This window comes from Hyaena hyaena, unplaced genomic scaffold (assembly GCF_003009895.1).
Source record: "Hyaena hyaena isolate Hyena2069 unplaced genomic scaffold, ASM300989v1 scaffold_197, whole genome shotgun sequence".
Taxonomy (NCBI): domain Eukaryota; kingdom Metazoa; phylum Chordata; class Mammalia; order Carnivora; family Hyaenidae; genus Hyaena; species Hyaena hyaena.
Window position 1 is genome coordinate 1619179 of NW_024080830.1, and position 72089 is coordinate 1691267.

The window sequence follows — 72089 nt, forward strand, 5'->3', positions numbered from 1 at the left end:
TGAAGCACTGTGACTATTGTAATCAAATCTGCATGGGGTTTTCTCTGTAAAAATAATTGCAAGCCTTCACTGGATTGAAGGAAGTGCTTTCTAATAAAACCAGTGTTAAATATGGGAAAATTTCACTAGATTCTAAAATATTTTTATTGATAACAATCTTAACACGTAGAAAAATTTTGCAAGAATTTTAATCTTGTAAGATGTTGTACAATTTGTCATGATTTCTTATTCTAATAGATAGAAGAATGCCTATAAAATTAGTCCTGGTAGGGGAAGACACTTCAGTAATACGTAGTTTATATGTATATCATTTTTCTGAGTATCTTTCCAATAAATACAACTTTTAGTAAAGGGGCCATGACCATAAATATGCAGTTTGTTTGACCTCATTTTCCTTTCCTTGAACAACTGGTGACACATTCTATAATCATAAATTTCTATATGTAAAATTGAATGTTGGCTTTAAGAAGATGAAGTGTAAAGTAAACCATTTAATTTTTTAAGTTAAAGTATAATAAACACTCCTTTAGAATAAAGATAAGCGAATAAAAAAATAAAATCAGTGTTCAATTAAAGAGGATAAAGATTGATTTATCTGGTCAGTGTTTATAGATTAATTAAATATATATTTCTTATTTTTTAATTATAAAGTTACTTTTTTTTTTAAGTACAAGCTAAACCCAGAAGGTCGAAAGTCTCTGTGTGGTCACTGTTCACCTCACCAAGAGTTAACCCCAGCTCTCAATTTAGTGTACAATTGTCCAGAATATTTTTCTTCTTTTCAGTAAAATATATTATAAAAATATTTTCAATATATGTGTTCTTTTATATGACTTTAGCTTTTTTCCACATATGGTATTGTACATGGACATCTTTTCATGTGTTCATCCAAAATGCGCTGCCAGTAGATACTCTTAACCTACTTTCAGGGGCACCTGGGGGACTCCATCTGTTAGGCATCCAACTCTTGATTTGGCTCAGGTCATGATCTCATGGTTTGTGAGTTTGAGCCCTGCATCAGGCTCTGCGCTGACAGTGCAGAGCCTGCTTGGAATTCTCTCTCTCCCTCTCTCTCTTTCTCTCCCCTACTTGCTCTCTCTCTTTCTCTCTTTCTCTCTCTCAAAATAAATAAATAAACTTTAAAAATGATTTTTCAAAATGATCACTTTTCTTAAAGAGTTTGCGAGATTAATCTAAACAATATTACTATACTGTTCAAAATACAATGAAAGACTATTTAAATGTGATTATGTTCTTGGGGATCATAAGAAAACAGACTATGGGTAATGTACTGAGGAAATGCCAGCAAGAGATACTGCAAGTAATATTGAGATGAAGGGTGTATTTTGAATTGCTGAAGTTAGTCTTTGTTTCTGGTATGGAATTTTGAGGAATGTTAGTCTATGTGTATTTTTCTTTTTTTTAAAAACAAGGTATCTTTTTCTGTTAGTAAAATACAGCCTATTAATTACCATGTGACCTATGCATTTACAAAAATTTTAAAGTGTAGTTGCCTTCTCCCACCGCCTCTGATTTCAGAAAGCTCAACCGACAGGATGAATACTCAGGAGGCCCTGTCAGCCTTTTGTGAATAAGAAAAAGATTCTGAAAGTTCTAACACACTATAATAACAGCTTTTCCTGATTTGTCATCCCCACAGGTATGATAGTGTGATCACTTGTTTTATTTGAATCGATAAATGTTTTTCTATTTAATAAAAACGGTCAGAAACTATTGTCTATTCACTGTTATTTCCCAGGGCACTTTGCATGTGATGGCGTATTATCTGTTGAACTTATTTAATAATGTAAAGGAAGACAGTAAAGGTCTTGATGGTCAGAGTAGTGTTGCCACAGCAGAAACTACATATCAGTGGAGCTACAGAGGCCGGGAAAGATGTGGAGTGCGTAGGCGGGGCCAGGGGCGCTGTGAGAGGAGCACACGGGTGGTGTAGTCAAGAAGAGAAAGAAGACAGGTGCCATTGAAATGACCCGCAGCCCGTGCCGGAAGTCTGAGGACACTGAGCCACATTGTCCACACTGTGGAGAAAGAAAAACCCACCTCCTGTGTCCATTCATTCGTTTGACAAATAACTGTCCAACGCCCCGTACTGCAGGGCACGCTCTGCTCTAGCTTTTGGAATACACCTTGGGAGACAGGTTCCAGGCCAACTGATCTTTTGTGTTGGTGGGGAAAGTCAGGGAACAATAAATGTAAGTAAATTACGCAGAATGTCAGAGGATGGAAGGTGCTGTAGAGAGTAAGATGGTATACAGCAGAGCTAAGGGGATGATGATGGCTTATAGTTTAGGGAGGTAGGTCAGCCTTATTAAAATTTAGTTGCTTAAACAGGATTTGAGTAAGGTGAGTGGGTTAGCCAAGGGAACAAGGAAGGGAAGAATTCTAGTTAGAAGAAACCACTAGAGGATGCAGCCCAATGGGAGAATGTGCTTGGGGGGGCTGCCTGGAATCCAGTGTTGCTGGAGTGGGGGAAGCAGAAAATAAGGTCAGTAAATGAGGAGCCAGAACGTGTAAGGTGTTCAGAGCCATTTTCATGAGCTTTGCTTTTACTGGGAAGGCATTGCCAGAATATTTCCTCCACGATTGGATATTGGTGTGAAAGTGCAGTCAGGCTTGAGCAGAAGGGTTTTATCTCTATCAGTTGTGAAGATGGAGCTGCACCAATGCAAAGGTAGAAGCGCATTACCCTGCGGTGGGGGGGGGGTAATACTTTATGAGGGGGCAGAGCAGGTGTTCAGTTTTGAACATCTTGCATTTGACACGCCTGTTAGACAATCAAATGGAAATGCTGAACATGCAATTGGATGTTTGTCTCTGAACTTCCAAAGATTATCTCTTTGTCTATAGCAGATATCTTTCTGTCTTATCGTCCCCATCACCTCCATGTCCACCCTCTCCATCATCTCCATCTCCATCAGCTCCATCATCTTCATTTTCCTCATCTCCATCACCTGTCTCTATATCCATCATCTCCATGCCCATCATCACCACCATTTCCATGTCCATCATCTCCATCTCCATCACCTCCATCAGCTCCATCATCTTCATCTCCATCACCTCTATCTCTATATCCACCATCACCATCATTTCCATCTCCATCATCAGCTCCATCTCCATCACCTCCATCATCTTCATTTTCCTCATCTCCATCACCTGTCTCTATATCCATCATCTCCATGCCCATCATCACCACCATTTCAATGTCCATCATCTCCATCTCCATCACCTCTATCTCTATATCCATCATCACCATCATTTCCATCTCCATCAGCTCCATCTCCATCAGCTCCATCTGTAGCTCTAGCCCTAACTGTCAATCTGGATCCACATTTAGATCTAGCCTGTCTGTATATTAAGAATATAGATTACATCTAAAGCTATGAGACTGGATGAGATCTTCAACAAAGTGAGTAGACAGTAAAGAGAGGAGGGCCAGATTTGGAGTAGGGACAGCCCAGCATTACGAAGTCAGTGATAGAAGAACCAGAAAAGAGGACAAAGAGAGAATGAATGAGTCGTGGGCAGGAGCACACACCAGTCAGGGTGTGCTCAGAAAAGCAGACGCACTGGTGGAATCGGCTGTAAGGGAGCCCAGAGCCGGCTCAGCAGGTGACCGCCCCCGGTGCCGGCCGGCGTGGGAGTGTGAGAAGTGGATGGAGACGGCCCGCAGGTGGCACAGCGAGGTGACAGCAGAACAGCCTCCACATCGACCTCCTGACACCCGCTGCTTTACTGCTTTCCTCCCCACCTGGCCCCGCATGTCTCCAGTGGCCCAGTCTGTTGTGCTCTGGAAGGAAGGGGGGTCAGGTAAGCAGTCAGCTTGGCTAAACTGACTCCATCCAAGCCAACTGCCAAGACAGGCTAAGATGCTGCGGTGACCTGAAAGCAAGTGAATAAAGTGATTCATGGAGGAGAAAGTGAGCACAAGTGACATTTTCCTGATAGGCACCGTGAGGATCAAGCTGGGTAAATTCTGCTGTAGGTCTGGTGGCTCTGGGGGAGGGGCAGCCAAATACCTGGGTGGATTTGAACTGAAGTGAAACCAAATCAGAAATGCAGTGGATTTGAAAGGCAATGGAAGGAGAGCCCTGGGGCTGAGGCGGAGACATTGTCCACAAAGAAAGAGGCTGTGAAAGTGGGGAAATAATCAGTCAGGGAAATGGAATCAGATTCTTTTAAATGAAGGGACAAAGGTAACATTTTAAAAATGGGTGGAGATAAGCCAGAAAAAATTTTTTAAATGAAAACTAGAAGTTGATGTGTGTGAAAATGGCTGGATAACGCCCCCTTGCAGGCAGGACAGGATGGGGTCTGGGGACCGAGACCTTCTCCCCAGTGAGGGGGAGGGTGGAGCGCACAGACACGGAGCTGGTGTGTCCTCCTTGGTCTGGGCCAGGCTCCCTCTGATGCTCCAAGTGCAAGCAGGGAGCAAGGGCACCAGCTCAGGAGGGGGTGCGGGGGGGGCCTTGGAGGTCGGGGAGGGGAGGCAGACAAGTGATTCTTCAGTTGGGAGACTGACCGCACCCAGGGTTGTAGCACAATTGCCCAGCAACTGGAGGGGCTCACGGAAGCTTCCTGGGTGTCGTCTACAAGACAAATAGTGTCCACTTGAGCCGCGTGTTTAATTACTGAGAACCCAAGTGTTCCTTTGCAGCAAATCTGCCTCCCTTCAAAACCTCTCAGACCGGATGACACCAGCAGCAAAGCACCATGCTAGGTAAGCAGAGGCCGGGCCCCTGGCCGACGTGGGCGTCAGGCTCCAGGCCGCAGTGGCTCCGGTTTAATAACGTGCCTGTAATAAAACTCGTAACCTAAATTTGAGAGGCCTCTCAGAATCACTTAGTAAGGTGGAATGTAAGTGCAAGTCTAATTATAAACTATGCAGAGAGATTAACGTTCCTCATCAAAAAATTTGTTTAGAGTAAGTACAAACCAGACCCGTGGTCCACCGGCCTTCCTGCCGTGGCCTCTTTCTCGGTGCCATGCGAGACTTGTGTCACTGGAGGTTTGCACGATCATGAAGCAGCCTTCAAAGGACGATATTCGCGCCTGTCGTGCTGAGTCAGTTACTGGCTCCGACGTATGCACCTCGTCTTCACTTCTGTGTGTGTCTCTGCAGCACCCCCACCGATGCCGCAGCCACATGCCTACTCGTCATTCAGGAGAACCGGAAGTGAAATTCAGTGTGGGGTCGGCCTTCTGCGCTGACATAGTTTTGATCTGTGAGCGTGTGGCCAAACTCCTAAGCCTTGACTCAAAGTCGTAAAAATTGGGACAATCCAGAAAGTCTGGATCTGAATCCTGATTAGTTCCATTCTCTACAACCCGCCCCCCACCATTGATTTTTCCTGAATATGAACTTCTTGCCCCATTTACTTTGCACTGTGAATACGCATCATGACAGGCACTTACTCTTAGGTACATTGACTTCCCCAGAGGAGGGACTGGGGAGCAGAGAGGGACACGCGTGTCCCTCAGAAACGTCAGTGCCTGTGCTCACGACCACCTGAGAAAGGCCGTCGCAGCAGTGGGCGAACCCCAAGGCACAACAGCCTTCTCCTCTGAAGGCCAGACCCTTTGGAGAGTGAACATGAAATAAAGAAACGGACAGCAGACATAACTAAGAAAGATACCTGTTTGTAAGAAGGACTGGGAGATCAAAACACACTAGCGGTACTTCCGGAATGGTCCCTTCTGAGAGGAAAGCAAAGTGGCTGGTGCTGGAAGACTTTGCGGAAGGACCCGATCCAGCTCTTATCCCGCTCCTCGGCCAGCCTGTCATAACTTCGGGGGAGTAGGGGTCCATACCTTACTGCTGGTGCATAGATAGCGTTTGGTCGGCAGTACACGTTTTCTTTATGCTATAATGATGAAGCCAGGGAAGGGACAGGGTGTAGGGTCTCATTCAGGGTGTGTCCTTATCTGACAGAGGTCAGGTGGCTGTGTCCCCAGCAAAAAGACACGACATGGTGATGAACGCTGGATACGATTAGAATGACGTTATAGTCCTCAGATTTAGGAGGTCCGATCAGACCCAGGTCCTGACTTCTATCTGTGTGTGCCTTCTGAATTTTCTGGGCTGCAAAGGGCACAGGAAACCAGAGGCCATGCAGCAGTGTGCTCCGGGATCTTGAGCTATCCTGTGTCGGCTTGGGTTTACCTTGTAACGATGTTTGTGGCACATGCAGGAACACGTCAGATTGTTTCATCAGAACTGATGAGCAAGGAACATAGGCGTGGATTGTCAGAGTGTCATGCGGTGGGGATGGTGGCTACACTTACGTGTTATGTACACAGTTGTCAAATCACTACGTTGTGCACCTGAAGCTAATGTAGTTTCATATGTCACCTATACTTCCCATTAATAAAACCAAAACCATTCCCCACATTATCTCTGAGGCCCCCAACCCAGATCCTTACAGGGTGACCTGGGTCTTCAGGGCTCTCGCCAGCTCTGAATCAGAAAGGGGTCAGGAAAAGAATGTGCTAGTCAAGCTCTCAGACTCCTAAGAATTGAGCAGATTCCAAATTAAGAAGAACTTAGTCTCCAAACACGTGCATTTATCATGCAGCCAAAGGATCACAGGTAATTAACTTATCTTGTGACTAATGACTATGGCTTTTGCACCAATTCAAGCTGATCTTAAATGTAAAAGAGCATCTTACTGAGCTTTATTTACCTGCTTTGCAAACCAGTGAGTCCCAGTGAGATGCTAACAGTCTTCTGCCTGTGCTCAGTGGTGTCTGGATGCAGGTAGATTGTGTCCTTAGGTCATCGGGAAAAGCAAACGATGGCATTGCTGCCTTGGGAAGAGCATACATCTGGTATCATTACATGTTCCTGAATTTTGTGAGTAGGGAAATGAGTATTCTATGCAGAAAGGGGGAAAGAAATGCTCAAAACACGCACGTGCCTTAACCCCAGAACTGTTCTGGAACTTACGCCCACTCTCGGTGGGGCTCATTTTGTTCTCGTTTCCGGCTGACACCAAAGATTAGCTAGAGAATGTCTGGGATGTAAACAGGGCTTCCAATCAGTCAGTGATTACAAATTGGTTGTTGGATGTCTTCATTTGTATCCATGCCCCAGATACCACGCTCTCTGAGTTTCTTCCTACTTGATGAGACGCTAGTCATCCGCGTGAATTTTGCTCAGGACTGGTCCCCACAAAGTCCCCTGGCGGATGCGTGGCTCTCTGCTGGCTGCACCCACCACTCACAGCGAAAGCCTGATGTCCGCCAGCTCAGAGTCCACACTGGGTCCTGAGATTGGCCACCAGTGAAAGTTCCTGCCGTGTTGTATCACCTTCACTTTAAGACTTTCCTCTCTCTCTTCACGGTGGCAACGTGCAAGTCGCTGTTTAAGTGTTGAAGAGAATGATTCTATCCTGTACTTACACTGACCCGAACAGAAACCCAGAGCTGCCTCCTAAACTCTAATGAGTCAAAAAAATTTAAAAAATGCAACGAGTTCCCGTGTGTCCATTTCAGCCCACACTCACTGACAGAGCAGCGGTGGGCCTGACTCTGGTCTCTGTTCTGTCTCTTCCATTGGGTCACCTGCTCCCCTAGGCTGTGGAGGGCACTGGATGGCACCAAAGCCAGCCCAGGCTTCCACTTGCTTATGGCAGCTGCTGTGTGCTGCCCTTCATTCTAAGCCACGCTTGGAGGGAGCCCATCCATGACCACGAGACGTGCATTTATAGTTCTGATCACCAGTGATGGTCACAACCCTGATTCTACTTTCCTTTTCTGGTAAGAATTCTCTGATCCATGTTCAAGGCAATATCTGTAGTCAGCTATGTGGGATGGGGCTTGGATGAGGCCGTGGTCCTCACCCAAAGCCCAAGTCAGACGCCGGAGAGAGTGAACAACATCAGATGAGAATCTGTGAGCCTTCTGATATTATGTGCTATGTACTAATTATATATTACCTACCATGTTGAGTTTTTCCCTTCTTGCTATCATAAGTGTACCAAATATATCTTTTGCACTCCTATTTAAAGGTAGTGCATTGCCTATAACAAGTGTGTAGGACTTTGATTCAGTATAATACAGAAGCACCTTAGTACAGAGGGGTGGTTACTTAATTGTCAGGGGAAGGTGGAAAAAAAACAGAGTGGAAATTAATGTGGAAAAGACTGTGCTCCTGGAGAAGCCAAAGCGAGCCATGGCTTACTTTGAATAAAGGTTTCAGAGTAGTGCAAATACATCAAAGGAGTGTGAGAATGTGGTCTTTGAGCTCAGGGTTCGCGTGTGGGTTTCCAAGAGCAAACTGTGTTCCTGAGAGCCACGTTCTTGCTGCAGGTGGGTGTGTTTGGGGTGGGCTTTGCTCTCATCTGACCCGGCGGCAATGGGTCATCAGCATTAAGCCTGGCAGCAGGTGTTTGAGAAACATTCCACTGTCAATATGTTTAGCGATTATGTCAGGTAGCAATATCAAACAGTGGGTTACTTCGTGCTGCACAAATTACATCCAGTAATTAGAGAACATGAAATGAAATGAAATGAAATGAAATGAAATAATGTAGGTCAGCTGTGGTGGTGGGGAATAGGGAGCTGGTCATCCATTGGCTCAAGAGACTCTCACATACTCTGAAGTTCTGTTTCACATCTGCAGCTTGCTGACCCAAATGAAAACTTCTAGCATCTGCAAGGTCAGCTTGCTTACATGGCATCTCCAGGAAGAAATGAGAAGTGTTTTTATTATGTCCCACTTAACATATTATATATATGTATATATAAAATACATAAAACAAAGTAATCAAAACACCTCCCCAGGAGGACGGCAGGCTGTCCCTCCCAGCCATGGGTGGAAGACAGTAGTCATAGGCCAGGACTCTCTATCTTCCAGGGAATTCGCACAACAGTAGGAATGTATGTTCAGCTCTTTTCTGCCATGAGATCTTCAGCACAGAATCATCTATCAATATATTATTTCCTTAAAGCGGTCCCGAAGAAGATCTATTTGATTCCATATCCTTCCTGAAACTGTGCAAAATAGCCCTTTGGTTTTTGTTTTGCTTGGGTTTGTTTTGAATAGCTTCCAGATTTAGGTGACATGCATCTCAAGAGTACGAGAACAGTACTTACTAAAATTTCAAGTATTTGTTTTTCTAAATTGGTTTTGTTTTGCCAAATCATTCTAGGTGTTCACCATCTGTAGTCTTTTTGTTTCTGTATGTTTGCACACGTATGTATCACGCGGTACCTGTAACTCATGTTTACAAGACTGCATACTTCTTTTTTCTCTCTGCATTCCTGGATTATTACCCCTACTTTGTGTTTAGGAGTTAATTCACTTTTTTGTTAGAAACAAGTGAGTCCTGAAGATATTACTTTTCATGCTTACAGCAATTCCACGTCTACTCGTAACTCTATTTGTCGAGTTTAATTAATTCTTTAATCCTGGTGCTGCTTTTGTTTTACTAGCTAATATCTTGTACCGTTTTTAAATGGGTATAAATGTACTCTGCTTGTTGACATGCTTAAGTGCCTCTTCTAAGCTGCTCTTACAAGCTACTGACAAATTTAAGATATTATTAGACTAGAAAATAATACTTTTTCCCGAGAAATCCAAATGCATTTTAATATAGCTATAAAACGTTCACACATTTTGTGTGAAGTGAGTATAGGGAAGTGATATTCATAATTTATGGGGGGAAGTATTTATGCTACCAGGTGGTAAGACTCTTTTCAAAATTCACCAAAAGGCAGGTTTGATTTTTACCTCAGTTCCTCCAGATTTTTCATTTATGTCGGGTAAACCTCATACCACGTTTCCACTAAACCTGGTGGTAACCACAGTACCCTCTTCAGTGGCTGGGTCCTGTGCTATTCTAGTCCATTCTTGGCGAGGCAGTAATTCCTGTTGTGATGGTAGATTTGGTCAAGAACCCAGTCGTAGTGGCCGTGACTATCGTGTCCCTGGGAGGATTGACGGCCACCATCCTAAACACGGGATCCACGTCAGCCTCGGCGTTTTCCAGTCCTACAGCCTGTGTTTTTGTGTTTCCACCAAGTGGCCACTCAGACCCACAAGCCCCTCACATACTGTTTAGCCCTCTTCCTTCATTCTTGTACCCACTGAGCAGTGATCCTATCTCTTCACCACCGTCACCCGCCCTGGGTCCTCACCCACCCGGCGCCTCCTTCCCTGTCCCTCTTCCATCCAGGGAAGCACACAGCAAAACCTTCTGTGGTGAGAACTTATTCCCTGTCCTTCTCTCTCCCCCCTTCCCTGGATCATTAACACATTGGCCACACATTTACCACTTTGAAAAGTTGTACAACTGTATACATTTTTCCCTGCTAACTGGTTGGGAAATTCATTCATTCACTTATTCATTCATTTATTCATCTGTCAGTAGGAACATGTTGGTGGCTCTTTCTGTGCCAGCTGCCATATGGGGTAGGCAGGGTCTCAGCACCCACCCCTATAATGGGGGAGGGCAGAGTGTGCCCACAGACCATGACTGGCTTTCTGGGTGTGGTGCTGGGATTGTAAACTGTTCTCAGATCTGCTTGTGTAGGGATTATCAAGTGACACATGGTCCCTCTGGACTTACTGGCTCTAAATTTTGGATGTACATTTATGGGGCACATCTCTTTTTTGGTTAATCAAGAGAAACCTGAGAGCCAGGGAAGGTGGATGAATCTGAAAGTGTTAATGTCAAGTCCAAAAGGACCAAGAGCCTACTTTGCTCTAAGCACTAATAAGCTCAATTGGGAAATTTTATATACTTATATATATAAATTGGTCCAAAGTAATGAATTGCAAGTATGTGCAGAATAGACAGAGTGACAGAGGCACTCAAATTGAACAAAAAAGTACAGAGGGTTCCACGTAACATACCGCCTTTCCCCACACAGTTCCCACTGTTAACACCTTGCATCAGTGTGGCGCATTTGCTCTAAATAATGAGCTGATACTGTTATGTTGTTACTAACAAAAGTCTATACTCCACATTAGGGCTCCTTCTTTGTGCTGTGAACTCCATGGATTTTTCCCAAATGCATTTGTCATGTGTCCAACATTACGGTATCACGTGGGATTAGTTTCTACCACTCTACGCATCCCCTGGGGTCCGCCCCTGCCACCAACCCTTGCCAACCAGCAATCTTTCCATTGTCTCTGGCTTGGCCTTTTCTAGAACTCCATGTAGTTGGGATCATGCTGTGTAGACCCTTTTCAGGTTGACCTCTTTCACTTAGTAATGTGCATTTAAAGTTCCTCCAAGTCTTTTTATGGCTTGAGAGCTCATTTCTTTTCGGCGCTGGATAACATTCCATTGCCTGGATGGGCAGTGTATCTATCCATCACCTCCCGAAGGACACCTTGGTTGTTTTGAGTTTTGCCAATTCTGAGTAAAGCTGCTGTAAACACGCATGTGTAAGTTTTTGTTTGGGTCTACGACACTCCTTTGGGTAAATACCAAGGACCACGATTGCTGGATCCTATGTTAAGAGTAAGTTTAGTTTTGTAAGAATCCATCAAACCATCTTCCAAGATGGCCACACCCTTGGGAGTTCCCACCAGCAGCGAGGGAGCTTTCCTGCTGCTCTGCGTACTTATCAGCATCTGGCGGTGTTAGTGCTTTGGATCTTGGCCCTTCTAAGAGGTGGGCCACGCGATCTTGTTTTCATGTGCGTTTCCCAGGGACACGTGATGTGAGTATTTTCATATGCTCGTTTGTCATCTGTGTGTCTTCACTCGTGAGGGGCCTGTGAGGGGCTTTGACCCACATTGGCTTGTTTTCAAATGAAGGCTCTGACATTAAACCTCATTTAAGATCAACAAAGGGCTTACGAGTGGATGTTACTCGGGGAGGCCCGGGAGCATCCAGTCCCGTACGTGGGCCTCGGGTTTGTGGTTATAATGCCTGGTGCCTATACCTACACGGCTCCACACGGGCCCCAGGGCTTACTCACCCCACAAGAAGGGGAGTTACCACCCCGTGGCCAAGGGGGTTAGTGCGCGGCTGTCGAAGCCCCTGGCACCTTCCCTAAGGGGATGCCCCGAGCCAAGTGGTCTGGATGAGTTTCCTGGTTCTCCAGCTGCACTGAGATCCACTCACCCCCCAGCAGAGGCGCGTTGAGAATGTACCCCGATAATGGCCCTCGACTCCCTTGGTGACTTCCCCAGCCGCACCAGTGTATGTCCGGGCTGCCCCCCACCTCATATCTTCGTCCGAGGGCCACCGCTGTGGGCGCCTGCCCTGAGAGCCTCAGTGGTGACAGTAGAAGGGGTAGAAGCCCAGCTCTGTTCCTTATGTTGTCTGTCAGCCTAAGAAGCGAGACGCTGTAAGTGCTCCGTCTTCTCGGCGATTCTCTCATGAATCAGTATAACAGGAGCCTTAATCATGTTTACTGCTCTCCATATGGCCTTCATTATGGCCAAATCGTTCCTGGACAGACTTCTGTCAGCAGATGCATAACTGATGGGGCAGGAGTCTCTCACTGCTAGACCCCAAGACGATGGGAGAAACGCGTTTTCTGAGGGTCTCCGAGGGGTCTTGGCTGCAGCCCCATGGCCCTTCTCCCCGTGCACCTTTGTCTCTGTGCATTATCTTCTTACGAGGAAGCCAGTTATGTCCCATTGGGGTCCACCTTCCTCTCGCGTGACCGGACATTAATCGTGTCTGCTGTGACCCTTATTTTCGTGATGTGACATTATTCAAAGATGCAGATTCAAAGACACAGCAGCTATAATTAGGCCAGGACTTGAACATGTAGCTTTTGGAGGGACACAAGCCAGTCCATGGCACGTGGTACAACAGAGGAAATAGAAGAGTCACAAACCGAGTTACAAGATAAATAAATGCCGGAGACATAAGTGCCGTGATGACTCTGGTTAACCCTGCCGGACGGTGTATTTGAATGTTGCTAGGACCATAGGTCCTAAGAGTTCTCATCATAAGGAGAAATACCTTTTTTCTTTCTTTTCTGTGTTGTCTTTTCTTTCCATCTTTTTTATCCTTCCTTCCTTCCTTCTCTCCCTTTCTCCCTCCCTCCCTCCCCCTCCTTCCTCCCTCCCTTCCTTTCTCTCTCCCTCCTCCTCCTTTGTTTGTAACTATGTGAGATGACAGTGTGAACTAAACTCACTGTGGTCATCATTCTACAGTATTTTCAAGTCCAGTCACCAGGTCATAAACCTTACAGTTTTGTGTGTCAATTCTCTATGAAACTGAAAGAGGAAAAAAAAAAACCCCACAGTTCTTTTGCAAGAAAAGCTCCACTAACAAGATACTAAGTGAAAAAATATGTTTTGACTAATGTTTTCTTATTACCTGTTATCAAAACTATTTTTTTCATACAGTATTTTGAGAAATCAAAAGTTGTGTATCATCACATTCTATACAAAGTGTATCTTAAAAATTATATGTAAATGAGACTCAATTTCAAAGTCTGAAAAGCATTCATTTTTTACTACAAGATTCTGCAATAGTAGGATACAAATTGTATTTTATAGAATAATTTATAGTATGGGCTAATTTTTTATCCATACATAATGTTGTTTGGTTACTTACTGTTAGGTAACTTTTTCTCAAATTGTCTTTTCCTCAAAGTCAAGTTGAAAAATAATTGCAATTACTTATTATAATTTGTACTCCTCTTTCTGTTTTCTTATGTAGGGTTCTACTTACTGAAGATATTGCTATACTAGTTATTACTGGTATTTCTTATGCAACGGCATAGAAAGCTTATAGTAGAATATTCCACATTAGGGAATAGGAATTCTTTTATTCTCTGCAACAAATTTGAGGAGGTGGAATGAGCCCCAGGTTTTAAACTTTGTATAAACAAATTCCTCTTGGAAAAAATTAAAATAAAAGTTTTTAATAACCTCTGGGGCCATGTGCTCATGTGCGCACAGAACCTATGTGGTACTTGGAACTTTATGTTATTAAAGAGAAAATATGACCGATTCTTGTGTTTTTTTTTTTTTTTAAAGTGAAAACTCTTTAAATAACCCAAATGTTTAGCTCAATGACCTTAATTCTGATTTCTCAGTTACTATTTAAGAAGAAGTAACTACCTATACAGTTACCGAGCCTCGTTTTCTAGTGTTTAGAAATGCAAACCATGTATTATTTTTGCTTTTCTTGTAATTAAGTCCTTAGGTGAATGCTGGTCCCGCGGCATCTGTCCGGACCCCACACCGCCGCTTGGGGTGGTTTCTGAGCTCTGGGTGCAAGAGATGTGAGCTTGCTTCCCTGGACAGGCTGGTCCCTGCCACTTGCAGACCATACAGTTCATGGGCTTGCAGAGCGTGTGGGCTGTTACATGCGGCCAGGCGACACAGGCATGGAAAGCTGGCGCTGTGCTGTGTCCATCTTCCATCCACACATTTGGCAAACTCTACGACCACCTTTGGGCCTGATTCAGAGGTGGGGGGTCGGCGTTAGGTAGGGTGTAAGACCCTGACTTGGTGCCACTTGCACTGTGCGATGGTGTGGGTGCAGCCATGTGGACGTATGACTTTGGGCCAGTTCCTCAATCTCCGTACCTCAGCTTCCTCATCTGAAAATGAGGTTGAAAATATAGTGTTTTGTGTGTGTGTGTGTGTGTGTGAAGATTCATGTGTCACCTAAAATGCTCTCATAAAACTGCTAGATATTATAGTGACATCTTGTCCTTTCCGAGTTTGCATCTGCCTCGGTAGGTAAAGGATGAATACGTTGTTTTGAACAAAAGGGATTTAAGCTGCTAGTTACATGTTTCACACTCTGTGAACTCCTTGATGAATAATGGCTATTTCACAAGTACAGACGATGGTAGTTTGGGTTCTGCACTATCCTCAGGCGGTCTGTGTTCATTGTACACAGTTAGTGTTCTTTGCAGAAGTCCATCAGAAGTGCGAGCCGTGTGAGGGGCCTGCTTGTTGATGTGTTGACCGGGTTGTTGAGTGCAAAGCCATAGAGTCCTGTTTATGATACTTGCATTCATTCCTAAGTAAGGAACTCCAGATGGAAGTATGTGAAATTATTTATGCCATTTACTCTGGTCTTGACTGTGGATAGATTTTTCTACAGGGTCAAAGGCAGCAGAGGATGTCAGCTGTCAGGAAGAGGTCAAGATTTTGGAAAGCCGTGAAGAAGTATCATGTGACAGGTGCACTTCAGTATGTCTGAGTTAGAGTCAGGATGGAGGCTGTCCCCACTACTAGCAAGGAATTCTCACTCAGTGCATGGGGCACACAGATGAGGCTGAGGGGTGTGCCTCACATGAGCCCTGTTTCCTAGAATGGCTCAGATTGAGTGGAGTGGCCAAGAGAAAAGGTGAGCAGGATAGGAACAAGTGGAGATACTTAGTACCAAGGTCAAGGTGGGCTTGACCAAGGAGGAAGATGTTGGACATCTTTCTGTCCTCCAGGCTCACACGCACCCACCTCCACAGGGCCCCACTGGGTGAAGTGGGGTAAGTATTCAAAAGCAGGCTGTCCTGTTTGTAGGGTCTCAATCTATGACTATTGATCAGCTAGCAGCTGATTGATCGGGCAATTTTTCTGAAGCTGGGATCTGATAAATATATACTTACATTTGAGAGAAAAATAGAGACAGGAAACATTTGTTTTTTACCTTTCTTATAGTCTCAACATAAGATATACTAGGAGAATTGTAGTCACTTATTTACAGAAATATTCATGAATTTCTTAACTGCTTTTGGGTCCATGCGTCTGATGCCCAAACAAACAGTCCTTTAAAAACACTTAGCAACAAGTATCTCAAGGTTATGCTCTATCCTGTTTCCCCTTTATGTCATTTGTAACAACTATGGTCTCTGACATTTAGTCAATTAAATGTGCCCAAGGTGTCTGACTTGGTTGTGCAATTCCTCCGAGAATGTAATTTTTAGAGGTGCCGAGAAGAATGGTTAACCTTGATGAGTCGGTTAGCCACGGCAGAGTGATACTCAAGAGAAGGGAAGAATTTCGAATGCGCGTGCCGTGCGTGGAAAGCCCCCAGACACAGCATAGCTGTGGAATACTTATGATCGGTGTGATGCTTTGGACAACGGATGGCGGGTGAGACCAGATGAGTGGGTGGTCCCGGAGGCTGTCCCGTGCCAGCCGGGGACCCCTATACATAATAATTTATTACATTTTTATGAACACTTTTTACGTGGTGTTTTTGTTATTACTGCCATTGGAAGAGTTTGCTTTGATATCGTGTTTAACCTTTCTTAAAGACTTGACTTGGCAGTTTTTGTTAGGATTTCACAGAGTTCTGGCAATGCCTGGGAGTCGGTCACTGCTTCCCACATTCAGACCATGCCGAGAAACTTTCCTGGGGTAGGAGGCAGTGTCCGGACGCTCAGGTGTGGACGGGAGTCAGTGGGTCTGGGGGCCTAGTCCTGGGAACCTTAGGTCAGTGACGGGAGTCGGGAGGCAGGCTCCGGGGCAGAGTGAGGGGTGTGCAGGGGGGTGTTTGGTGCAGAGGCTGGTCTGGGTACCTTGTGCAGCTTTCTCACCGGCCTGTTCCAGAAGCGTCCGTGACTTTCCTGTCAAGTCCTCCCGTCTGACCACTCATCTGCTTTCAGCCTTACGAGCCCTCAGCAGAGGGGATGCCTGTGTGGCCCTTGTCCCCAGCCTTAATGTATTCATTTTGTTGCATTTCGGTTATGCTTTGGGAGCTGCAGCACACTGACCGTGCGGTCCTGGAGGAGGGGTGACCCTGGCGGACCTTCCCAGCACTATCTCTGGAAATACTTCTGAGAACCTTTGTGGCACATGTCAAAGGGACTGATAATCATGACTTTAAACAGCAGGGTGAACAGGGTCTGTTATGTGTGGTCACGTACTGGGGGTGGTCCATGCCGGACAGTCCACCCAGGCCCAGGCACGGGTCACAGGTACCGGGGGGTCTACAGTGGCCCAGGCACAGGTCACAGGTACCGGGGAGAGGTCTACAGAGGCCCAGACACAGGTCACAGGTACTGGGGAGAGGTCTACAGGGGCCTAGGCACGGGTCACAGGTACCGGGGGGTCTACACGGGCCCAGGCACGGGTCACAGGTACCAGGGGGTCTACACAGGCCCAGGCATGGGTCACAGGTACTGGGGGAGGGTCTACAGGGGCCCAGGCGTGGGTCACAGGTACCGAGGGGTCTACAGGGGCCCAGGCGTGGGTCACAGGTACCGGGGGGTCTGCAGGGGCCCAGGCGTGGGTCACAGGTACCGGGGGGTCTACAGGGGCCCAGGCACGGGTCACAGGTACCGGGGGGTCTACACGGCCCAGGCACGGGTCACAGGTACCAGGGCGTCTACACGGGGCCAGACACAGGTCACAGGTACCGGGGGGTCTACAGGGGCCCAGGCACGGGTCACAGGTACTGGGGAGTCTGCAGGGGCCCAGGCACGGGTCACAGGTACTAGAGACTGTCTCCGCGGGACTCAGGCATGGGTCACGCACACCGGGGGGAGTCCCCGGGGTCCAGGCAGGGGCGAGTTCCAGCTGAACAGAGAGTGGCCACAGGAGGGCAGGGAGTGGTGGGGCCGGTAAAGGTTCTGACACTTCTGTTCTCTGAATCCGTGGGGGGTGACCCCGTGCCAAGAGCAGCCGGGGCCCCTGACCAGGAGGTTTCCCTGGGACTGGGAAGGTCAGGGGAATGACCCGACGTAGAGAACGTGGCATCTCCTGGTGGCCGGGTCTGTGGGGGACCAGTGTCCCCGAAGATTCCGGCTGGGGCAGCAGGAAGGCCGGGGTCATCCACAGTGGGCAGGTGGCATGGCTGGGTTTGGCGTGGCTGCGGGACATGCTCGTGTTTGGACGCATTGATTGTCAACGTTTGGAGCCAAGTAGGCGATTGGATGCGGGGCTGGGTCTGGGGAGAACCTCCGTCCCGGAGATGTGCGTCCTGTGTGAACCCAGCAGTGTGGCTCCTGCCCACGTGTGGTCCTTCAGGACCCACCCCAGGTGCACGGGGGGTGGGGTGGGGGGTGGATCTGGGGGCCCTGTGGTGGGCTCGGCGGGTGCTCGCACAGCACTGCGGCCTGTGGGGGGGGGGCGCCCTCGGCCCGGTTCCTCTGTCCCGCGGCCACCATCAAGGAGGGCAGGAGAGGGTCCTGAGGACAGGCGCCCCACACCGGCCCAGGACCCCGCACTTTCCCACCTCTGGCCCCACCCTCTCCCTCCCTCGGCCTCCAGGCCCATGAAATCGCAGGAGCCTGTTTGCTCCTTGGGTGCCGACCTGTGTGACGCTCCCTCGGGGGGACGGTGGAGCGGGCCGCCGGGGGCCAGCCTCCCACGGTCTGACCTCTCGTTCCTACGGTCCATCAGGTGCGTGAGGGTGTCCCGGCTGTGTCCCCCGCAGCCTGTGCCGGGAACCCCACCACCTGGCAGCCTGGCTCTGGACACGGTGTCCCCGCGGCCACAAGACTTGGGCTGGGGGAGGGCTTGGGGGGTGGGGGGCCCGAAGAGGCTGGTCCTCAGACCCTGAGTGAGGGTGGCTTTGGTGGTACTGGAACCCTGAATGAGGACAGTGCGTTAAGGAAGACTAATAGTTCACTCTGTCAAATGCTGCTGCAGTGACAGAAGATTCTGGACAGAGATTTATCCCCGGGTGTGGGAGTGGGGGCATCGTCCCTGACCTGGAGCAGCTGGGATTCGCTGACATGATGCTTTGGGAAGGTGCTTGCACTGAGCGCAGAGGGAGAGAGGACGGGTCAGGAACAGCCGCTGTGGGCTGCCCTGAGGTCTCTCTCAGGAAGCAGAGCTGAGAAATGGGGTCCGAGGGAGCAGGTGGAGAAATGATGTCTTGTTTCACATGGGGTCCAGTGTCCCTAGAAAAGGGGAGATGGTGACGTGGATGGAACGAGGTCCTGCCGAGCCCATGACCTCGGGTGGGCAAGACCACGCGACTCCGCTGCCAGAAAGGGACGCGTTCTGGACAGGAAGGGGGCATGTCTGCTGTGTCACAGGCAGGGGAGGGGCGCGTGGGGCCTGGGCCCCGCAGGCGTGGGAGTCCATGGGGCTGCGTCCATGTCGTCCCCACGGGCTCGGCCGAGTGATGCCTAGAAGGTTCTCCTTGATGCCTAAGAAACTGCAGTTGTTGAGGATTTTAAATGTTCTTATTCGAAGCACCACCCTGTTAACTTTGCCAGTTGATTGTCCTAAAATCACCCCACGTAACTGCAGGCTGTATGCCCCGTATGTCACGTAGGTGTCCCCTCGCACAGACGCGCTCAGTCTAGGCTGAGCGCGTGTCCCCGGGAGGAGCGGGATGTTTACAGGGAACAAGGAACGCTAGGTCGCCGTGTGAAGATAGCCCACGAGGGAACTGTGCCCTCGAGGGAGAGGCGTCAGCTCGGGTGCACCTGTCGCGGTTCCCAGCTCTGCCCAGAGACGCACCTGCAGGCCCTGCTTGCTCCTTCTGCGTGGACCCGGCTCAGGCTGTCGCTTGCTAACATACTTCTGTTGGTAGTTAGTACCTGTGTCATGTTTCGGCCTCTGTGCGTTTTGGCAGAGACCGAGGCACCTTATAGAGCTGGTCTGCATTTCGTCTTCACTGCTAATTTGGCAGCAGCTCCCAGAGCACTGGCGTTATTTACCACAGAACGCTATTTACAGAGTTCCGTAAAGTGGCCTCCAAGCCTGGCTTTCCTGAGCACTAGGGCACAAAGAACAAGAAGGAAGAAAAATGGAGAACGTGCCCTTCAAGTTAGATTCCATAAAGATTCCTGGTGAAAGGGATTTTACTTTAAAAAGAAGATTTGTACTCCTGTGTTATCTCCGTCATTCAGCTGGCCATCTCTGAAATATTACAGATATCGAACAATTTTTAATGTTTATTTATTTTAGAGAGACAGGGACAGAACATGAGCAGAGGAGGGGCAGAGAGAGAGGGAGACGTAAAATCCGAAGCAGCTCCAGGCCCTGAGCTGTCAGCACAGAGCCCGACGTGGGGCTCGAACCCATGACACTGGAGACACCCAGCCACCCCTAAATATTACAGATTTCAAATGTCTTTTTTATTTTTGTTCTACAAAAGACTGAATCTAAATGATGCACTAAAATACATTTTAAAAAATATGTGAGCTGTTCAAGGGCAAAACTTGACCTGAAATCATTTTCAAGTGTTCAAAGCAATTAGCAGGACGTTGGATATCAAATGAATCTTTAATATATATTTATTGATTGTATCACTTATTCTCTTGAAAGAAACATCACTTGGCAATGATAATTTTGGATAATGAACTTTGTACTCTGATGAATTATTACAAATAAATTTTAGACTGGCAGCGAGGAGAACTGGGGTGTGGGGGCGGGCTGAGTTGCTGGAATTGGAAAGCCGCTGAAGGAAGAAGTGCAGAAACCAAAGAAATAATCTGGCTGGACATTTTGGAGGAGTTTGAATGAGAAGGAGTGAGGCAGCAATGCCAGCATCGGGTACCGTGTCGAGTAGGCCAATGCCTGGACTTTTCCTGCCCAGCGCTTGTCAGACATGTTGGAAATGGTAACCCACAGCTTTGAATTTCAGTCTTACTGAAGAATATTTATTGTTTGGCACAGCGTGCAGAAGGGAGAATTATAGCAGAGGGAAAAACGGGAAAGAGGATCAAGAAAATGACTCTATCAGCTTTAAAACTAAATGAGCGGAGATTTCCGTTTCTAGCAGCAGGGCTGAGTCCATACCCTGAAGAACACCTGCTACAGTCACTCACTTCTGTGTGAATCATAAGACGTGTGTCAGCTGACATCAGAGGAGCCAGTGGGGTGGGGGCTGGTGCTGCCTTGTGGGTGAATGTTCACAACACAGACACCGGAAGATCTCTCGTATGAATGGTAATCGAATCCAAGCCTTGACTCAACGTGGACTTGGAGGAGGACGTGGGGAGTCTGAGACCTTTACTCTACGCTGGGACACTCGAAATAATTCATGTCCTCAGTGAGAGGATGACGAGGAAGCAGTCACCCTGCCGATAAAAGGTGCTTGCGAGGAAATGGGTTGTCACTTATGCGTCTGGTTCAGAGTTAATAATAATACAGTTACGTGGTCTTCAAGTTCTCTTTCCTGTTACAGTAGAGCCTATATTTATTTCTGAAATCCAGACATTTTTGTGTAAATCAAAAACCTTCTCCATTGTCCTAAATATCAGTAAAATTCAGTAAATCATCTGTATATAAACAGAAATTACAATAAGAAGTAAAATGCTGAAGACATCTTTCCCAATCAATTAAAAATATTCTGTTAGCATGGGGCACCTGGGTGAATCAGTCGTTTAAGTGTCTGACTTTGGCTTAGGTCATGATTTCACAGTTTGTGGGTTTGAGCCCCGCGTCGGGCTCTGTACTGATGGCTCAGAGTCTGGAGCCTGCTTCGGATTCTGTGTCTCTCTATCTCTCTCTGTCTGCTCCTCTCCCACTCACACTCTGTTTCTCAAAAATGAATAAACATTTAAAAAATTTTTAAAAAGTTGTATGTACAGTAGATCTTAAAATGTTAAAATTATCAGTGCCTGGGTGGCTCAGTTATTTGAGCATCCCTCTCTTGATGTCAGCTCAGGTCATGGGATCAAGCCACACATCAGGCTATGTGCTGACAGTTTGGAGCCTGGAGCTGCTTAAGATTCTGTGTCTCCCTCTCTGTTCTTCTTCTGCTTACGCTCTCTCTGTCTCTGTCTCTCTCTCTCTCTCTCAAAAATAAACATTAAAAATTTTTTAAAAATGTGTTAACAAACAGCTGTTTGTTGGGCAGGAATTTGGTCTCTCAGCTTCAGAGAAATTCAAGAGGTTTTTCATGTGTGGAAATTTTGTTCCTTCTCAGAATGTCTACACATGGTTGTGATGTTCAACCAATTTTATTTGTAATGTAAGTCAGAACATTTCCTATATTTCATCATGTTGATAAAGTTTTGGGTTTAAGATATGCACGCATATTTTTTTCTCTAAAAATATTACCCAAAATGATGTTAAAAGGAAAAAAAATTATAAAGATCTGCAGACAAGCTACTGAAATAACATTCACCAGGAAGAAGACATTCTGCCGGTTATGTCTGTCGCACAATTTCGTAAGCGGGCAAACTCTGGCTGGGGTCAGAAGCTCAAATGTACGCTTTCCATGGAGCATCAGGTTTCCATGAAATAGAAACCACCACTTCAGCTATCGCTCGTGGAAGGAATACAATGCTGAGAATGGTGTGTCACTCAGAGGCCTGTCAACTGCTGGAAGATGCCGTATTGCCACGGCCAGAGAAGTAGAATGGGAATAGCACTGCTCAGAGCCTGTGGTCCCCAGAGCCATGAGCTGCTGGGGCCGTGGGGGGATTGATGGCCAACTTCTGTGCAGGAGTCAGGAGGGAGCAATCCCCTCAGCACTGCAGGGACTGAGGGACCCGACTCCTTTATGATGTTGCTGCGGCCAGCCCAGTGCCCCAGAGCCCATTCAGCCGCTGCACTGGGCTGCGTTTCCTGGAAAGCCACCAGGAGCTGGCGCTCTACAGCACGGCCGTGAGAAAAGAAAATTGTTTTTCTGCAGACTACAGTTGGGTCTGTACTAGTGCTTCCTGCTGGTAGAACGTAATCAGAAGCCCACTGTAAGGGGGTGTGGGGGGGCGTTGTGCAGGCTCCCACCCACCCCTTCCTCAAACACTTCCAGAGGAGAGCTATGCCAGGCAGGACTGGCGTGAGAATAGGTGAGTAAGCGTATTTCACACCCTTGTTTACTCAGTATCTGTTCCTCCGTGTTTAATTGCTGTAACATAATGAAGGATATTGCTGTTGCCTCACTTAATCCAAGTATGTCTCATACGAAACAAAGACTTCATGGCCTCCCTAATAGAGACACAAATATCTGTCGGCAACCCTGTCCAACTCTGGATAGTGTTAATTGCTGTTCTTGTCTGCTGTAATCCCATGCATATATTTAGGAGTGATTAATTAAAACCATCATGGTCACCAATGATCTTTACATAAAATAGGGAAGGAAAAGGCGGACTAAAGGAAAGAATTGCTAACAAAACACAGAGGGAGGGAAAATGCGACTCTGTTATGGTTTGTGTCTCTTCAAATTGGCATTTGCCTCATGATTGATTCCACGTTTTCTTTGCTCTTGGCCATCCCTTTGGCTAGAATTTCTTAACTAGGCTATGTCTGGTCTTTTCATGTTTTAACTTATATATGGTTTCTTTATATTACAAAAATATATTTAAAACAGTGATATGTGAAATAATTCTAAAGTGTGCCCTCCCCCCCAAAAAAAAAGAAGAAAGAAAGAAAGAAAAAAGGAAGTCAATAGTAGGTTGTTTGTGCTTTTTTAAATGTTTATTTATTTTTGAGGGAGAGTGTGAGCACGAGCTGGGGAGGGGCAGAGAGAGAGGGAGAGACAGAATCCCAAGCAGGCTCCATACTGTCAGTGCAGAGCCTGACTCGGGAATCAAACTCACATACAGCAAGATCATGACCTGAGCTGAAACCAAGAGTTGGACACTCAAGTGACTGAGCCCCCCCCAGACGCCCCCACAGTTGATTTTTGCTTTGATTGATAATAGCATCAACTGAGTGCATAGTATGTGCTAGCAACTGTGATAAGAATTGTATGTGGATCATCCAATTTTACCTTTAAAAACTACCGCATGGAATATTTATAAGAGACTTTATTTTTTAAAGGAGTTTAAGTTCACAGCATAAATGAGGAGGAGGTACAGAGATTCCCATACACCCCTTCCCCCCTCCCATGCACAGCCTCTTCCATTATCAACCTCCCACACCAGGTAGTACATTTGTTATGAGTCATGAACCTACGTTGACATGTCATCATCATTGTAAGTCTGCAGCTGACAGTGGGGCTCACTCTCGATGTTGCCCATTCTGCGGGTTTGTACAAATGTATGATGGCATGAATCCACTGATACATGCACTGATACAGAGTGTTTGCACTGCCCTCAAACTCACCTGTCCTCCACCATTCATACCTCTCCCACCCCTAATGTCCGACAACCACCGATCTTTGTGTTATTTCTATGTATTTGTCTTTTCCAAAATGCCCTATAATTGACGTCATGCAGTATGTAGCCTTTTCAAGTGGTGTCTTTCATTTAGCATGCATTTTAAGATTCATCAGTGCGTTTTTCTGACATAGTTGCTCAGTGCTTTTATTGCTGAATAATACTCCGTTGTACAGATTTATCTTTCGCTTGTCCATTCAACTGATGGGCATCTTGATTGTTTCCAGGTTTAAGTGATTACAAATAAAATGGTAATAAACATTCACACGCAGGTTTTTGGGTGAACGGAGGTTTTCAAACCAGGCAGGTAAAATCCTAAGAACGTAATTGCTGGATCATAGGATCAAACTGCTTATTACCTTCGTCAGAAACTGAGGAAATGTCTTCCAGAATAACTGAGCCATGTTGCCATTCTACCAGCACCAAAAGGGAGTTTCTGTTGTCCCATGTCCTTACCTCCTATTCAGTGTTGATGGCTCTTTGGATTTCATCCATCGTGGTTGTATCATGGTGACTCATTTTTGTTTTAGTTTGCAGTTACATGGAACAAATGGTTCTAAGCATATTTTCATGTGCTTGCTTGCTATCTGTTTATCGTCTGTGGTGAGGTGTTCAGATTTTTTGTACATTTTCAATTGTATTGTTTGTCTTTCTACTGTTAAGTTTGAAGAGTCCTTTGTACAATTTGGATACCAAGCTTTTATAAGATGTGTTCTATAAATAGTTTTTCCAGTTAGTGACTTGTCACCTCATTGTCTTGATAGTGTCTTTCACACAGCAGAAGTTTGTAATTTCAATAAGGCCAGTTTGTCAGTTTTGTCTTTCATAGATCCTGTTTTTTCATGTAGTATCCAGATCTCATTCCTAGGTTGTGTGGATATTCTGTTATGTTTTCTTCTCCAAGTCTTATATTTTATGTTCTACATTTAGGTCTATGTTACATTTTGAATTTTGTTTTGTCATAGAAATGTGTAAGTCCTACATTTGTATTCTTTTTTTGTTTTTTCTTGTGCATGTGAATGTCCGATTGCTTCATCTCCATTTGCTGAAAAGACTCCAGTCTCCACTGAATCGCCCTTGCTCCTTTGTTAAGGGTCAGCCTACTGTATTTATGTGAGTCTGACTCTGGGCTCTCCATTCTCTTCCACTGATCTATTTGTCTACTCTTTGGCCAGTACAACTCTGTCTTCATCACTATAGCCTTCTAGTGAGTCTTAAAGGTGGAGAGACAATATTAGGCAATACTGTGCTGCCCACTCTGTGGATCCTTTGCCTCCCTCTATAGACTTCAGAATCCATTTGCTAATCCCACAAAGTAACTTTCTGGGGTGTTGGTTGGGACTGCATTGAATCTATACGTCAAGTTGTGAAGACCTGGCCTCTAGCGATATTGAGTCTTTCTATTCCTGAAAATGGGATATTTTCCATTGGTTTACACTTCCTTAATTTCTTTAATCAGAGTTTTGTAGTTTACTAAATACAGATATTGTACATAATTTGATAGATGAACGCCTACGTATTTAAGTTCTGTGCTATTGTAAATGGTATTGTGTTTTAAATTCAAATGACAATTACTTATTGATAGTATTCAGGAAAACAATTGGTATATATATTAACCTTTAGTCCTGCAACTTGCTATAATTATGTATTTGTTGGTTTAATAAACGTTTTTTCTGGTCAATTCTTGGGATTTTCTATGTAAACAGTCGTGCCATCTCAGAACAAAGACAATTTTATTTCTTCCTTCACAATGTGAATACCTTTTATTTCCTTTTCTTTTTGCACTTCGAGAATGGTGTTTGGCAACAGTCCTGAGAAGGGACGCCCTTGCCTTGTTCCCAGTCTTAGGAGGAAAACATTCAGTTTCTCAGCATTAAATGTGATGCTGGCTGTAGTTTTTTATTTGGTTTGTGTTTTTGTTTTGTTTTGTTTTGGAGATGTTCTTTATCAAGTTAAGAAAGCTCCCCTCTCTTGCTAGTTTGCTGAGTGTTTTTTTCCCATGGGTGAGTCATGAATTTTGTCAAATGCCTTTTCTGCATCTGTTGATATGGTCATATGATTTGCCGTAATTAGCTTGTTGAGTTTAATAAAAATTAAATTATTTTACTTCATTAAAATTTTTTAATGTTTATTTATTTTGAGAGACAATGAGGCAGAGCATGAGCAGGGGAAGGGCAGAAAGAAGGAGAGACAGGATCCCAAGAAGGCTCTAGGCTCTGCACTGTCAGCACAGAACCCAGCGCATGGCTCAAACTCACAAACTGTGAGATCGTGACCTGAGCTGAAGTTGGACACTCAGCTGAATGAGCCCCCCCACATGCCTCCATTAAATTATTTTTTTTTAAAGGAGGAAAAGTGTTTATTTGTTGTTATTATACCTATATTCAGTTTACAACAATCTTTATGCTGTAACTACTTAATTAACACAAAGGAAAATGCTGTGAATGTAAATATTAGAATATTTAAAGAAAAATTCTAATTGTTTAATGTCAATAAAACCTGAAAAAAGATTTGGTGTATTTATTGAGTGTATTATTTATCATTATCCTAATACTACAATAATCCTTTTGGCGGTATAAACCTTTAGTTTCTACTAACACACACACAAACACACACACACTCACACACACACGCAACACACCCTCGTTTTTATTATCCATTAAAATGTAATCTATTATGAGGTGTCTGGGTGGGTCAGTAGGTTAAGCATCCAGGCTTTGGCCCAGGTCATGATCTCATAGATCACAAGTTGGAGCCCTGCTTGAGTCTCTGTGCTGATAGCTTTGGATTCTGTGTCTCTCTCTCTCTGCCCCTTCTTCTTCTTTTTTTTTTTTTTTTACGAATAGTTTATTGTCAAATTAGTTTCCATATAACACCCAGTGCTCATCCCCACAAGTGCCCTCCTCCATGCCCATCCCCCCTCCCCCCCACATCCATCAGTCCTCAGTTTTTGTCAGCATTCAAGAGTCTCTCATGGTTTGCCTCTCTCCCTTTCCCCCACCATTTCCGCCCTTCTTCTCCCCCTTGTTCCTCCGTCAAGTTCCTCCTAATCCTCCTATACGTGCAAACATATGATATTTGTCCTTCTCTGCCTGACTTATTTCGCTCAGCATAACACCCTCAAGGTCCATCCATGTTGCTACACATGGCCAGATTTCATTGTTTCTCATTGCCATGTAGTATTCCATGGTATAGATAAACCACATCTTCTTGATCAATTCATCAGTGGATGGACACTTAGGCTCTTTCCATGTTTTAGCTATTGTGGAGAGTGCTGCTGTGAACATTGGGGTACATGTGCTCCTATGCCTCAGCATTTCTGTATCCCTTGGGTAAATTCCTAGCAGTGCTATTGAATTATTTTTAAACGTGGAATATACCCGGCATATCTGGAGAAGAATCCCAGTTAGCTGTGGTATATAAATCTTCATAGACATTATTGGAATCAATTTGCTAATCCTATGTTGAGGGATTCTTCCCATATGTTCATAAAAACAATTGGTCTCTATTTTTCCTTTCTTGTAACACCTTTATCTGGTTGTGGTATTTGAGTGATTCTGGATTCATAAAATGAGTCAGGAAATGCTCCTTCAGCTTCTCTTTTATGGAACAGATTATGAAGTATTGGCATCATTTGTCTTCCAGTGTTTGACAGAGTTCTGTTTTGGAAGATGATTATTGACTCAAATTCTGAAATATATAAAGGCCTGTTGAGATTATCTAGTACTTGTTATATTAGTTTTCATAGTGGTGTTTAAGTATGGAATTGATCTATTCCTCATTGACCCATCTCACCTCAGGTACCAAAATTGTGGGCACAGAGTTATTCATAATATCCATTTGTTACCTTTTTATTGTCTATGGAAGTGGTAGGGGTGGCCTCTCTTTCTTTTCTGAGATTTGTAATTTGTGTCTTCTCTTTTTTATCTTAGTTATCCTGACAAGAGATTTATCAATCTTATTGATCTTTTCAGAGAACCAACTTTCAGTTTCACTGAATTTCTCTATTGATTAACGGGTTTTAATTTTATTGATTTCTGCTCTGTTTTTATTATTTTTTCTTTCTTCTGTTTGATTAAGGCTTAAATTGTCCTTTCTCCATTTTCCTAAGGTCCAAGCTTAGATTATTGATTTTAGATCTTTCTTCTTTTCCAATATGTGCATTTAATAATGGTAGACATTTCCTCATAAGTACTACTTCGATTCATCCCACAGATTTTGATGGAAAAGTTGTGTTTTCATTTTCATTTAGTTCAGTAGACTTTAAATTTTCTCTTGTGACCCACATGATATTGGGAGGTGTGAGTTTAATTTTCAAATATTTGGAGATTTGCCAGTCGTCTTTCTGTCACTGATTTCTAGTTTAACCGCAGTGCGGTCTGAAAGCACACTTGCTGTACTGTCTCATACTTTAAAGTTGTTGAGGTGCATTTCATGATCTAGAAAGCGGTCAGTCTTGGTGAATGTTCCATATGACCTTAAGGGGAATGTACTTTTGCTCTTGGATGGAGAATTCTGTAACTATCAGTTGTATCAAAGTGACCATGCTGCTCATGTCAGAAATCCTAGTCCCACTGGAAGTTCAGGAGTTAGGGAGTGCAGAAATCTGCAAATAGTTCAACAAACTGGAAAAACGTTCAAAGATGGGAGAGAAGAGGAAAATAAGGAAGAATGGGAATGAATAAAATTGTTATGGAAAGTCTGTTTGGGAAGAAAAACAAATCACACTGGAAAACCATATTTTAATGTTTATTTATTTAGTTTGAAAGAGAGAGCACAGGGGAGGGGAAAGAGAGAGAGAGAGAGAGAGAGAGAGAATCCCAAGTAGGTTCCATGCTGTCAGTGCAGAGCCCAGCATGGGGCTCGATCTCAAAAGCCATGAGATCATGACTTGAGCTGAAACCAAGAGTTGGATTCTTAACTGACTGACCCACCCAGGTGTCTCAGGAAAAATATATTTGAAAAAACATTTTATGAGTCTTTAATGGAAACTCTTGTACTACGGAGGGAATTAAGAGGAAATACATTTTATAACTTTCCTAAACAAGTTAGGGTTTCAAAGAGTTTGTTTTGTTCTTAGATAAAATTATATTTTATTGTGATAATTCAGCTGTGCCAGTGTGATCTTCTGAATCAGCAGTTTACAGCGACTTACAGTCTAGACCATGCTTGATTCTGGCTGGTATCCTGCATGGCCTCATGTGTTCATTTTTAAAACTTTCTTATTATCCCAAGTATTTTTCTGGCCCTATTCTGTTACTCTTACTTTTGGATTAAATATATCCTAAGGAGATCAGTCAGCAGTGGTCTTTAAGTCCATAAGCCTGTTTTATCTAAAAGCTCATCGTGCCCCATCTCTAGATGATTGTTCTCAGCTTCATTTTTGGGGCATGTGAGAGGGGCTGTTACCCCAGGCACACAATCCCCTGACATGGAACGGTGCCCGGAATCCGTTAAAATACACTCTCTGCTTAATACCGCCTGTGAACTCCACCTGCTTTAAATATTTAGTCAGTCACTAGCTGCATTTTGCAATATTAATTTTTATGAGTTCATAATTAAATATATTATTGATGGAAACACTGTAAGAGACAAAACTCATGTCCACCATTTCAGAAGAGACGGGTATTCACGGGGGAAACGAGAGGATTCAATTCTGACGATGCGAAGCTGCGTTGAGGATATCGTTTCAGTAGTGATTCTGTGAGGAGCGGAGTTAAGGAAACATCTTAGTTTGCTCCTGTGCGTTAATTACAAGGAAAGGGGACCCCAAGCTCCTGTAAATAGTTTACTAAAGATAAGAAGCATATATTAAAATAGTGTCATGTTTACTTGGGAAGAATGCAAAAAGTTGTATACGGTAAACAGTGTAAAATTTAACTGTTTCATCCGTGAGAATGTTCAGTTGTTGCAAATTTTTCAGCAAGTCACTCTGGGCTGAATTTGGTGCTGTCATACAGTCAGAAACAAGGCAACGGGCAGATGAGCTGATGGGACCATATAAACGTGTTACTGAAATCCCAGGAATCTGTTCGAGTTTTCATCCCAAAGAAGGGGACAAGAGCTTCCTTAATGGACACGAAGGATGTTCTATGAACCTCAGAATAGATCTTGAGACTTCATGTTGAAACAAAGCAGCAGTTTGTCTCAGAGAGAGTGAAATTGGTATTTTGTAGGCAGTCTACCATGAAGAACAGTCCACGGAGTTTCCAGAAAATTCTCTAAGTAACATCTACAGACGACTCAGTGTCATCACATGTCAGAGACCACTCAGCCAGTGTCAGCTTTTATAGACACATAATTATATCTGTAGCAATACTAATTAGCAATACTAGTTAGTTACTAGCAATACCAACAGGGCACTGTTGAAGAACATGGACATTTTTTACAGTACATTTTCTATTTTTACAGTACATTTTCTAATTCATTCAGTACTTTCCACAAGCCTGTGAAGCAGGCATTGTTAACACTTGCACTTTTTTTAATGTTTCATTTATTTCTGAGAGAGGGAGAGAGAGATAGACAGTGTGAGCAGGGGAGGGGCAGATAGAGAGAGAGACACAGAATCTGAAACAGGCTCCAGGCTCTGAGCTGTCAGCACAGAGCCCGACCTGGGGCTTGAACCCACGAAACGTGAGATCATGACCTGAACCGAAGTTGGACGCTTAACCGACTGAGCCCCCAGGCGCTTCAACACTTGCATTTTGTAATTGACGAAAATGAAACACCGAGAGGTTGACCCATGTCCAGTTTACAAGCCTGGACGAGGCCTGGCGGGAATCCACGGACCGCTGGAGTCCAAGGCTGGAACTCAGAGCACCGCGGGGTGCTGCCTCCCACCACCTCGCTACCTGTGCCGGAAACGTGGGATGACTCACCCAAGGTCACATAGCTTCTTTGAAGCCGTGAGGACTCACAGAGTTACTCTCTTTGCTCCAGACCTGTTTGTGTTGCATCTGAGCTCAGCTAATTAAATTCCTTGCCCCAATTCTGGAAACTCACCTGTTAATAAGAAGTTAGGCCCTTTTCAGGCTAATTTTCAGTGTCTGTTTGCATATTTGTTAGGCTTCGTGTCCCTCGTTTTCCTGCTTAAACTGATTTCTCTGGGCACTTCTGTTTCCTCACGCTGGCTTATCCCAGGGGCGAGGGAGGCACAGGCGGATTCTAGCTCAGCTTCTCACATGCGCCCCTGCACCTGCTTCTCACTCTCCTCATCCCTTCTGTTGGCGTCCGAGCTGGGGCTCTGGCGGTTTTTCTGTGTCCTGTGGGCCAAAGTATTATTTTGAAAAGATTTTCAAAGTATCTTTTGAGAAAAGACAGCATTTTATAAGTCCCACATCTATTCAGAAAATCCACTTCCACTGTAATCACTGCCCATAAAAATTTTAATGACCATACATCAGTGAGCTACAGGAGAGTTATTAAAACAGAGCCATGAGTAATCCCCACAGTCCTTTCTACTTCCCGAGAGCTGGCGATGGCAACAGATAATAATAATTTAACACGTCTCCCGGCATGAGCTGGCTCAGTGAGAGGCCGTCCCACTTGGCATGCAGTCATTTCTTCAATCAGACTTGGAAGAAAACCACGCAGCGCTGGCTCCGTGTCACCCCATCTCATTATTACCGCGGGCGCAGCGGTGGGTCAGACCCGGACGGGAGGCAGCGGGCGAGCCCTTTGTACCGGTCGGGGATCCCACCGGATAAACACCGGGCCCGTCCCGGGTGCTGAGGAACTGAGATAACACCTAATAGGTGTCACTGTCTTTGTGTTGAAGTGTCTTAACTTCTGCAACTAAAAGTAGTTGGCGACGTGCTTGTCTGTTTCATGAAAACTGTAGCTTCTCCAAGCAACACAAGCTGTGGATTTTCTTCAGATTAATTCCCGTTGCACAGCGCCTTCCGTAATGTCGGGGGATGCTAAGCTCCTACTGTCTCGGGTAAGATTCCTGCCCATGGTTCGATATCTTCTAGCGTGTATCTTTTTAGGCTTTGGATTATTTTAAAGCGATGATGTGGAAGTGGGTGGCTGCAGTTGCTGTAATTATGGTGAAAAAAGGAGGAATGGAGAGATGGTAAAGCGGAGAGCACAGCCTGACTCACGCGCCTGGATTTCTCAGCACGCTGGCTGGGGACGCTCAAATGACGCATCCTTTAGAAAGTTTGCGCTCAACCTTCTTAATTTTTTTCTTAGTAGAGACTCAGGCTGCCCCCGCCCCGTGGGAAAGATGTGCCGAGTGGACCCCGGGTGAATGAAGTCATGGAACTGGTTTCCTCCCCGCTCACCCTCATGTTGAATTGCTCTGAGCAAAGGACTTGGGGTGGACCCCGCGGGCTCTGTGCTGTGTCTGAGCCCCACCCGGCTGTGGGTGCACCCAGCCCGCTCCCTGGACCTGCTGCGTCTGCACATCTGTGTCCCCCAGGGCACCCTCTGCCGCAGGCTGGGGCAGGGCTAGAGGGGTTTATTTCCAGAGTGTCCCACAAGATGAGCGGCAGCCGCCCCGGGCACGCGGTCTCAGGTGGGGCCTGTGTCTGAACTGCGTCCCTGCCCACCCTTCCCCGCTGCTTTCCGGTTTCTCCTGAGTCACTCGTGCTGGAGCTCTGCTCCAGAGAACCCGGCCCCTGACGCAGACGGATTCCTTCATGTTGCAGTTTCGTCCACGAAGACCACGGGTCAGGTGTGGTTCCCTAGATTTACCCCTTCTACCTGAGAGCGACGATCGCTATTTAAAATAAGATCCTCTGTAAAAAGCAAGTAAAGAACAAGAGAAATCATCTAAACTGTAGAAGCGTTCCCAGAGACGTACGGTTCTGAGTCACCCAGGCGCGAGGGACTGTCTGTCCCAGCTCCCCTGTGTCCGGAGCCAGGCCCCTGAGGTCCAGTGACTGGCCCATGCCTTGCCCTGTCATACAAGGAAAAGACACAGTCTTGAAACCCAGATCTCAGACTTCGGAATCTGTAGTTCTCTCTCTCTCTCTCTCTCTCTCTCCCGTTCTCTCTCTGTCTCTCTCTCTCTCTCTCACCGAAGGTGCTCTGTGAACAAGCAGGAAACCGGGTTTTTTTGGAGTCTGAAAGTCATAGTGACCGTGGTAGTTTCGGAGGAGAATCTTCCACCCTAACATTCATGGTTGATTACATGGCTGAATGGAGATACACGCGGTGGCTCAGCTTGGCTGGACAGACTCCACGCTAGCTGAGCCTGGAGGCCAGCAGAGTGCAGAGAAAAAGTAACTCCCAATCTGTGTCCATTACGACTGAGTTAAATGGTCTGCCTAATTAAGGCCACTAACGTCACTCACTAGCTGTGAGGTTTATTCTTAACAGAAAGAGCCTATGTGTACATATACACGTATATATGTACTTATTATATATTTATGTATTTACTGAATTGTGAAAATCAGGTTATTTCTCAATACCAGGAGAAAAGCATATCTATCTATCTATTTATCTACTGTAAAATTTGTATCATAGGTTGATAGTTTGATTTTATCTTGATGTTGAGAAATAAGCTCTGAAATTCAGAATTTAGCCCACTTCTTATATTGTAGCAAATTAACTCAGGTGTCTTCCTTAACAGGAAAAGTACCTTTTTAACCCCCTTCCCGTGCTCATCTGTGCAGCAGGGAGTCCCAGCAGCGCTGACCTGGTGGCTTCCAACCACAGGACAGCGTTTCGAAGACTTGCTCATCCTGCCTGTCTGAGGCCCCCGCACGTTAGCCTCTGTGGGTGAAGCCTCATTTTATTTTATTTTATTTCATTTTATTTTTTAATTTATTTTTTAATGTTTTATTTATTTCTAGGAGAGACAGACAGCGTGAGCAGGGGAGGGTCAGAGAGAGAGGGAGACACAGACTCCGAAACAGGCTCCAGGCTCCGAGCTGGCAGTCAGCACAGAGCCCGACGCGGGGCTCGAACCCGCGAACCGCGAGATCATGACCTAAGCGAAAGTCGGACACTTAACCGACTAAGCCACCCAGGCGCCCAAGTGAAGCCTCATTTCAGAAAGACTTGTGGTTCTGAAGCCGTAATTCAGTCACGAGATGGTAACTCCCTCAGCGTGCGGCCTCGACCCAGACCCCGTGTGGGTCTCCGTCGGGCATCCGCTCCGCACACTGCCCGCAGGCTGGCCCAGGGACCCAGCTACTGGGCAAACAATACACTTTGCTTGTCACACCTAAACCGCGTCTTGTTTATTGCCGGCTGATTGATGGCTTCATCACGTTTATATCTCTGTCAGTTTCCTGAAATCCAGTTGAAATTGGTGCAAGCCCTTCTACACAAAGTGGTGGCTGTTTTTGAGGGACGGAGAATGTGTGCAGAAAGTCACTTAACCCGGTCTGTTGATGCGCACTCCTCATTGTTAGCGGCACCTTGATGATGGAAGGGCACAAAGGCTGAAAGAGAATAATGGAGTCAGAATTGCAACAGTTGCTGGGACTCAGTGTAACAGCTCAGTGTAATGAGGCACCTCATTGTTTAGATGCAGATTAAGACCGTGACCCCTGGCAGGGGCTCCCACAGGCATCGTCATTTCCTCAAGGAGTTTGTTTACACTTGTCGGGGAAGACGTGACCAGAAGGCTGTCTGGTGGTGGCCTGAACTCAGTTATAGGATACTTTTTCCAACCTGTCGTAGATAATATGTACTCCAAAAGTTACCCAAGGCAATGATTCATTCATTCTTCATCTGTGTTATATGTTACACTTGTAAACGTGTACAAAGCTATATATGTGTCTCCCTATATAAGAGCAAAGATGGAAAAAAGACATAACTGGACCAGGGAATATTATTCAGGTCTAGAAAGAAGTGAGCCCTCAGCCATGGAGAGACGGGAGGGGATCTTGAATGCATATTGCTGAGTAAAATAAGCCAATCAGAAGAGGCTGCACAATTCTTGCCAGTCTGGAAAGGGCAGACCTATGAACGCAGTAGAAGCAGTTGTTGAGCGGGGAAGGATGGATGGGGAGGGCACACAGGGGTTTTGGGCAGTGGAACTATTCTCATACCATAATGGCGGATACATCGGCCAAACCCATAGAATGTACAACATCAAGAGTGGCCCACGGACTCTGGGTAGACTAGGGCGTGTCGGTGTGGTTTCATCCTTGGTAACAAATGGACCGTCTGGTGGGGATGGCGACAGTGGGGAAGGCTGGGAGGCGGGGGGATATATCCGCCCTCAGCTTTGCTGTGAATGTAAAACTTCTCAAAAAAAGTAAGGTCTTCATAAAAAAAAAAAAAAAAAAAAGGCACGATACTGGAGCTTATAATGAGTAGCAAACAGAGGTACCAGGAGGAAGTAACTGTGATCACGTTAGATGATTGCTAGATGCTGAAGCCCTTCTGGGGCCTGGAGAGACTCCCCATCTGCTCTGCCTCAGTGTTTCTGTAGCGTTTTCACCATAGCAAACCTGAAGAACAGACACTCCCACGGGTCTGGGGATAGAGCCCCGAGCAGCTCATGATTAACAAACACTTAAGTTCACGTGTTTACTTCCGAATAATATGCCTGCTTTATCATTATATGTGGGCCATTTGCCACACTTGCCTCCAGTGTCTCTTGGGCTGTCTCTCAGAGACAACGCCTTTTGCCAGGTTTTCTGTGTAAAACTGGGTACATGCCACATGCATCCACATGGGTGTGTCTTTTTTTAAACATTTGATTAGATACTAGACACACTGCCCCACACTGTGCACCTTTGCTTTGCGTTACTTTGTTGAGTGATCAGCTGTGGCTATCAGTTCTTATGATGGTAGACCGCACGGCCCGAGATTCCCGCATGTACCGTCATTTGTGCGACCGGCATCCCAGGGACCGGCACCGGTGGCGTAGTCTCTGATCCTTGTTTTCCGCAGACAGTGCAGGGGCGCACGCCGTACCCACACTGCTGTGGGCGCTCGGGAGCACATCATGCTGGAGAGGGTTTGAGATGGCCGGCTGCAGGCTTGGACTCCACACGCTGTTGTGACTTGGATCGCAGCCGTGCATGAGCACACGACCGTCCTGCCTCCTCAGCGACCCCCGCGGGTCCTCTATGCCATACGGAAGACTCCTCCTCCTCATCCCCGGATCGTAGACCACCCCTCACCTCACACTGCCGATAAACGGGGGTGTTCTAATAGCTCCTTAGGAAATCGTTTCACCTCTTGTATTTTATCATGGGACACTAGAAGAATCTGGCTGATAACGTTCTGTATTTTGCCTGGAAATACCCTTAGTCAGATTCTAAAGTTCAGCTGATACCTCATCTGGTGTGTTACTGCAGGCTACAGCTTTGCGTCTAATGCATGCGGCCCTCCAGGCCTTCAAGGATGGTCTGGTTGACTGCTTCCCACTCTTGCCTGCCTGCTGGCCTCAGAGTCACATGGCCTGCTTTTGTTTTCGATGTGCCTTGTTTCAAAGAGCAGAATAATTTTTCAGTTATCTGCTGCCGTATCGCAGCTGTCCCCAGACTTGATGGCCTGAAGCAGCTGTTTCTCAAGACCGCGTGCTGTTCCTTGGGCTGGCCCGAGTCCGTTGGTGGCTTTTCCTGGGGCTGTCATGGTAGCCGGTCAAGAGGGCTCTGACATCAGAGTGATCATACATCCCAGGCCGCTTGGAGCTGACGAATGAACTGAGCAGTCAGCTTGTAGCCCCATCCCTCACGACTGCCTGGCTTCTCATGCCACGGCCCCCGGCTTCCTAGAGGGTCGTCCCAAGATCAGGTTTTCCGAGTGGCTGAAGGCAAAGACGTGCAGGCGAGTTAGAGCTGGAGCTATGTCTCCGATGTTCTAGTTGTGAAACCAGCTCAGGACTCGCACAGATGAACGGAGACAAAGAAGTGAACTCTCCATCTTCATGGAAATGGAAAAAGCATGTGGACCAGGAATGTCGGTCCTTTGTTCTTGGAAAATGCAGCTGCCAGGGCTGGGGCGGCGTGTGACAGCAGGGGCGTGCCAGCGGGCTGCTGGGGCAAGGCTTCCTCCCACTTGGGCCCCTCCTGGAACTGAGGTTGAGGAGTAATTCATACCGAATTGCACTACGTGGTGCCGTAGCTGCGCTGGGAGCCTGGCGCAAAGTGTGGCTGCCGTGCGCCCCGTGCTTTCACCCTGCGGGCCACGTTTCCAGAGCACAGGCCTTTGCCTCTGAACCTGACCGCGTGGCCTTCTCTTGAACTCAGATAATAACTGTTGAGCTGGGAGTAGGGGAGCCGTGAGATGACATTCCGGTTGAGGAAGCAGGTTGAGCACCCAAGAGTGTGATCACCTCTGATGGTGAAATTCACTATGGAGAAAACATTCAAGAGAGAATTGGAAATTGAGACATGTGATGCTCCGCGCAAACCTGTCTGCAGACGTGGCTTTGAGGTCAGATCAAGAAAAAGCAATGAGGTGGCAGAGTTGAGAAGAGATCCCAGGTGTGAGAGCCCAGGGAGAGGCTGCAGGTGGGAGAGGTGAGGAGAGACTCTGGATGGAGACACAAGAGCCAGTGAAAAGCACCTGACACAGAATGTGCTCACAAACAAAGATACCCACTGTGGCATGGAAGCAACAAAATATCCTCCAGTAGGAAAGAAAAATACATGTCCGTTCTTATAATGGAATACTCTGCAGTTACCAAAAAAGGACAAAGAATATGTGCTGACATAGAATAACTCAAAAAGTCGTCATAGTGTATAAGGTATGAAGGAATCAGGTAAAAAAGGAATCTCTCTCTCTCTCTCTGTCTCTCTCTCTCTGTCTCTCTCTCTCTCTCACACACACACACACACACACACACACACACACACTTCTGGCCCTCTGCTTACTGAGGACCAAGTCCACTAAATGTGACTCAGCCAGGTGGCCCCTGGCTCATCTGATCTTCCAAATTGGCTATGTTTTCATTTACCATGGTGATTGCTTTAAATCAAGTCTGCAACCATTATTGAGGTTATTTCCAGTAAGAAGTGCTACTCCATGCTCCGTTGCTCTCCCCTACCTGCCCATAAGCCTTGCTCCAGGGAAAGCCAAGGAAAAATGTAGCATTGGAGAGGTGTACTTTCGAATGTGTAACATTAGAAAGCATGACCAGAGTGAATATATTTTATAATCACATGGTTAAACTAAATACAGAGTGGATGGTGTGCTGAAAACATCAAGGTATGTCCCAAGTAAGATAAAACATCAACTCATTTTTATGTAATTGTGAACCTTTATTGCTTTGTTTTCCTGTTGCTTTTGCTTTCTTAGATCTTCCAGACACAGACCTACCTTTTTGTTTTTTTTTTTTTTATGGAAAAGGGTCATGCTGAAGACTAGAACTTCTTTCTTCTTTCTGTTTGTTGCAAGTTTTGCATGTCAGCTGAGAATTCTTCTCAGCTCCCTGGAAAAGTAATCAGCCATTGTAAGATAGAAGGTAATATTAGGGTTTTGTAGGCTAATTGGATGAGGTAGAAATAATATTTGGTATAGTTAGCAACCAAGTATTATGACTGTACATAACAGGAAAAAAGGGAAATATTTAAAGAAAAAATTCCAAATAATGAGTGTAACAAACCCAGAGATAAATACTGTCCATGTTAGTATAGTTCATTGTTATTACATTGGAGCACTTCTAATTCGTGATTCATAGTGAACAGTTCTTAACTCACAAACAACAGTTTTTTATGCATAGAGAAGTATCCTTTCTTGGATTGTGCCTTAATTCATTCAGCTGTTCCCCTTTTTTGGGACTTATAGGTGGCTGCTCTAATTAAGATTGCGAGGGAGTAGTATTTGGATATTAACCAATGTATGTGCATCGGTCATTGTAGTTTTGTGGGTTCCATTGCCTCGACCCTATTTCAGTCAGAGGTAGGAAGGGAGTCCCCAGAAGAACAACAGAAGAAAGAAGGATCAACAGTAAACACTGAGTTTTAGAGTTGAATCTGCAAATCCCCAGAAGAGAACATAGAAAAATAGTTGACTCTCAAAGTTTCAAAATCCCGACTTTTACTTCTCAAAGTTGTATCATAACCGCACAAACACAACGGGTCAAATGTCTAACAAAGATAACCATGGAGTTGCTCGTGCTGGGACTGAATAAAGGGATTAGGAAGTGACGTCACGGTTTGCCCACCCGGCATTGTAGCTTATACAGTTTGTACACACATCTAAGTATCATTGCACCCTGGGTATAATTATCGTGTTGTACTAAACTCTTGGAAGTAGACCTCAAGGTTCAAGGCATCTGATGGAGTGGATGCGTATTCACCAGGAGGCAGAGTCTGTGTGTCGCAAGCCAGCGGAAGGAAGAGCTTTGGGAGTAAGAGTGGTGCATTCGACACATAAAAATGCCTCAGGTGGTCACCAGGCTCCTCGTTTTTGTGATCGTCGTAATTGCTGTTACCTCCATTTAAGTGCTTACCTCTATGGAGAGAAAGAACTAGAAGCATCAGACGCATCAGACAGCACAGCGGTTCTTCAGGAAGTGGACGCCCAGGACCGAGCAGGTGGTGACACCAGGGAGGTCAGCAGGCCGAGGTGTCTGTGGACTCTGGGGGACATGACGGGGCGCGAGGATACGGGGAAGGTCTGATGAGAGGTGCTGTTCCCAAGGCGACTGAGTGACACACATTCCAACAGCGCTTTCACGAGTCTAAGCCTGTGGTATGCACCAGGAAGGCCTTTTGTCTGTGTGGCCACGTGTGTTCACACGCATGTAGTCAGCACCTTCATCCCACTTAGCACACACGCAAGCCCTGTCATAGAGATTGTATTCTTATTGCTTTTGGGCTCTTTTTATTGTCCATCAGAGTCTAGGTTTCATTTGCTGGATTTTTAGCCGGTCACCAAACCGGTGATTGGCAAATACTACATGCTTGTTAAATATTATAAATGAGTGAGTGAGTGATAAAGTTATTATTTACTAACCACTGTAAATAAGTGAATGAATGATAAATAAACAAAGGAATTAACCACTTATTTAATGCAACTGATGTGTAATTTCTCTGTGCTGGATTCTGGGTGATTGAGTGGACAAAGCAAGGAATAATTACAATAAAATAAATCAGAATTTATTTTGCAAACCACAGGGAACCATGGAGGTGTTTTTTGTTGTCTTCATTTTCCTTGCTTTCTCAAAACCTTTACCAGAAGGTATTACCTCTTACAATATATGCGACGTTTTGAAGGTCAAAAGTGGTTGTATTTTCTTTATTTTTTCATCTGATAAATATCGTTCATTATATTTATTAATGTGTTGTATGTGTTAATGCCATTTTTTGTGGTCCAAAAGAAAGACCTCTATGTCACTCGATTTTTTTGTGTTAAACTGAATTTGTGAAGAAGAGATTGAATAATTTAACAACAATGCAGTTCTGAACGCCCTCAGTGAGTATTTCTCGGCGTGTGTTCATATGAGAATCCGGCCAGGTTTGATGTGCTGACTTCCTCGGGTTTCTCCTTACATATGGAAACTGAATCCAATAATCAGTTTATCGGCTTATTAAACCATGATATGAGGAGGGATCAGGTTCACCGTCTCAGCAATGCTTCATTGCTCCCCAGCGTTCTCAGTCTTTCGGTAAATATAAATGCAGAGGCGAAGAGGAGCGAGTCTGCGGTGGCATTTGCTCTCCAGAAAGCAATTCAATACCCCGCCCACGTAGCCGACACTGGGAAACGTCTGAAATCTGGGGAGCTAATGTGCAGGACCACTCCTCTTCCCCCCCCACCCCCCCACCGCAGGACACCTCTGAACATCGCCTTTGCCTTCAGACATTCCCGTCTTCTCGCCATATGCCGTGCGATGTTTATCATAGATTGTGGCATACAAATATCAGCAGGGGTTTTCTGGCAGATACAAGACAGGGGGAGCCATTCTCATAATCTGAAAATAAATTGGACCAAGCCTATCGGGTCATATTTGTTTTAATCTGAGCCCCGGAGGATGAGATTAAAGGAAGCAGATTTGTTTATCATAAACAGAGGACACTTCTTGCTGCTCCTTTTAACTGGGTTGTCTGTGGCTCTCTTCCGAGCCACAGGCCATGTTGATCCGTCAGCGCTCCCCTCCCCACACCCCTGCGTTAAGCCTAGAAAGCCTATGGAATTGTGGTTCCCCCCTTTCAAATAACAAGGTCATTAATGAAAACGAGGGTGATCCTTCCATTCTGGAGGGTGACTGACGTATCAGTCTCGGGGACACCCTCCCGCTAGCTGTTCTCCGTCTGTGTGATGAATTCGTACTCAGGTCAGATATTTGTAAACACTCCTAAACCCACACATTTGTAATCAATTAGTTACAATTAATACCAAACTTTATAATGTTGAAATAAATCCATGCATTTCTTTGTGGAAATGTTTCCACCTATGGAATTGGAACAATAAGCTTGGCCGAAGTACCCCGTCCTGAGAAGCCATTGTCCACAGAAGTCTTTTTCCTGCGGGCGTGCTTCGAGTCCTCGAGCTGAGAGGTGAGGCAGGGCACAGGCGCGTGGATGTGTGCTCACACGTAGGTGGCGCCCTGGGAAACTGTTTGGGGTAAGGTCCGTGCCCTACAGTGCGCCCGGGGCGACTGGAATGAGTTTGTGTGGCCCTAGAGATGAGACATAAAGATGTCTGTTGAGGACGATGATCCCCTGTGGAAACTTCCTGCAGCTTCATGGCTTTCACAGGAAATTTGATCCCCAGCAGAGGCTGCTGGACTGTGTGGACCAACCGTAATTAAACGGTCTGTGAAGAAGACAATCAGCACTGAAGTGAAGGGCAGCTATGGGGTTTGATCTACTGTCCAGGTGTTCGGAGCATCACTCATGTCCGCCGCATGCTCATTCACCAAGTGAGGACCTGGTCACGGTGGCAGGCAGATTCCGAGATGCGCCAGGCCAGACCCTCCCTGATGGAATGTCCGCCCCTTGAGTGACACCGTGACCTCCTGGTCACCAACAGAATAGGGCCCAGGTGAGGCATGGCACGCCCACGAATGGCTGTGTCAGGTCGCACTTTCCCGGTTCCCAGCAAGTCTCTCTGTCCCCTCCTCAGCTTCCATCCCTTGTTGGAGCCCGGGGCCGCCCTGGAGAGGTCCAGGTGCTGAGGAACCGGGTGGCCTGGGGTCCTGAGCCGGCTAGGGACAGACGGATGTCCTCCGTCTAACATCCTGCAGGGAATGAATCCCGCCCCTCCCACCCTGTGTGCTGCAGGCAGAGCCACCTGTCCAGCCCTCGGACAGACCCCAGCCCCTGTGGGCACCTCACTGCCGCTCAGGGGGCAAAGCAGGGGTGTGGCCACGGCTGGGTTTCTGACCCGCAGAAACCCTGACACAGTAAACGTGCGCTTTGAGTTGCTGCAGGGTGTGGATACCAACTGAGTTATTTTGTGTTTACAGGCTGCTTCTGCCCTTGCCCTTCCAACGTCCACTCATTTCTAGGCCGGAAATCCCAGAAACCTGGAGTCCGGAGCCACAGGGCATGAGTCTGAGTTCTACTGCCTCCCCCCGCCGCCGCAGGTGCAGGTGCAGGTGTCCCCGCAGGTGCAGGTGTCCCCGCAGGTGCAGGTGCAGGTGAACCCGCAGGTGCAGGTGCAGGTGTCCCCTCAGGTGCAGGTGCAGGTGAATCTGCAGGTGCAGGTGTCCCCGCAGGTGCAGGTGCAGGTGCAGGTGAACCTGCAGGTGCAGGTGCAGGTGTCCCCTCAGGTGCAGGTGCAGGTGAACCTGCAGGAGCAGGTGTCCCTGCAGGTGCAAGTGCAGGTGCAGAGGCAGAGTGACCGCCTTTCTAGTTCTGCATCAGCTTAAGAACATGTGCTCTTGTTTGGAGTCAGATAGGTGGTCTTCTCTCACCTTTGCTCTGGGCGCGGCAGTGGTTCTGACTTTGACCCGAGGCTGCCCAAATCTGTGCAGGGAAGCTGGGGGCTCAGCCCAGGCCCTTCCTTACAAAAACAACAGACACAAGCTGTTTTATTTGCTTCCATTGTTGTGTAACACCATGAAGACGGCTGAGTACTTGGGATTTACAAGCCCAGAGGAAAGTTCCTCTCATGCGGTCACTCCCTGGGTAACTGGAAAAATCACCCAGCAAGTCTCAGCCCCATTTCCTCATCCATGAAGCAGTGATTAAATATTTAGGAGAAGAACATGGAGATTGCGTATTTCATATCTTTGAAAATTGTGCACAATTTTACACACATAGAATTTAAACATGGCGAAAAATATAAAAACGATATTGCTCTTAACATAGTTTCCAAAGTCGACTGTTATTCGCAGTGTAAGCTGCTGCTGGCCACTGCCTTGTCTCCTTCATCTGATGGCTCATCAGAGTCAAATTCTTTTCAAAATTTTGGTGCTGGGCTGGGCTCCAGACTTCTAAGAATTTGCTTCTGTTGTCTGGTGTGGCTGTATCCATTGAATGCACGCTGTGGAAGATTTGACCTCGTAGGCTCTCCTCATAAACACGCACACTCACATTTTCCCCTGCCGTGCTCCCAAATCAGTTATATGTCATGTTTCTGTGAAGTCATTTTTGCTGTTTACGTTTTATGACTGTGCGCACTCTGTTAATAGTCAATGAATGCGACGCATTGGTTGTTTTTCTGGCATTGCTTTATTTTGCTTTATGGACCCATCATTAATTCTCAAATTTTGAGATGAGTCAGCTAAAGAAGGGAGCCTTCATCAGGGTGGCAATGATCAGGCAACCTGTGACTTCCAAGTCTCTCGGCCTCAGCTGTGAGGCGCGTCCTGTCTCCCTTATCCGCGGGCTTTTCTCTCTGTCCCCCATAGGGTCCCATGCCGGCAGCATCCAGTGCCTTCCTTCCTGTTGATTCACTGTCCTGGCTTTTGATCCATTTGCCTCCTGAGGGCAAATGAATGGGACATAATTGATGCCTCGTATGTATGAAACTCACCTTCCTTCGGTGTGAGCACAGATTTGTGCCACATTCTGCTCTGATCACAGACACTGGCTTCAGTTTGTTCCATTTGCTGGATGGATGAGTGTAGCTTGAGAGCAACTTGCCCCGCAGATTTGGAAGACATTTCTGCATCTTCCTTCTGGATGACAGCCTCATAGCGTGTTCACATGTGAACCCCTCATTCCTAGTGCGAAGATTTAATGGTAACGTCCTTGATTTGTCATGTTAAATTCACTCGTCTCAATACATTTAATTCAAGAATCCATATATTCTATTGTTTTTAATTTCTAAATATTTACTTACATCTGAGAGAGAGACAGAGCATGAGCAGGAGAGCGGCAGAGAGAGAGGGAGACACAGAATGGGAAGCAGGCTCCAGGCTCTGAGCTGTCAGCACAGAGCCCGACGCGGGGCTCGAACCAATGAACCATGAGATCATGACCTGAGCCTAAGTCGGACACTCAACCGACTGAGCCACCCAGGCACCTTGTAAACATGGAATATTTAAAGGATAAAGGATTAAGTCAATAAAATTGCTATTACATGCAATATTATGATAGTAGAGTAGTAGTAGTTTCTACGCTTTCTATGTGGAAACACTATAATGCTGAAGCAGCCATGTAGCAAATTCAGGCTAAAAAATATTACAAAATGATTATTCGTATTTTCTTTGTGTCTTTGACAACATGATCTATTTCACATACGTTGCTGTATACCCTTCATAAAACCCTTCATGGATTATGGGAAGCTGATTGCTCACGTCTTCCTCCCGGGGTTTACAGTCAGGAAGACTGGAGGGTTGGATGTGTTGCAATGTGTATGTGACTTCGGCGCAGGGTAGAGGTCAAGCAGAGCCGTGTAAGCCACACAGCAGGGCTGAGTGGGAACGGTGTACGCGATCTTGCTCTCACCTCCACTGCTTACAGACGCTTTACTAAAACACCTGTGTCCTAGCTTACGAGGACTAAGGAAAGCGTGGGGTTACTCTGAGAGCCAGCCGGGGGCTGTAAGGATGAGGAAGTCATGAGTCCAGAGGACTGTGTAACAGTACTTGCGGCACCCTTGGGGAGCAGCAAAGGCATGACTCACACGTTACAGAGAGGGAACTTGGGACCAAACCAAGTGCCTGTATGCGACGTGTTCAAGGTACATTTATCCAGAGTTGACGCATGTACACGTCAAAACAGAGCGTGAGCGGTGCTGACGATGGAGACCCAGGCTTGTGGAAATAAGGTTCACCCTGAGTCCCGGCTGCCTCTCCAAAGAAGAGTTCTCAGGCCTCCAGGGAAAAACCAAGAACAAGTGGACAATGCGTGAGATGAGCTTCCTTTTACTTTCAGCGTCTGTAGATGTTCAGTTAAACGTGTGTGTCACACACACACTCTTCCGGGCAGCGTCGTGAGGCACCAGTTTGGAGGCTCCTCAAAGAAGTCAAATGTAAAATTGTCATGGGACCCAGCATACCCTAAATCACTGAGAACAGAGACTCAGATGGATACTTTTATACCAACGTTTATTGCAGCGGTATTTTCGGGGCTGAGGGGTGGAAACAGGCCCAACACCAGGGGCGTGGGTAGACAGAATGCAGCTGCACCCGAACGGGATACTCCTCAGCCACAGATAGGAACACAGGCCCCAGTGTGGATGGGCCTTGAAGATACTGTGTTCGGGGAGAAAAGCCAGACACAAAATGACAGCTGTTGTGTGATTGCACTTACGTGAAACGTGTACAAGAGGCAAATCCCTAAACCCATATGGCAGATTAGTGGTCACCGGGGCTGGCCGTGGGTTGGGGTGGAAATACCGTGTAATGGGTGCAGCGTTTTTGTTTGGGTGGTGAAAACGTCTGGAAATAAAGGGCTGTGGGTTGCGCAGCATTGAGAATGTCATTTACTACAACGAAGTGTACGCTTAAGATGGTTAAAATGCTAAGTTGTATGTTATGTATATGTTTCCACAATAAACATATTTCTACAGCATCTACACATGACGCTTGCAGATCGCTCCTGCACAATTTCAGCTCCACATTAGTGACAACTGGCAGACGGCGAGAAACACTGATGACACAAACCCAAATTTGTTATTTCCTGATAGGAAGTTTGTTCTGGATCTTAACTGCTGTCCGTAAAGGAGGAAAAGTCTCATATATTGAAGGAAAAACAACCAAGCAAAACACAGCAGTACGTGCTCTTCTAGAAGCACATCACAAGGATTTAGATTAATAATAAAGAAGCACGAAAAGAATTATCCAAACATAGACAGTTACGTTCTGTGCTGCTGGAATCCTGATGCAGTTTTGCATCAGTCTGTGCCATTGTGTTAACAATTGTGTTTCATTTGCACTTATTAAAAATGGTTCATTGAAAGCGCTGCATGAAAACCATCGAGAAGAAAGGTGGCAGGTGTGGTGTCTGAGAAGAGAAGAGAAGAAAGTCCTATAGGAAGGGGAGAGTAGGTGTTCAGAATGCCCGATGCTCACAGTTACTTCTGGTTCCTTCTGAAACCCTGCTAAGATGACCGTGAAGGGCTGTATGACGTGCATCGGCCAATGAAGACCAAAGGGACTGGAGGGGACACAAGACGTGTCACATTCTGGATGGAAGAAAACACCTGGAAGAGGGTGGACGCTGGCTAGCCCACCCCTGTTACGAGCCTGGGGATGGGGAGCCTCGCAGTGCGGGCCAGACATCCCTGAGGGCAGGAGGGGTGGGGGGTCCCCAGGAGAAGCGTGTGGAGCTCCAGACCCCTCCTCATCCTGCACCAGTGAGTAAGGGTCCAGGCACACCTGGGCGAGTGACCGGAGGTGCCCTGTCTGGTGAGGTTCGTTCCGGATTTTAACTGCTGTCTGTAAAGGAGGAAAAGTCTCATATCTTGAAGGAAAAACAACCAAGCAAAATGCTGGTCTTCAAAGGACATGGAGAGCAGGCTGAGGGTGGTTGGGATGTCCGCTTTGTGTATAACACCGTCCCTATGGTGCCACACGCTGTCCCTGTGGTGTAGGGTCTTACAGTAAGACCCCTTGGAAAGGCTTATGGAGGCCACGGTCCCTCTCAGTCGACAGGAAGTCTCATGAGGATCTTAAAGCATGCCTTACAAATCCTTGTTACACATGAGGGGGCCTGGGAGAGCCCCTCTGTGAGCCTGAGGCAGACGGGGGCTGACCCTGAAGAAATTTGTGGGTGTGGCTTTTTTGTAATGGCCTGGATGAGAGTTGAGATATGGGAAGTCCATTCTTTTTTAAATTATTTATTTTGAGAGAGAGAGAGAGGGTGTAGGGGGCACTTGAGCAGGGAGGGGCAAAGTGAGAGGGAGAGGATCCCAAGCCGGCTCCGAGCTGTCAGCGCAGACCCCAACTCGGGGCTCTATCCCCTGAGCCGTGAGATCGTGACCTGAGCCAAAGTCAAGAGTCGGACACTTAACTGGCTGAGCCACCCACACACCCCAAGTCCACTTGTTTTAAACAAATGGAATCAGCTTGGACTGAAAGGGATACACTTGGTAAAAAGAAAATGACGAGGAAGACTGAGCCCCCAAGAGTTTAATGCAGGAAGGAGGTTGAAGGGGTGGCTTGGTGCAGACGTGGGCCTTCACAGCAGGATGATGACTGGACTCAGGTAGGACGCAAGCCGTGCAGGGAGAGGCCGCGGGGGGCAGGACCACGCCCTGATCACGAGGCACAGCTCCGCACAGGTGGGGTGGGGCTGCTCCGAGTCGGGGGTTGCTGTGCGGCTCCCAGTTCCTCCATTCTGAAAGAAGCGTCCCCAGTAGCTACAATGGATGTGCTGCACCAGCAGACTGGGTGTCCGGCCTTCAGATCAGGATGTCCCAAACTCAAGGACCCTCATGCACACCTGGATCTGACTTGGATGACAAGATAATGGACTCGTTGGTCTTCTGAAGTGGTGAACATGCAGAGATGTGGTTTGAGTCGTGGAGCAAGGAGGTGTCATTTGTGAGCAAAAGGAATGCAAGTGATGCGTAACCACGGAACTGCGGTGACGAGTGAAAAGCACGTCTGAAAATTTTTGACACTCCTTCCATCCAGAAGTGGGTTACAGTGCCCCCCCCCCCCCCCCCCCCCCCCCCCCCCCCCCCCCGCCCCAGCCCTTGAATTTGGGTTATTCTTGCTTACTCATTGGCAACCAGCAGAAGGCTGGAGCGGCATTGCTCACCTCATGAGGACAGCTTATAAAGGTGACGTGGCTTCTGCTTTGCTGGCTGGACGCTCTTGAATCCCCAAGCCACTATTTAAGAAGTATGACTACACACTGAACCCTCACCCCGCACCTGTTAGGATGGTGACTACAAAAAAATCAAAAGACACACCTCGTGTTGGTGAGGATGCGGAGAAAAGGGAATGGAAACTCGTGCACTGTTGGCGAGAACATAAACTGTGCAGCTGCTGTGGAGAACAGTGCGGAGGCTCCTCAAAAATTAAAGATGGAAATAGCGTGTGGTCCAGCTATTCCACTTCTGGGACTGTATCCAAAATGAAAACACCACATGGAGGAGGTCTTTGTCACTGCGCTCACTGAAGCAGCATTCATAGTAGCTGAGATGTGGCGACAGCCTCTGTGTCCTCCAGTGGGTGAACGAGGAAGGAAATACACATATAATGGAGAAAACGCAGAGATGCACACACAAAGGCATATTCGTCAGTGGTTAAATGAGAGGAAGTCCAGGGGCATCTAGGTGGCTCATTCGGTTAAGCATATGACTCTTGATCTCAGCTCAAGTCATGATCTCACAGTTTGTGAATTCAACCCTCACATCGGGCTCTGCACTGACAGTGTGGAGATTGCTTGGGATTCTCTCTCCCTCTCAAAAAGAAAATAAATAAAACTTTTTAAAACAAAAAAACAAGAAGTCCAGCTTTTGTGGCAATGTGGATGGAGCTAGAGAGCATTAAGCTAAGTGAAATAATTTGGACACAGAAAGTCCAACACTGTATGAAATCACTTATATGTACAATTGGAACACTGTGCTCATTGACACAGAGAGGGGATCGGTGGTTGTGGGGACTGTGGGGAGGGGGCAACGGGCAATGGTGGTTAAAGGGTAGAGACTTCCGGTTTGAAGGTGAATGGTTCTGGAGATCTAATATCCAGCATGGTGACTATAGTTAACAGCACTGCATTACATGCTTGGGATTTGCTAAGAGACTAGATCACACTCAAGAAAAGGTGACAGTGTGAGGTGGTGGATATGTTAATTATCTTGATTGTAGTGATCATTTCGTAATATGTGTATGTGTGTATATATGGACTTGTCAGTGTGTTTGTGTATGTGTGTATGTATATAGATGCATAGATGCCTATGATGTATATGTTAAGTCAGCACCTATACACCTTAAAAATTCACCCAGTTCAAGCAAATATATACACTTTTTGTGCATCTTCCGTAGATAACAAAGCTGGAGAAGAAAGTAGGAGTATAAAAGAATGATGTGCACATGCTTCTATCAGCAGTGCTGCCCAGGGGCTGGACTGCTGTGTGATTTTGTGTCCAGGTGATTACGGACCCTGCCAGATCCCAGCGAGACCCTGGGCATCGTGGCACAGAGAGGACCTGTCCTCCCTGCAGCGCCCTTCCCAAATTCCTGACCCTGTTTCGTACCCTATGCATAACGATATTTTGATGTTTAACCGTGTTTGGGATGATACCGTCGCTTTAGTACATGGGGGGTGACGGGTAGCTTAGCGAGGGTCCGTTGGGCACATCGGAAGAGCGTGGGTCCGAGCGGAATTCCGCAGCACTGGAAGGAGGAAGCCCTAATGCCTTGAAAATGGACAGGGAGCCCTGTCTTCCACAAAATTCTGCATCTAGCCAAACTGCCACAACTTATAAAGAAAACATAAAGAGCTTTTGAGATACTCCGAGTCCAAAAAAAGAAAATAACTTTCACGTATCATTTCTCATCAAAGGATGAGAAACATCAAGGATGTTCCGTCCAGCAGAGGACAAACAAGGGTGGAAAATAAATGAGATCCAGGAAGAGGGAGATTCGGTGTCCATGAATCCACAGGGATAATTTCCTGAGAGTGAGAGGCGATCCCGGAATGTAGCTTTGCAACAGGCCTTGGTAGCTATAGGCCCCTCCAGAAGGGGTGTTTTAAATAGACCCACATATAACCTCAAGGACTTGAATGTATAACACAGCGCTTTAAACACTTCTTGCCGAGAGTCTGGAGATGAATTTGTGATAAATCTTCTTTAAAAGTAACAATAAACCTCCCATACCAATACCTCCCCCCAAAAGTCCCGCAATGTTTAACACTGGGGAAAAACGAAGTGGTTGACTAAAATGCGATTAGAATATTGTACGTTATTTATCACACTCACGTTTAGAGTCATATTAATAAAAACTGAAAAATAAAACAGCCTGGCAATCATTTATTCTAAAAGCAAGATATTTTCCAGTGTCCTCAGAAGCAGAGATTCGTGGATCTTGCTTTTTCACCAAAGAAAGTAATGCCTCTAAATAATGAAGCTGAGAGACCACACGTACCTGGCGTGCCAAGAAAATTACTTAGCAAAATGTGCTCGACTTCGCCAATGAAAGTGGCTGCTGCCAGTTGAACTCGCTGCTCCCCCAAATCTGTTAAATTCCGCGTGTGTGGGATGTGTGAACAGGGAAAAGCTGTGCCTGCCACTGTCCCTGTGGAAACATCCAAATACTGAGCGGCTCGTTCTTTTAAATCCGAGGGCTGAGTGGTTTGGGAACGGAGGGTGCCGATCTCTGCTCGCCCGGGACCCCCGGGCCTGTCCCGCTGGGCGGCCATCGCCTCCCTCTTGCCGGACCACCTCTCAAAGGCGTGGCTGCGTCCGTGGGGCCCGTGGTCTCCGCCCGGCAGGACTCACACCGCCACCCTTGGGTGTGTGCACGCGTGGCTCGGGTGCACTGCTCCTTGCACACTGACGTTCTGTTCTGTCTCTTGCGTGTCCGCACCCCCGTCCTAAATGCCTCCACCGCTTCCACGCCCCTTGCCTGTTTCACACGTGGAAGAAGGGTCTTTAGCTGTTGGGCATGTTGCTGTGCCCGCTCTGACCAAAACCCCACGGCGGATCTGCTTCACTGGGTCGGGCCAGAGCCTTCCCGGGAGCCCACCCTGGGTTGCCCCCCAACACAGTGGTCCTGTGCCCCCAGACCTCTCACCCCAGGGCCCCCCACCTCGTTCCCTGAGAGCCCAGGGCTCCCGGCTGTCCCCGTGTGGGGGTCGGGCCCACTGCGCCTTGGGGACGTGCTCTGACTCTCCGTCTCTGCCTGACACGTATTTTCCTCTCGCGGTTTTCACGATCAGCTCCATGAAGGGCGTCTCCCCATAGGTAAACATCACCCCATCGATGTTGCTTGCATGAGTGAATAAAAAGGATGCTGTTAGTGGGCCTGTGGGCTCCATGCAGAGAAAGAGTCCATGTCACGGACTTTGTTCTCATTAATTTTTTTTTTCCTGTACTGGCATCTTCCCAATCCTGTTCTGTTCATTTTTCATATTCTGCACACTTGGCTACTCATTTTCTTTCTAAATTTCCAAGCTGTAGGTATTGAAACTAAGTTATTTTAAGAACGCCTAAAATAAAATCCGTAGCTTAAACCCCACTTTCCAAATATGGGAAGGACAATCATCAAAGTGTTAACTGAAAGGAAAGCTCCCGGATCTCAGAAAAGCACCACCATTCCATAAGACCATAATTTCCCAAGAGAATAAGGACATGGAGGAGACAGACATGTTTTCTTTCCTTTAGGAAAATTTCGTGCAGAAACATCCAGATAGAATGTAGCGGGCCAAGGTGGCCGCTGTGTCTGTGGCAGCAAGTGGAACGGAAACTCTTTGTTTTCAGGTCTTCAACTGTGACCCGGCACCTGGAGGAAGTCAGATCCCTAAGACAGAAGTTCTGTCTAAGTAATTTGACAATTTCTGGTGATTTTCTTCCTGGGGGCGTAGTTGGTTCTGGGTCTGAGTTAATGATGATGCTTATCCTGTAATATCGTGAAACTCAATAGTGGAGGAACCTTAGTTAACCCCAGAGGTGGCCAGTATAAAAAAAAGCCAGCGTGGTGTAGGTATAGAACCATCTGTGAATGGTTGAATCAAACCTACATAAGTGTGTGTGTGTGTGTGTGTGTAACTTAAAATATGTACATAATTTAAAATAGGTGTATATAACATAAAATATGTATATGTAAGTTGAAATACTTAAAACCACCACTTGGAACTCCTTTATGTTTATTTCATTACCTTCCCATTAACCAAAAAAAAAATTGTAAAGGCCTTACTGTCCGAATCATAAAGTAAGAAATAAATGCCATATACCATTATGTAAGTTAAAGACATACATTGTGATGATTGGATATACATATGTGTTGCAGAATGAGCACCACAATATAGTTAACACATCTGTTATCTCATGGTTAACATTTGTGTTTGTGTGGTAAGAACATTTCATTTTCTTAGCATATTTCCAGTATGTAATACATTATTCTTAACTATATTCATCATGCTGTGTATTCAATCCTTAGAAATTACTCATCTTGTAACTGAAGATTTGTACATTAAGACCAACATCACCCATTTCTCCCACCTTCCATCATTTTACTCTCTGTTTGTCTGAATTCAGGTTTTTAGATTCCACCTGTAAGTGAGATCATACAGCATTTGCTTTTCTGTATTTGACTTAGCTCACTTAGCTTAGTCCCTTCAAGGTCATCCATGTTGTTGAAAATGGCAGCCTTTCCTTTTTTATGGCTGAATTAGCATTGCGCGCGTGCTCGTGTGCGCGAGCACACACACACCCACACCCACACCCACCACATCTTCTTTATCCATTGACTCAAAGATGGACATTTGGCTTGGTTCCATGTCTTAGCTATTGGGAATAATTGCACAGTGAACACAGGGGTGCGTATATCTCTTCAAGATAAGGATTTCATCTCCTTTGGGTACAAACACAGATGTTGGTTGTTGCATTTTATGTAGGTTTATTTTAAAAATTTTGAAACTTCACAGTATTTTTTCCACAATGGTTGTACCAATTACCCCCTTCTCAACTCTTGTTATCTCTTGTTTTTTTGGTAAGAGTCATTCCAAACAAAGTGAGGTGATATCTTATTGTAGTTTTGATTTGCATTTTCTGATGATTAGTGAAAATTGAACATTTCCTTATGTTCTTGTTGACCATGTATGTCTGCTTTGGGAAAATGTTCATTCATGCCTTTGCCCATGTTTAATGGGATTTATCTGTCTGTTCGTCCGTCCGTCCGTCTGTCCGTCCGTCCATCCATCCATCCATCCATCCATCCATCCATCCATCCATCCATCCATCTTTGCTGTTGAGCTGTTGAGTTCTGTGAATTACTCATGTTTTGGATATTAACCCTTATTAGATAGATAATTGGCCAATATTTTCTCTTATGCCATAGGTTGCCTTTTATTTTTGCTGTTTAGAAACTTTTTAATGTAAGGTAGTCACACTTGTTTAATTTTTTGCCTTTGTTGCTTATGCTTTTGGTGTCACATCCAAAATATCTTTGCCAAGACCAGTGTCAAGGATCTTTCTCCCTATGTTTTCTTCTAGAAGTTCTATAGTTTCAAGTCTTATATTAAAGTATGTATTTCAATTAGAGTTAATTTTTATGAGTGGTGTAAGATTCGAGTCCACTTTCATTTGTTTGTACATGAATATGCAGTTTTCCCAGCAGCATTTATTGAAGGGACTATTTTTCCCCCTTGAGTTTTTTGGGGTCCCTGGTCAAGGATTTTTTGACCATAACTGCCCGAGTTTTTTTCTGGGATTTCAGTTGTCTTACTTTTCATCTACGTGTCTGTTTTTATACCAGTACTATATAGTTTAGATTACTGTAACTTTGTATTTTTTCAGTTTTCTCAACATATACTCGACATGTAACATTGTATAGGCTGAAGGTGTACAGCATAATGATTTGATATGTGAATATATTGCAAAATGATTCCCACAGTAAGTTTGGTTAACATGTCCATTACTTCACATAGTTATTTTTTTCTGGTGATGAGAACCTTTAAAATCTTTCTTAGCAACTTTAAGATACACTATGTGACATAGTTTGAAATCAGGATATGTGATGCATCCTACTTTGTTCCTTCTCAAGACTTACTTTGGCTATTTGTGATCATTTGTGGTTCCATATAAATTTTAGGATTCTTTTTCTCCATTTCTGTAAAAAATGCCACTGGAATTGTGATAAGGATTGCATGGAGTCTACAGATGGCTTTGCATAGTGGGCCATGTTTACAATATTTCATATAACAGTGTTTGTAATTTTATAATTTAATAATCTTTAATACAAAAGATACAATACCTTTCCATTTACTTGTGTCTTCTTCAACTTCTTCTGTTATACTATCGTATGGTTTTCAGTGTATAACTATTTCACCTCCTTGGACAGACTTATTCCTAAGTATTTTCCTATGTTTGATGTTATTTTAAATGAGATTGTTTTCTTTATTTCTTTTTCAAATTGTTGTTAGTGTATAGAAAAGCATATGATTTTTAATGTTGATTTTTGTATCCTGCAACCTTACTGAATTTATTAGTTCTAACAGTTTTTGATGGAGGCTTTAGGGTTTTCTATATATGTGATCATGAGATCTGCCAAGAGGCAATTTTCCTTATTCCTTTGCAAATTGGATTCCTTTTATAGCTTTCTTTTTCTTTTTTCCCCCCCTAATTGCTCTGGCTAAGATTTCTGGTACTGTGTTCAATAGGGGAGATGAGAATAAGCACACTTGTCTTATTCCTGATCTTACAGAAAAGGCTTAAAACCTTTCATTATTGAGCATGATGTTAGCTGGGGACTTGACACACATGGCCTTTCTAATGTTGAGGCACATTCCTTCTTTATCCATGTTGTTGAGAATTTTTATTATGAGAAGATGTTGAATTCTGTCAGCTGCTTTTTTCCACATCAGTTGAATGATTATACAATTATTATTTTTCCTTCTATCAATGTGATGTATCGCACTTATTGGTTTGCATATGTTAAACCATCCTTACATCCAAGTATAAATCCTGCGTGATCATGGTGTACAGTCCCTTTAATGTGCTGTTAACTTTGGTTTGCTTGTATTTCATGAGAATTGTTTGCATCTATATGTGTCAGGGGTATTGGCCTGTAATTTTCTTTTCTAGTAAGTGTCCTCATCTGGACTTGGTGTCAGGATAATACTGGCCATGCAAAGTAACTCTGGGAATGTTCCCTCTTCCTCAGTTTATTGGAAGATTTTGAAGAAGATTGACATTAATTCTTCTTTAAATATTTCATAGAATTCACCAGTGAAACCATCTGTTTCTAGATTTTTCTTTGTTGGGATGTTTTTGATTTATGTTTTGGTTTTCTTACTTATTATTGTCTGTCCAGGTTTCTCATATCTTCATTATTCATTCCTAGTAGGTTATGTGTTTTTACCAATTTATCCGTATCTTTTAGGTGATCCAATTAGTCTCTCATGGCACTTTATATATCTGTGGTGTCAATTGTAATTTTTTCTCTTTCATTCTTGAATTTATTCTTTTGATTCATTTTTTTTTTTCTCAACCTAGGTAAAAGTTTGCCAGTGTTGTCTATCTTTCAAAAAACTAACTCTTCATTTTTTTGGTTTACTCTATTGTCTTTCTGTCTCTATTTATTTATTTTTGGTCTGATCTTTTTATTTCTTTACTTCTACAAACTGCGAGCTTACTTTATTATTATTTTTTTGTTTTGTTTCTTTGAGGTGTAAATTTAGGTTATTTGAGATTATTCTTTTTTCTTAAGGTAGACATTTACTGCTATGCACTTTCCTTTTAGAACCGCTTTTGCTATATTCCATAAGGCTTGGAATATTGTATTTCCATTTTTGTTTATTTTTAATATTCCTTTTTATATCTTCTTTGATCCCATGGTTGCTCAAGAGTGTGATGTTTATTTTCCATGTATTTGTGAATTTCCCCATTTTTCCTTCTGATAAGGATTTTTAATTTTATAGCATTTGGTTAGAAATGATACTTGATATAATTTCTATCTTCTTGAATTGTTGAGATTTGTTATGTGACCTAACATATGATCTGTCCTAGGAAGGAACCGTGTGGTGTGGAGAAGAATCTGTATTCTCTTGGATATAATGTCCTAGATATGTCTTTTACATGCATTTGGTCTATAGTGTTGTTCCAATCCATTGTTTCCTTATCAATCCATTGTCTGGGCATCTGTCCTCTGTTGAGAGTGGGGTTTAAAGTCCCCTACTATCATTGTAGCGCCATTTATCCCTCCATTTGGTTCATTAGGTTTTGCTTTATATATTCAGGTGCTTCAGTGTTGGCTGCATCAATATTTACAGTTGTTTTCTTCTTCTTCTTGAATTGATTCCTTTTTCATTGTAAATGACTGCCTTTGTCTTTTATGAACATTTTTAGCTTAAAATCTATTTTTTTCTGCTATAAGTATAGTTATCCTTGCTTTTTAGCTTATCATTATCTTTTTCTATCCCCCCGCTTTCAGCCAGTGTGTGTTTTTAAAGCTAAAATGAGTCTTTTATAGGTAACCTATCATTAGATTTTGTGTTTTTAATCCATTCAGCCATAATTTTTTTTACAGTTGGAAATTGGAACCATTTTCATTTAAGGTAGTTTTATTTATAGCTGAAGTCTTCCTGTTGCCATTTTGCTCATTGTTTTCTGACTGTGTCTTTTTTTTTTTTTTTTTACTTTTTTTTCCCTGTGGTCTTCTTTTGTGATCGGATGACTTTTTTGTGTTGATATAGTTTGATTCCTTTATCATAATTTTTTGTGTGTCTACTACCGTTTTTTCCTTTGTGGTTGCCATGAGGCTTAACATCCTACTTTAACTTGAGAACAACTTTACTTCAATAGCATCCAGAAACTCTATACTTTGGCATCTCCATGCCTCACAGTTTAGATTACTGTTAAATGTGACAGTTGACATTCTTTTTATTGTGCATCTGATGTCAAATTTTTGTATTTGTAGTTACTTTTATTATGTTTGTTTTTTAATGTTTAAACTAGAGTTGAGAGTGATTTATGTACCACTATTAGAATATGAGAGAATCTGGCTTTGACTGTATATTCACCTTGGCCAGTGAGTCACATCCTTGCTGCAAATTTCATCACCAGAGGTTGCATATATACAGGCTCTGAGTTTTATTTCTAGAGTTTTATCCCACATTTGGGAGAAGATTATATATATTTTTTAAATTTTTTAAATTTTTTTTTAAATTTATTTCTAGGAGAGAGAGAGAGAGACAGTATGAGCAGGGGAGGGTCAGAGAGAGAGGGAGTCACAGACTGAAACAGGCTCCAGGCTCTGAGCTGGCAGTCAGCACAGAGCCCGACGCGGGGCTCGAACCCACGAACCGCGAGGTCATGACCCAAGCGAAAGTCGGACGCTTAACCGACCAAGCCACCCAGGCGCCCCCGGGAGAAGATTATATTGCATGGTATCATATAATGCTAAGTAATTTATAACATATGAGAGGGAAAAGAAAATATGTGCCAACAATCTGCGGAAGGGCAGTGTTTGTGGTTAAAGTCAAATGAAGAGAAGACAAGTCAGCGTGCATGGTTACATTCCTGAGAGCGGAAGTGGGCCCGCAAGGCACAGAGCGGGGGCTCAAGTGAGGATCCTGACCCCGCACATGCATCCTGGCCCGGCAGATGTGAGCTGAAAACTTCACAGTCTTTATTTTTACGCGGCTCTCTGGGAGGTTCTGAACGGTAGTGTGGGGAATGAGCGAGCTAGAGACTTGAATCTCAAGGAGCATCTGCCTTCAGAAAACAAAAGCTGGGAATGGACCCCAAACAAGCAGGTCACATTTACTGAGTCTGCACAGCACTGTCGTCATTGTCCATTTGGAGAAACTGATTTTAAAGACACGGGGTTTCTCAGGTTGCACTGGACGGACGAGGAGCTGAGCTGGAAGTCACGTGCCAGGCAGTCTGCCTCTTGCCTGCTTGGCACGCTGCGCCCTTAGACAAATGAGGGGCAGCAGTGAGGTGGGGGGTGGACAGGAGCCTCGTGCCAGAGCCAGAAAGCCAAGGGCAGGCTCCTGAGAAGGCGAGGCTAATCCAGCAAAGTTCACAAGGTGAGTGGAGACAGTTACATCTCACTGGAGAGTCCCGCATCCGTCGGTTGCTTCCTGGTGTTCTTGTTAATAAAGGAGGGCGTTTTCATGGGAGAGACAGGAGGGAACATACGTGGGGATATAGTTTCAAAGAATTAACTCCCTTCCCTAATCCTGCGGCGAGGGGCTAAGAGGATGGAGGTACGTTTGTTAGCCTACCATGCAGTCTCCCCGATTAGTGTCCTCATTTCGGCTCTGGAGCTAATATCTGAAAATCTCAGGGCAATTGCAGGATTATTGTCCTTTCCTGAGGTCTCCTCCATAACCGTGCAGCTGGAATACCTTGTTTTTTATGTTAATGGTAAAAGAAAATGCTACTTAATTACTTGCTTGGTGCCTTGGTTCACAGATACCAAATTTGAACCCCAAACCCGCCTCTTTGCTTCCAGCTAAATGCCAGCAGTGAAAGATGATCAGTCGTAGCATTTTCATTGCCTCTAAGGAAATCGTCAAGGGGAGGATGTGTTCATATTTGAGTCTGGAAAAGGCGATTGGAGGAGGGACGCAGGGTCATTATTAATGCATGTTTGCATCGTCAGTAGCTCCCTCCATGGGCCCCTCCAACCACACCATCTCTCCTTGAGCATTCAGAAGGGCTAGAGCACTGTGTGTAGGCCACAGTGAGGGGAGGCCGTGGCCTGGACGCTCAGGCTCCTCATGTCCCTCATTGACCGTTGTCTCAACAGAGAGGAAGCACCGATGTGGTTTCCTTGCTCCGTGTCTGGCGCACAGCCTGCTAATCATGGGCAGGTGCTCCTCTCCACCAGCTCCTTCATGCCGGCCCGCCATGTGGGGAGGGGGCCCCGCAGTGGGAGTGCACACTTCTTGGGGTGCTCAGGGGCAGACCCTGATGAGCCCCACCTTCCTTAGGGCACATTGTCCTGCTAAAGGTTATAAAATCATCATCCATCGCCTTAAAAGAATTCATTAAATATATATGGTATATATTGAAAAAAACATATTGTTTATTTATTTATTTTGAGAGAGAGAGAGCAGGCGAGGAGCAGAGAGAGGGAGGGAATCCCAAGCAGGCTTCACGCTATCAGTGCAGATACTGATGCGGGCCTCAAACTCACGAACTGTGAGGTCATGACCTGAGCAGACATCAAGAGTCAGACGCTCAACTAACTAAGCCACTCAGATGCCCTGAGAATACACGTTATATTTTACGACTGTTATCTGAACCTAAATTATTTTAGGTCATCTTAAGTTTTGAAGGTAAGAACGCTGTGAAGGAAAGTTCAGAACAATAATTAAAAGTTTGAGAAGTGTAGTCAGATGTGTCGTTTTCAGGATTTGACTGTGGGTGGGAACGTGCGTGGGAAGATAGGGAGTCATAAAGGGTCCAAACCTGGTCACTGTGAACAGCGCTAGGAGAGTGTTTACAGATAACGCCATGAGATTCGGTCTTACCTGCAGTGCACGTGGCCAGCGGGCCTCAGCACCTCCCTCTGCTTGCTCGTTTACAGACAGAACCACCATGAACAAATCATCACGTGGAAGAATCCATTTTTTACCAGAGTATCATGTAATTCAGTACTTTGGTAGTTTGAATTTCCGTAACCAAAATGAAGTAGAAAACACAGCATCTAAATTTTCTGGGTAATTGCTTCCGTTTTTCCCTTTATTTACAGAATTGTGGACTGGATGGTATTTGCTGCCTCACTTAGGCAAGGTGGAAGGAAGTGTAGGGGAGAAGCACGTGCAGCGGTGCAGAGTGTGTGTGTGCGTGCGTGTGTGTGCGTGCGCGTGTGCGTGTGTGTGTGTGTGTGTGCGCCGCAAGGTCTTGCCGAATGGAAGGAGCTTGTATCTTCCTGCACTCAGCCACACTGGCTCAGAATGATGGGGGCGCCTGGGGGGCCCAGCCAGTTAAGCGTCTGACTTCGGCTCAGGTCGTGATCTCACGGTTCATGAGTTTGAGCCCCGCGTCGGGCTCTGTGCTGACAGCTCAGAGCCTGGAGCCTGTTTCAGATTCTGCTTCTCCCTCTCTCTCTGCCCCTCCCTGGCTCATGCTCTCTCTCTCTCTGTCTTTCAAAAATAAACATTTTTTAAAAAAAGATCTTATAAATGAGAACTTCTGCTTCTGCCTGCTGCATAGACCGGGGGACCCGTGAGTCCACACGGAAGCTCTCCTCTCCCGAAAGCTTCAGGGAGCGGCGGCAGAAAGTGTTCCCACAGCTATTCTGGTCTCCGCTGCAGCAGAATGAAGCGTTTCACCCATCCCCAAACTTCACAGAGCGTATGCTAAGAACGATCAGAGGTAAAGAAAAGTAACATTCAAGATTTACTTCTTTTCATGAAATTTACCTTCTTGTTTTTTTTTAATCCTTAATGAGTCATTTTACTAAAGGAACATTTTGCTCTAGAGAAATACCCGCGTACCTTACGCGGTCTCAGCGTTTCTTGACGTGCAGGGTGCAGGATGGGCGGTGGGCTTGGTGGACGGCATTCTGCGGGCCCGTCCCACACCCCACGGGGTGTTTCTGTCTCTGGCTTCTAGCCTCAGGTGCCGCGAGCATCGCTGAGTACGTGCAGCAAAAACAAAGCCAGGCCAAGCCCCGTCTCTCACACGTCCAGCCGTCATTAGGTGGAGAGGCCGTCAGACGTCTCCCAGTGAAGGAAGCCTCTCTTTGCTTACACGCCCTCACATGAACAACGACACAGACATCTTCAGGAGTTTCATCCTCTCTTTCCGCAAACACAGAGAGCCTCTTATGGCCTGTGCGTCTCCGCAGTGTCCTCAGTCGCGGTCGAGGAGGGCAGCGCACACGCACCGCGTGACGCGGCTCCGGTAGGTTCAGCCTCAGTCAGCTGCCACCCCAGATTTTATCAGGGACCTGGGTATCTACTCTGTTCTTTATATTGCTCTCTGACGATCCCTCCTTCTTCACTCCCCTTCTTCCTCTCCCCTGCCTCCCCCCACGTGGTGCCTGCTTGGAAGTGAGGAGACCGATGTTACACAAACACAGAGACACGTGTGAGTGCCTTTGCATTGGGTCCAGCTGAGGTCACAGTTCCAGGTACAGGGAACTGAAGGTCAAAGCGAGTGGAAGAAAGAGGAAAATTAAATTTTTTTCTGGAATCTAAATTGGGGCCAAATGGGGTGCCTGGTTGGCTCATTTGGTGAAGCTACCGACTCCTGAGTTCAGGTCATGATTCCAGGGTCGTGAGATCAAGACCGGCATCAGGCTCCGTGCTGAGTATGGAGCCTGCTTGGGAGTCTCTGCCTCTCTTTCTGACCCCTTCCCTTTCTGTCTCTCAAAATAAGTAAACTTAAAAAAGTAAACAATAAATAAAAAGGAAATGGGGCCAATGGGTGCAGATTATTTATTTACATTGTATAATCATATTGTATTTAATATGTAAGTCCATGGTACATGCTGTAATATGATATCTTATACAAACTTGTTATATTTTATTATATTACGTACTTTTGTCTTGGCCTGTATTTTTCGTTATATGAGCATACATTTACACTATTTTCTGTACTTTTTAGAGACCCTCGGTTTTATCCATAAAATCTCGTATTACTTTATGAGATCCTGTTTCACGAACCCTCTGCTAGTGCCGGTAACAGTTAACCCGTGCGCCCTCCTTCCCGACCTCCTGTTCTCTGTGCTCTCTGTGCATGAGGGTGCATGGGTCACCCTCAGGTGCATTCCTGTGGGGTCAGGGGTCATGGCCACAGACTATTTGCCGTTCACGGAATCTCTCCATGAGTCAGTTCTGTCTCTAAATTGGGGTGGTTTTAAGGAGGAAGGGCCATCTTGCTTGTGAATCACCTGGACGCACACCTTGCTCGGTGGCCAGCTCAGCCAGGACGGGTATTTTCGATGCCCTTGATTATCTGTGAACGCCCCGTGGGGGCTGATCCAGCACTTTCCCAAGAAGCGTCCCTTTGTCAGCTTGCCGCAAGAGTGCATTTCTCTCGCCTTGCCCTCCCTGGGCCCCTGTCCCTGCCCCCAGCGGCACCCACTCAAGCTTTACCTGGAGACAGCTCGTTTCCTCTGGGCACTGCCTCGCCTGGCACTTTCTGCCATCGCTAATTTGTCTCCTTCCCACTCTGACAGTGCGTAGTCGGAATGCCCCACACAATTTAGCGCTCAATTACATGCTGTCTTACACTCACATTTGTGTCATGCGTTATAATCATCCTCTTAAATACATTGTTAACTCCTTGAGGAGATCATATTGTAAGCCATTAAAACTGTCACAAAGCTTAGCTCAACTTTGGGTTCAGAGTAAGCCTCAGGAGAAATTCTGAGGATTCTTCTCTTCACCCAGTATAGACCAAGCATGTAGTGAAGGTGATACACTTTTCAAGTAGCAGCTTAGCAGACTAGGTGGTCCATAGGGAGGCTTACATGCAAATTTCATCAAAGAAAAAGTTTGCTGCAATGAACACAAAGGATGTATTCTCAAAACCAGGAGATACGAGACTGAGGGTGAACTGGGCACCTCTGTGAATCTGCTCAGAGCTTGCGGAGGCTGCCCTTGGACGGTGGGTGAGGGCCCGCCTCCGGGTGAGATCTGGCTGGCTTTGGGAGCCCGAGGCTCTGACGGCCCACCTTACATGGCTGTAGTTCATGTTGTCTCGGTCTGGCCAAATCCACTAGTTCTGCCTTGAGGACTTGCATCCTGTACACTGACGGCAAGGGACTTTACCTGTGGGCCAAGCGGCAGAGCCATCGGAGGTCAGGAGGGAGTGAGGGACGCCTGGGCGGCTCAGGCGGTTGAGCGTCTGACTTCGGCTCAGGTCATGATCTCACGGTTCGTGAGTTTGATCCCCACGTTGGGCTCTGTGCCGACAGCTCTGAGCCTGCTTCAGATCCTCTGTCCTTCTCTCGTACCTCCCCAGCTCGTGCTCTCTCTCTCAAAAATAAACACACCTTACAAAACAGCGTTCAGGAGGACATGAGCAGCAAGCAGATCTGGCTGAGCCCCTGCTGAGTGCCTGAGAGGGAAGGGTGTTTTGGGGATTATGCACATGTGCAGTGGTGCAGAAGAAGGCTGGTTGCCTTGGGGAACTCCAGGACACGTGTTTTCTCTGCCGAAGCAGAAATGTGGGCAAGAGAGGAGTTTTGTGACGATATGAAGTGTCAAGTAGAATACTACCCATGCCAAGTTCTAATTCTAGGGATGTTTTACATGTGCATTTTCTCTATGTAATCCCAATTCAATGTTTAAATATGCAAATTAATTTTCAACCTTAGTGCCTGGTGCTTACTTGTACCCGGGACACTGTATAGAAGGCACCAGAAACCATATTAGGACAAAAATTGTATGTGGTATATGAGGTGATCTTTAGAATTCCAGATCTTGTTTTTAGGGCTAATTACAAAACAATTATTACAGGTTTGAGTAGAGAAGTAAGAAAAAAGTAGAGAAAAGTTTGAGTCGAGAAGGTTGGTTTGTTCATCTATAAAATTCAATACTGAATTGATTATTAATTGGATGATGTATTCAAAGGGGAGATAATGGAATTAAACAAAGTTAAACATTATTAGCTGGATTTTATCTGTGAAGTTTCAATGAGGTTATGTGCAATCAGTTATAAATATATTTCTCACCTAACACAGAAATATTTGAATCACTAAGTTTCTAAAAAAAATTGGAAATATAGTACTTAAAAATATAGCTTTTTCCCCCAGATGGTATTTGTATCCATAAAAGTTTCCTTTAACTCTATATACTTAAGTTTTTAGTATATTTAGTGTTAAGGATTCTAAACCAAAGTAGTTGAAGCTACTTTAAAATTTTAAGAGTGTGTGGAAATTATTTGGAATGTACTGGACACATCACTTTTTACTAGAAATATCACCTTTGGGAGTATGATTTACCATCATCAGCTGCAACCTCACAGAAACAATTTACAATGGTTGTTAGAGCTTTGGTGCTGTGATGATTAATACAAAATTTTAATACAGTCCAGCCTCTGCGAGGAGTCCCTGTGGACAGGCTTTATTATGGTCGCTAAGATAGGGATGACGGCACTGATCACGCAAGATGCGGCCAGAAGGAGAAGCCGTACTTGCATTTTTTAAATATTTGCAATTAATTTATGGCACTTTCTCTTAAATTTTACTGATATTTATGGCAAAAAACGTGTTCATACGGACCGCAGGTATTTGACACAAAGAGGTATTTGGAGGGGTAAGAGGGATCCTGGCTGCTAATGATTTCAGCTTGATCCTGTCTCGTCCCAGCGTGCCTAAAATTCTGTTTGCCTGTTACTAGTCCCTGAATTACACTCAGCCATTCTGGGGACTCAGTAATTGGCACCAAAACGTGTTACCTTAGACTGAACAGCATCTGTCTTTATGTACATATCTCCATTTTGGTGTTTGTCTCCAAAAACTTTGAGTCAAACTCTGAGTCTCAGCACATTGGAAATGACACATGGTGTCCATCCCGATAAGTCTGCGGTGTGGCATCTTCCTTCTGCACCGCGGCGGGTGCTCTGTGACCGAGCTGCCTCTCTTCAACCCGAGTTATTTTTCCCTGGTCCATTGCCCCGGTGTTGCAATGCTGCCCTCCTGCCTGTGGTTCGTCTGTGGTCTTAGATTATGTTTTGTTGTTTGTTATCACCTTAGCACTTTCCAGTTGGCGTCAAACTTCTGGTGACTTTCCTAGACAAAGGCACAACATGGATTTTTCTAGCGTTGTCTGGGCAGCATCGTTAAGCATCCTTAGTGGAAGCTACTGATCGATATTTTACTCATTGACCATTTCCCATCTTTTGTGAGATCCAGCACTTGACAGCTCTGATGTGGGCCAGCTGAAAAGGCAGGAACATTTTTTTTGTTTCTTTCGGAGGAGGGCTTCTGTTTCTCCAGCCCTGAGGCACCTAATAAGGGCCTCTAAGCAACAAAAGTTCTTGTCATCATCTTCAGAGTAGATCCATGGAAGACTGGAATATGAACCTGCCCTGGAGTAAGTCTGCGGCACACTGGTTAACTTCAAGCTTTTCCCTCAGCCACTGCAGGACTTAACAGAAACTTGAGCACATTGCCACTTGCCAAGAAGAGAATTTAGTATAAAGAATCTCCGTAAATCTGTTGACCAAGGACTCATTTTCAGAGCTCTTTAAGGATTGAGTAAAAGTGTTGTAACACAAAGGGAGTGCTGGTGGGTATTTCCAAAACGTTTATGGCTGTAGTTAAAAAGCCACACGGGCTGTCTATATTTACAACTCTACTGGAAATTTCAGAGATTACTTTGTATGGGTTAAGGACTTTGGCTTCACAATTTTAAGATAAACATAAAGATTACAGAGTATCAGTGGGGATGTCTTTTCTTTAAGTCATCACTTTTTACTTGCTCGAAAATACGGCATTGATCTCAAGGCTCTAACTAGGAGTATAATGCGGCAGAAATCGGCATGGACTTTTACAAAAATACTCATTTTCTGAGCCCTTAACATACTATACAGAATGCAAATTTAAAAATCTCCACAAGGAAACAAAATATTGTTTTGCATGTATTAAAATTTTGTTAAAAATTTTGAGAAGATTTCTATTGTCAATCTGGGAAGGGGCGCTTATTATCCCCAGAATACTGTAGTGTAGAAGGATTACCCTGTGGGCTCTACTATCCATTGGGTATCAGACCTGCAAACGCAATAGAGGCGAGAAAACGTGTGCACTTCAAGTCTTAATATTCGGGCTCAATTTCATTTGATACCTGTTCACAGACTCATCACATTAATACGGCTCACTGTAGGTAACGCGTGGATAAGTTTTTTAAAAATTCACTTTTTCAAGCTTTGTGTAGAATTAGAGAGAAAAAAGTTAATTTTGGAAGCAAATAGGAGTTTTTTCAAGAAGTGTGCTATCTGCTAATTGGGGGCACATACGTTCTTAACTAACATAAAATGTTGATGCGTCTGGATGTGAGAGCCGAGTCATGGGTATGTTTCTGTGAGAGTATCTTTCACATTCAAGCTCTGTGTGTCATTGCCCGGCTGTGTGTGGAGACACCGGTTGAAGATTTTATTTTTGTTTCTGGAGATGTGGGGAGGTGATACCCAGGAATCGGCCGGGAGAAAAGCATTCAGTCTTGTGAAGATGAAGGTTGGGAGGTGGGTTTGTCCTTTTCTGTGACACGTTCCTGTTGAAGAGTTCTGTTGTACGGCCACTAAAAAATGATTTTTCAAACCAATCAAGCAACTATTTTAACTTTTTGCCCCAAACATGCAGCCTTTTGGACACGATCATATTCACAGACGTCATGTCACTTATCAGTGAAACTCATTTATCAAGATAGCTTCCTAGAATCTCTCGCTGTGGTAACAGATGTGCTGAGCCTAGCAGTGCTGTGAGTACTCTTGAATAGAATTAAAATTGCTTTCCTCTGAAAATAATGTTTTACTTTTACTTTAATTCAATAATCCCTCTACAGACTTTCAAAAAGGTCCATTTTATTGACATTTTTTATTGCTGTTCCTAATATTTACGAGGCCTGAGGCCAGAGCACGGATCAGAACCCCCCTAGTATGTATCCATGTGCTGCAATGAACTCGCAATTGTTCTTCTTACCTACCATGTGACACATCACGTTAGTGCTAGCGAAGGACTTAGGAGTGTGTCTTTGCTTGTGGCCGTCAGTTATTTTATCTGCACACACCCCGGGCTCACACACGTGCACATGCATGCACACACATGTGATGCTTGCTGACAAACATGCCCTTCGTTCACGCTCACGTATGTGTACACGTGTGTACACACAGATATACAAACCGTTGTGGACACACGTGCGCACACACACACGTGAACACCCTCACCTGCACACTGAAGCTTCTCCTTCCGCTGTAGGCTGTCACCCCCGCCCCCCTGGAGCAGGGCCCTGAAGGCTGGAAGGGCGTCCATTGTCACGGAGAAGGCACCATGGGGCTCATGCTTCTGCGTCTCTCTCTCCTGCTTTGGGAACCTTTCTGGTCAGGTTACGTGCCACCAAGCATAACACTATCCTTTACACATCCTCGACCCGAAGTGGCTGTGGATTGCTACATCCAAGAACCACTCAAGCCGGTTGTTTTAACAACATAGACCAGCAGTCTGGAGATTTCTGTTGTACGACTATTCATCTTAAGGGCGGGTACACGGAGGTATCTTGCATAGTTTGCGAGCTAAGGAAGACTTCTGAGATGTGAGCCTGAGTCAGATTTGGAAGATAACCAACAAGGGGATACGGACAGAGGGCGTCAGATGGGCTGGGCCGAGGCACATCCCAGGAGGCTTGTCAAAGACAGAACCTGGACCGTGCAGGTGAGCCCAGGAGGGCAGAGAAACGCAGGGTCGAGGGAGGGGTTCGTAATGCTAACAGAGAAGCCAGGATTCCTAAGTGGGGACAGTCCTCGGAGCCCATGTCTCTAACAGAATTTGTGTTAGGTATTCATAATATGCAGGGGAATGAGACGAGAGCATTTTCATTAAAAAACAAAACAAAGCAATAAAAATCCCAGGCACGTTTAACAACACTGTAATAACATAGTCACCCAAACCCAGAGTGCTAAATTCTGCAGGACAATCTTGTTCTTTCCATTAATAATTTTACAAAGAAAAAATAAAATACAAGAAAGTTTAATGGAGGAGGAACTTAAAAACAAGAAGGCTTGAGAAACACAACTGATTTCAGTGTATGACTCTCACCCGGCCGCTCGTAACAACAAGCAGACGATAAAAAGTTGTGGGATCATTGGGGAAATTTGAACATCGATAAAGTATTTGCTACTATTGAGCCAGTATTGCTTAAGTTCAGATGTGTATGTGGGGTTAAGATCAGGTTTCTGGAGAGAGTTCCTACCCCCTAGATGGGTTTGCCGTGTGTTTGCACACGGCTGGACGGGATGTCAGACTCGGCTCTGTGATGTGTGAGAGTCAACAACGAAATAACGTTGACTGGGAGCGCATAGTGCTGGGGCCCCGTGACAGCTCTGAGCCCGTCGCCGTGCCTTTCTTCCACTTTCGTGTGTTTGCAATTTCCACCAGTAAAATGTTGTTTAGAGAACTGCACATGGGGTATACGGTGGGGGTGGATCATGGCGTGCAGGGTGGAAGGTGGGGCGGTTGCCAAGATGCAGTGCTGGCGCGGCCCACAGGGGTTTCCCTGCGCCCTCCCCATTTTCCGTCTCACAGATGAGCCCCTAGTACACATGCTGGCCGTGAGTGTGCTGTCTCTTCCCTGGATGCTTTACCTGTTTTGCAGGGACACAGAAGTAGTGCGGTGAAAGGATTCATCAAGTCCACACGAGGGAACAGTGTAAACCCTTCTCCTCTTCCTCAGCGAAGCTGGTCCCTCCCACCGCCATCCGTGTCCCCAGATGCTTGTTGCATTTCCCACAGACACTTTATGTGCATCCAATTCATAAACAGAATCTTCCTTTTTTATGGAAATGATATAACGCATGTTTTACTAACTGTATTTTACTGATCATATATCTTTTATATCAAACTAATCATGTATCTTTTATATCAGATGCATACAAGTATCATAAAAGCTTCTTCACTCCTCTGACCCGCACAGTATTCCGTTGTGTGGCTAAAGCACAGCAGATGTACTTTGTCCTGAGATGTACAAGCAGGTGCTTCCAGTGTTAGAAATGGCAGAGCAGCAAATGAACACGCATCTTTGTCATTTCCCACGTGGGGGAGAGAGAAGGGTCCAGCTCCATGATGTGCGTCTGTAGTTTTGTGAGCCACGAGCACTTTATCCTCTGTTGAGACTATCAACTCAAATTCCTATCCACAAATGTAGCTCCTCCAGACCAACGAAAATGGCATCTTGGCATAGTTTCAACTTCCTTATGGAATCTTATCAAAAGCATAAGAGCCATTTCTATTTATAGTCCTTGAGCTCACGCTGTCTTAGCTTTTTTCTTTTTTCTTTCTTTCTTTCTTTTTTTTTTTTTTTTTATCATTGTTGGGATTTTTCTCCAAATAATTTAGAGGACTTTTGGCATATTATGAAATTAGCTCTGATCAATAACACACATTGCTGCTAGCATTGTTTGGACTGCCATTTGCCTTTTGACTTCGCTTTTTTGGCTTTTTTCCTATATGGAAATTTTGGAACTCTATGGTTGGATTTATCAGTATTCTTTCTTGCCTTCTGGGTATGTCGCCAGTCTTAAAAAGTCTTTTCTAGCTTCAGATTATTTTTAAAATCTCAAGTATCTACCCAGTGTTATTTTTATAGTTTTGTACTTATAGGACTCCTCTCTTCCACGTGGAATTAATGTGACATTGGGTGAGAGGTGGTCTGTGCCTTGTACCCTTAAGTCACTGTGGTCTGAGCACAGAGTGGAGCAGCCACTCGGGTGTCCCCAGGGTCAAACGGGGCCATGAGACGGGGTTTCCCGAAGAGTGGGAGGCAGATGTGACCCTTCAGTCTTTGACCTGACACCCACATTTACCACACGACCCTGACCTGCCCGTCTGCCGTGGGTTTATCCTTCCCCGGCAACGCAGTGGGGACAGGCTGGGTCCCCGAGTGATTCTGGAGCAGAGCACCCTCATGTTCCTCTGTGTCGTCTACACCCCGAGATTTTGACACTGCGATAGTTACCTTACCTCCAAACACTCCAATTTATATGTATTTCCAATATCCCAGCTCACAGGCTTCAGTGTCACGTAAGGAATAGTCCGTTTCTCCACACTGATTGCAAGTGAACTGGTAAAACTCAGGGGCTGATAAACACGCCTGCAAGTGTCCATTTCCTGTCATCTGGACTCCCTCACAGTTCAGACAGCTGCACACGTGTTACTGCCCTCCGTGCCACTTAGAGTGTAGCCGTCGTATGTTTAGATGATCCAGCACCGTATTCTGATGGGGTCTAGTAAGTAGAACCCGAAAAATAAAGCAGCGGTGAGTTCTTCCTGGTCCATGAAATGCAGAGTGATGTTCAGAGGACATGGTTTTTCACCTCCGGCCAGAGATGGTGGAGCCCCGCCCCGCAGCCTGCCCCCCACCCCCCACTGATGGGGTCCAGCCCCACAGCCAGGCCCCCCCCCCATTGCCAGGGTCCAGCCCCAGCCTGCTCCCCACCCCCCCATTGCCAGGGTCCAGCCCCGGCCTGCTCCCCGTCCCCCATTGCCAGGGTCCAGCCCCACAGCCAGCCCCCGACCCCCATTGCCAGGGTCCAGCCCCACAGCCAGCCCCCACCCCCCATTGCCAGGGTCCAGCCCCGGCCTGCTCTCCCCCATTGTCGGCGTCCAGGTTGGCGTCTGCAGGTTCAAGGCCTAGGGCACCGTGCGGGCCTCTCAGCCTTGGTGTCCTCGAGGTGGGGGCTGCGACATGGCTGTGAGGGTCAGGCTCCACTCGGTCATGACGCAGCCTGACGTGCTTCTCAGGCCCAGTGCCTGGGTTACGAGTCTCCCTGAGGCAGCTTCTCTGGTCCCGGGAACATCCCCGCTCACCCCGGGGCCGGCCCTGGCTGCCACGGGCAGCACTAAGCCCTGCCTGGGCCCATGCCTCCAGGGGTGACCCCCCCCCCCCAGTGCCTTCGTTTACCCGCTGGCCTCTGACGTGGGCCGGAGACACGTTTGTGCTCCCAACACATTTTCGTAAATCTGAGCCTGGAAGGAAAGGGCCCGGGTCCTACCCTGTGTCAGCCTTTCCTCCCCGAGCACGGCAGTGCCCCACACAACGTCCCATCCGATGGGAATGTCCCGTGCAGGTACCACCCACCACATCGTCACTGTGGCTCGCGAGCCCTGGGCCTGCGGCTGGTGCAACGCGGGAACTGTTTTATTTACTTTTAATTTAGTCTATGTAAATTCCAGTATCCGTAGCCACTTACCTGGCTCGTGCCTATACCAGCGGGCGGTGCAGCCCAAAACGATATTTCTACCCCTAAGTAAATGAGGCTGCAGACATGGGGACGGGTCTCCACCCGTAGTCAGCTGGCACCCCCGGGACCCACATGCCTGGGGCAGGAGCGCGGCCTCCCCGCCCCCACACCGCACGAGCGCCCCTGCCGAAGGGCCGAGCTGGACTCGTGGGTGCTCAGCACTCTCTAAATCGAGCTGTGCCAATACGCCATTGCCGCAAAACTCTTTTCCCGCGGACTTTAATCGGAGGCAAGGCTGCACGAGGCGCTGTTTCTCCTGCTGTTAATCAAAAGCAGTCAATACTGAATTTGTAAAACGCTGTGAAAATTTTTAGTATAGGAGGGCGGCCACTTGGTGAAAAATAAGGAGTAGGTGGCCTGTTTCAGTGCCTCAAAGAGAGAAACAAAGCCAAACCAGGAAACAAATAACAATAAAAAGAGTAAATCCACGCACCCGTTTGGCAGATCAGTTCCAACATGAAAATCCTGGCATCTGCTGATGGGCCGGGGACATTCTGTGTGACAAGATGGAAAAGGAAGTGCTTGCGGGCACAGCTGTGGGGGCCTGGCCGACACCCAGCCCCCCCGTCTCCCACAGACGGCAGAATTAACCCAGCATCGTGGGACACGATCAGGTTCTGTAGCAATCTCAGAGGGACTGTTTCCGGCAGCGTGTCCTTCGCTTTATGAGAGCTCTTTACTTCCCCCTCATACGGCAGTTTCTCATCCGTGGTTATTTTGGCAAGAACCTTCTCAGAGATTTAAAAAAAATGCTAATAGGAGTGAAATGTGTTTCAAATAATATCTTTCTTTCCTCGCCTATAAAGTGAGCCGCACACGATTGCCAGCTCAGCATTGCACCCGCTCTCTCACCCAGATGCCCGGGGTTTAGAGGCATCGTCACAAACCAGTGTCCCAAGAAGCAGGTCCTGGGCCACGGATTCATGTGCAGGGGTTTATGGGGCCCCTGGGGGTTGCAGGGAGCAGGCGGCAGGGGAGCATGTGAGGAGAGACGCAGGGGCCAGGGACCGCACCCCGACCCCCCTGAGTGATCCGAGGGCGGCCCGGGAGGCTGATGGCCGGGTGGCTGGCTCTCTGCCTCTCTGAGGGGGACCTGCAGACGGGCTGGCCCAGAGCCGTGTCCGCGTCATTTCCGCAGGCTGGGGAAGGACAGAACTGGAAGATTCCTGACATCCACGGGCACAGTGCTCAGCGGCTCAGCTTGAGAAGCAGAATCGATTACAATGATGCTCGTTCAGATGAAGACTAAGGGATCCAAAGCTTATTACAGG